Source organism: Rhyacophila brunnea, unplaced genomic scaffold (genome assembly GCF_057557595.1).
Source record: "Rhyacophila brunnea isolate RB1 unplaced genomic scaffold, BYU_Rbru_1.0 scaffold_17, whole genome shotgun sequence".
Lineage (NCBI taxonomy): Eukaryota > Metazoa > Arthropoda > Insecta > Trichoptera > Rhyacophilidae > Rhyacophila > Rhyacophila brunnea.
This window is the reverse complement of record NW_028232827.1, coordinates 30265959-30338047: the sequence shown is the minus strand read 5'-3', so window position 1 is coordinate 30338047 and position 72089 is coordinate 30265959. Positions and strand designations below refer to the sequence as shown.

Here is a 72089-nt window from a genome sequence, read left to right as displayed (position 1 = left end):
GACGGACATTCGGATTTGACCCGCGAGATGACATTACAAATACAATAATAACAGAAAACTGTTATTTTTCCAATCCACTTCACACTGTAGTAAAATAATTATTTCGACTACATACTTTCTGGTTATTGAAAAGCCAATTCAGCAACATATAAAATGTAAATTTGTATTCAGTGAAAATTCAATGTTTCCGCAGGTCAAATCCAATATAAATTTTACCACCATTAATCATTGTACGGTGAATTACCAGTGAATAAACAAAATTTCATTCAAATGGTCTTTTCTATTTATTTTTCTATTTAATCCTAACGACTTGCTTCTTCAGCAACCTTCGTGTTTGGCACCAGAGTCGAGGCATAATCATCCATACACTTCACATGTTATTAAATGTTGATATTTAAATAAAAAATACACATGAACAATGGGTAGGGGAGAGCAGGTAGGATTCGTACACTTTTTACTCTAAGCCGAATAAAAACAAAACTGTAAGATATTTTTAAATAACTTCAATGCTGCTATATATCCAATATATTTGGCTTTAATAATAATGAAGTGTAGTTTAGATACAAATCAGCATGGCGAAGCAACGGTAACTTTTCTGAAAAAATGGAAAACGTACGAAACTACCCCACACGTAGGGTAGCTTCGTACATAGTGTGGGGCACATTCGTACATAATGGGGAACCTTCGTACAGTCAAAGAAAATGCTATTTATTCAATGTAATATATTCATGTATTGAGATCAAAGCTAACACAGAATCAGCCTTCATGTAATAAAAATTAACAGTTTTTGTTTTTAAAGTGCTGATAACTACTTAGTCATAAAAACATAACACTTTTATTTATTTTTTTGTTAATAAAGGAACGAATAAATCAACATTATAAAATTTACCATTAGAGTAATAGGTCTTAATCTTATGTATTTAATAGTCTTTTTCGAAGCCAAATATTATCTGGGCTGTTCTTGCTGTAAAAGCAGATTTTGATAGCGGGAAAACACATACCACATCTGATATGTAAACTGTTCCTTCATCTTTGGTAGTGGGAAAGACAAATTTTCAGGTATGAGGCTTCTTCCTCAAAAATGAAACTTTGTATTCAACGGGACTATATTTTTTAAGCATCTGCCCAAGACAATAGAAAACGGTCTTTGTTTTCTTGAACTCTACTGTCACAAAGCGTTCTTCTTTGATGTTCTCTGACGTAACTGGAGTTTAATTGTCAGTATCCAATCCTTCAGACGTCTCTTCGATGGGAGAACAAAAACTTTCTCTTAAACTCATATTAGCCTCGTCCTCACAATCAGTTTCATCCTGACTATCAGTCTTTACAGTTTTATTTTGCCTCTTTGGTTTAGTTGTCCCTGAAGTTTTCTTCTGTCTCTTTGTTTTGGTTCTCGTATCTGACAGTAAATGTAATGCTCGCTTCATCTCCTTAGCTTTTTGTTTCCTCTCTTGCTCTTGCTTCTTCAACTGTTTTGCTTTTTCTATTTCTTCTAGTCTATTTTTTTTCAGGGGTATCTGTATATATTCTCGATTTTCCTGGTAGTTTTCCTTTCTTCGACTTTTTTTAACGCATATCTGTCCACTCTGGGATAGGGCCGGATAATTTCTGGAGTTATTTATCTTCCAGTTGATGAATATGCAGATGCAGTTGTAGGTGATAGCAAGGAGGGTGATACTGGCGCTGAGCTCCATGGAAGATCTTGTTGAGTAATCTCTGTTTCTGCAGGTAGAGTTTCTGGCACATTGGCATCTTGGCCCACTGTAGAAGTTGATTGTCCACCTTACGTGGATTCTAACGGCTGCATCTTGCATCATTGCATGTTCATCAACGTCTCCTGTTCTTGTCCCCTTTTTCACATATATTCGCGGCATGGTTCTGTAACAATAATTTTTTTGGTGAAAAATCTTTCTACTGCCAAGCAGTTAGGAATGGGGAGCATTCGTACAGTACGAATCTACCCCACTCATAACTGCACGAAGGTATCCCAAACCGAGAAATCAACAAATTAATTGAAAATGAAAATAACCGCTATAGTTAGCCTAAAATCACTATTTACATATTAACGCTTTCACTGCTGAAGAGATAATGAGATTTTAATTGCCCTAGTGGGTCTGGAGTCCTAGCAACTAAATTATTAATATATACCTACATTATTATGGAAATCAATATGATATAAAATGACATTTCAGTATTATTTCTATCAAGTACAATTTTTTTTGATCGTTTAAGCTAGTCAAGTCAAGTTTATATGATTCAACAGAAAATTTAAAAACGTTGTATATAAACAATTCTTGTTATCTTGTAATTATTTAGATGTCTTTTTGTACACTCCGCATTTACTATCGAGGCAAACTACTCTACTTTATGCTATTTAAAACAATTCATCTACCCGTATCAGCAAGAATATTTAACACGGTAACACGTTTCCGTTATATGTATTGCTTCAAAATAACACGGATATCACTCGGAGCAATTCCATAAAAGGGGGTGTTATTAACAATAATTAAATAAGGGTTGAAAGTCTAAGTGCCAAAAAAATTCTATCACATTTTTTTTCTTACAATACAATCTATATACTAAGCCTAATGATACTCTGAAGGGTCTAAGTTACTAACTCTACCAGGGCTCGAAATGGAACGGAACGCAACGGAGTCACAACATGTCCCCCCTTAAGAATTATGTAAACTTATCATATTATACTGATGTTCTTCTGTAAGTTTGTAAGCATAAAAATGTAAGTTTTCATATATGTATGCTAGCTAATACGAATGATTTCCAATAAGCCATTTTTATTAGCTGTTTAATTTGAAGATCTTGGCATAAAAACATCAAATGTCCACTTTTTTCCATTTTCATTTTATTGCATTTCTATATTCCCTGTGTATGATTACATACAACTGTGAAAAGATATATTTTAAAAAAAAATCCTAAGTCCCTCAAATCTACTCTCAAAAATATGCCACTTTTCTAAAAACCGCAATAGTCCTGGCATTTTTGTATGAAAACAGCAAAGGTCCAGTAGTTCTACACTTTTATCACCAGGCGGCTTTAGTAATGTTAATATACATTCCATACAATTTAGTGTCTGAGCTGTCAAATTATCCTTGATTCGTTTAATTATTGCTTTTTATAACGTTTTCTTATGATTGTTTTTATATTTTATCATGGATATTACTAGCATAGACATCTGAAACGTCTCAAAAGAGAAAAATTAGCAAAACCAAGCAACGTTTTTACCAAATAACGATGATTTTCATTATTGTTCAGTTGGGTATTGGATGCAATAAGGAAAATTCTGGGCCCTTGATTATAAAATCTAAAGAGACCGAAGAAAAAGATTTTTTTAATATCAAATATAGGTTAAAACTTTGGCATTTTTCGGTAAAAAATTGTAGGCTAGTTATAATTTACAAAATAGACCAGGCTAGTAAGGGAGAAGTGCTTTGCGAACATTTCAGTTTCTCTCTGGGCTGTGGGATAGATTCAATGTAGTGAAGAAAAATCAAATGCAAGTCACGATTGCATTTAAAACAACATAATGGTAGATTAATTCCATTGACAGGATCTAAAAAAAATACATTTTAAAATTAGCTAAATATTTACAAAACCCAATAAATGCATCAATTAATTTATCTTATATATTATTAATTTGCTCATAGTGAAGGTGTCAGACGAAGCTAATCGGTTTTCTTTTCTCGTGTTAACTATCAATTCCTGGTGGAAATCTATTGTGTTCATAATTTAATTTAATAAAACACATTTTTTAGTACTTATTCCACTTTTAATAAATAAATCTGGACAGGTTTCGTCCGCCTTAGAGGGTCATTTTCAACTGTTGAAAACAGTTGGCAGACAAACAGAGGCGGACGAAATCCGTCCAGATTTATTTATTAAAAGTGGAATAAGTAGATACTAAAAAATGTGTTTTATTAAATTAAATTAATAATAATATGAAGCTAATCAGTATTAACCCGTACATGATAAAAATATTTTTTTGAAATATTTAAATCTTTATTTTTTAGAAACATTGAAGTCGTTTGTTAATAGGTAAATAATATGTCCAAACCTTATTAAAAGTTATATTATGATAAAAAAATAACAGAAATATATATTCTTTATTTTATTTAATAAAATTGTAATTTTAGTCATACTATTTACATTTCGATTTTTTCAATTTTGAAATAAAAACAACAAAGGTCCAAAAATTGTGTAAAAATAGCAAATGTCACACTCATTCTTTTTTAAATGTCTATTTAACCGAAATAAATTTAATATTTTTTTTACATTCATATAGTGTATATAAGATTTTTCTATATATTCTCATTGTCAAATTAATAAAAATTTTTTGACAACCAAGATATTAGGTTTTTACCCTCTCCTAAAAAAAAGTGTTTTGTGACAATTGCTGTTTTTATGCCAAGATCTTCATTTAACATCAAGTAGAATAGTTTGCTTGCCAAAAACCACAGAACAATAATAATAAACAGAATTCCGATAGGCTATATTCAATACACTACATTTTGATGCAGGGTTTTGAATTTGTGAGTGTCCTACAAAAATGAAACACGCATTATGCACGAGCAATAGTGTGTGTAATACACCAATATTAAACGAGCGTCAATACATAAACTGTGAGCAGTTGTCAGTATTCGAAGTAGGTATGACGTATTATTAACACGTGTTTAAGTTTATACCGGATTCTTCCTTACTCGAGATAGGTTACCTGCTACTCCTTACATGTCAGTTCCCATTATTTCTGAGTTCCCTCCCAAAAACCTTAAAGAAACCTTGATAGTAAAGGTGTGGTACCTATATATTGAGACATTTAAAAGAAGATGGCACTTTTACTAGGGACGTCACTGGCCTATTGTGATTAATATCTAAGAATTATCTAGTAAGTAAAGTAAGTATAATTGTTTTAGAAAAATATGTTTGTTCCTCATAGTACCTAAAGATAATAATACGTATATAGCACGTGGATGGTTATTTTCTGCATATATGCAATATAATAATTGATAATCTGCATAAATCTACTATGTTAATGATTACACGTCTTTACTTTTCTTAGCTCGTCAACTTAATTTTGTTGCTGCACAGTTAACTAAGTTTATAAATCGGCCATTCAATTATAATTAGCGAGTATTTTATTTTTAGGTTAAAAAGTTATGTTTAGTCAAAACATGTCACACTATTAATTGGCTGAATATAGTTGATCTGGGGGGGGGGGGACTATATTTTTGACACCGTCGCAAAAATATGAAAACACTTTATTAATAAACTAAACCAAATTATTAACAAAATAGTCGTTGTAATCTCGTATTTATAGCCCTGCAAAATGGAAAAATAACATTCATTTTATTCTGCGTTCCAAAAACAAAATTCATAGTTTACCCTGTTTGACACCTCCAGTCTGCACTTATTATGTAAAATTTGTCGATATCAGCTGTCAAATAACATTATAGTTGCACGTGAGAATGGCGATTATTGGCACGTGGCACATGTCAAAATAAGAATCTATGGGATAAAGAAAAATATTATTGAAAATCGATCGCGATATAATGAATTCGCACTCGCCGGGGTCACAATGCATTCTAATATTATGTTTTCTGAGCATACGTTCCAGATTATTCCATTCTTCTCTTCCAGCTCAAATATTATTTGCCACTTACGGCCACCGTCGGCGGTTTTCATTAACGCAGATGACGCAATCGATTCGTTAGAATATTTTAAAAGGGGCCTCTAAACAGTTCAAACTAATCACAAACTTATTATTAATTATACAATTATCTTAAAAAGATGCGTATTTCTCACAAATTGAGTATAAATATTACCCAAAGTATATCAAAATCCCTGCAACTAACATCAAAGAGGCCAATAGCATAATTACTCAAATCTCGTACTAAAAAAAAATGAATGACGTATATTATTATAAACATACAACATAAGCGTGAAGTTTGATAGTTTTGACAGAAAATATGACGTAACGTAAATAAAACGATGCAATAGGCTTCAAACTTTGCTGGTTTTCAATAACTAATGTTCACTATATTGTAATGTTTGAGGATTTCACGGTTGTTTTTTATCATAGTAGATTTTTGGGTTTCCACCGTGTGTCCTCCTTCCTTCTTTACTCGAAGTTTTGGGCTCGTTGCAGAGGCCATTGTCATATCGTCTCTTGATAATGGCCTCTGCTACGAGCCTGAAACGTCGAGTAAAGAAGGAAGAAGGACACACGGTGGAAACCCAAAAATCTACCACGATACTTTTCACTATTCTATATTTAAGCTTAATAATTTTGTAATCAAAATATAACCGTTTGTTTCTTTAATAAATAAAATTTTTAAAAAATGTAGTCGTAAATAATAATTGTTAAGTTTACTGTACTTATATAATTCGAGCGCAGTAGAAACAATCGCAATTTGCGCAATTTCAAGGTTAAGATGTTCCACTAATATGTGTCATCAGTCATCACTGTCATCTAGGCGGCTCTCGTGGTGCAGTGCGTAAGGCGCTGACCTTCCATCCGGGAGCTCTGGGTTCGATTCCGGTGAGGACACAATGTATAGTTATGTGATTTTCTCAAAGCCTGGATGTTTGTGATTGTTCAAAATTACTAACAACTACTTTGTTCGAAAAAGCAAGGACATGGTTGTTAATAACCATAATGATAATAATAAAAAAAATCACTGTCATCTTTAATAATAACTATTTTAAATAATAGGATGTGATATATCGATATTTTGACTACAGTCGTTGGTAATTGGAATGTATGGTTTATATTTTTTTTGTGCCTCAAAATCAGTCTCCAAATGTAACGCCTTCAAAAACTCACACAATAAAATAGTTGTAGGTAAAGTAATACGAATATGATGAAGTAGAAATGTTGTCGACCCCTGAATTTTCTTTACCTGTCTATAATACTGTTTTTTTGTTTTTTTTTCTGCATTCCACAATTAGCAGCCGTAGACACCACATTTTCTGTTACATTGTAAACATTTTGACTAAAACTTGAACTCGGGATATTTTGGTCTCTCCGCACAAAAGGAGCGAAAATATTTCTGGCCAACATAATTTTTGGACTGAATGTCGTACTCAGGGAACTCAGAAATAATGGAAACTGAAATTACCCAACCGGTAAGGCTACCCAAGCAACCGATCTCGAGTAAGGTAAACTTAAGCCGCGTGTTCAGAAAACGTCACTCTAAACTTGTGCGTCGGCCTGACAACTGCTCAGTGCTCTCGGTTTTATATTCATTTAAAATTGAAAATGGCAATATGTTCAGTAAAAGGTTGTAGTAGCGATAAAAATATGAAAAATAAAACAAATAGCGCAACTACATTTCACAAGAAAGCATATTTTTGTTGTTATTTTGAATATATATGTCAATATCTTAACATGAATTAAAATTAATTTTACGCGTGGTACGAGTATTTGATGATGCACAAACAATGTTGGATGTATTTGGAAAGTGCGACGCACACCATTGTATGCATATAATACGTGTGTTTTGTTTGAATAACAGGGCCGCATTTCAGACAGGGAATATTAGATAATATTTATTATAATCAATTATAACTGTTTTGTTTATAATAATGATTTATACAGTTGCGTATGCAATATACATAGGTAAATGTGCATTTATTTACTGTCAGTATTCCTTTTAATCATAAAATGAAGAGACAAACACACTAATTACATAGTACAAAGTAAAACGATTTCAAATATCTTGTGAATAATTAATGATATTATACTATTGGCTTTTGGCATAACAGATTTCCATGGGACCAAGTACGGCGTACGACTTGGACTTGGAACTCATCATCAGGGATGGAAGGCCAGTGTCTTACGCACTGCATCACGAGAGCTGCCGATTATGAATTAAAAAAACAAACACATGGCTAGCCTTATTATTCCAAATTTTAAAACTACGTCGACATACCTAATCTTCGTCGGCATTTTGACATAGCCATGATCTTTTTATCTTTTCAAATAGTTACCTTGTTTTGGATACCCATCTCGACCACCATAAGCACACACAACACCTTGTAATTGCTGACTATCACTTTATTTTAGGGTCATTCAATGTTTCAATTATGAATTTATTATTCCTCACCGTTAATGTATTGTGTACCTACCTATATTTAGTTGGAAGAGAAGTAAAAATGCCATATTTAGAGAGATCTTCCATTAAATATGCGACAGAATAGTCAAAAAACTTGATATTTGATCGTGTATAATATTTTCTTATTTATGTCCGTACCGTCGTTTTTCATATTTGTACACGAAAAATGAATAGCGTGTATATAGATCTAGAGCTTCCAACCCTGTTTTTACTGAAACCTGATAACTTGGTAACCGCGGATATGTAAACTAACTGAAAACCGGGTAAAATTATTAGTATGTATATGAACAACTAAAGAGACAAACAGCGAAAATAGCGCGTGAGCGCTTTTTCATAAACGTCGCGTCGTAACAAATAATCAACAACTCAGTCTTACGCTAAAGTAATAACATCGCCTGCCTAAATTACTCTTTTACTTACTTACCCTTTAAATGGCTTACTTTTATTGTTATTGAATAGAATAAATAATAGCGTGGCGGTCTTTAAGGATTACGCGTGGCTCAGATATCCCACGGCAAATCTGTGGGATATCGACAGCTGCATTGGGTTTTTTGCTTATCCCCTAAATTGAGTAGGTTGGTAGGTACTTGTCTTGCCCGTAAATAATTTTGTTTCTATACAAATATATTGTAAATAAGCAACCTAACCGCTAACCGGATAGTAAGTAATTTTCCTCAGGTTAATAATAATTGGAAGCTTAAAGCTTAAAGATTGGAATATTCATTTTAATTATAAAAAAAAAAAAAAAATCAAGTCATTAAATGTTTCAGTTATTAATTATTGCTCACCGTTAATGTAGTGTATTTAGATAACGTTTTGTCATCAAGTAAGCAATTATTTAAAATTTCTTTTTGTACCTACCCATATTTATTCGGAAGGGAAGTGATGATGCCATGTTTAGAGAGATCTTCCATTATACATGCGACAGAATAGTCAAAAAACTTGATATTTGATTTATATGATATATAATGATATTTTCTGTTAATATATAATTATAAATGCGATTAATGTTATGCCTATTTAGAATTACCTTTGTATGTAAATATTTATGTACTTATCTTGTTATTACTTAATCATATATATTATGTCACGTATAAGTTTGATGAGGTTTTAATAATTATATTTAATATTTTTCATAATTATTCTGTACAATGTACAGACATAGAAATATACTTACTACAACATACAATTAATATCCTTTTTTCAATTTCTATAAAGTATATTTCTAACTGTGTGTGAAAGTGTAAGTTCAATAAGTATGTTAATTTAAAAAACGCGTTAAAACACCAATATTAGTAATATGTATTTATAATTTTATATTGTTTCGTATGAAATATTTCTAATAAAAAGAAGACATCAATGATGCGGCTCTGTGTGCGCTGTGAAGGTCATTTTTTGTCCGCCCTCCCTATTAACGCACACTTATTATATATTATGTCTTTATAAATATCAAAAACTCGACTATCGATGGAAACTTTTCAATACGTGGGCAATTGTGTTGTACTTATATATTTTTAATATCATTTTGGTTAAATTTATTTTTCTTTTCTGTGGTCGTACTTATAGTATTTTTAAAATTGACATACTGACATAATATCATCTCTGTTCTGGCAGAACACACTGACTGGAGAATACTAGTTTTGAGTAATTTGACTTTGAAGTTGTTAAAATGTTTGATATGGTCTATCATGTGAGTTTATTAAGTAATCGTAAAAAGGATGACTTTAAAATAAAGACTGTTTATTTATTAAGAAGGTTTCCAGACGGTAAACTTTGAAATAAGGAACATTTTGGTATAACTAACTCAATATATTATGTAATTTTTTCGAATTAGTGTCTTCTGCCAGAGCAGTGACGATATTATCTACTGACGTGGTGTAAATGAGTACTCTGCAATTCTTGGGATAGTATTGACCTTAGTGTCCCTGAAATTCGACGCATCAGTTGTTTGTTCTTCCAAGTAGGTAGCAGAAATAATCTACTGTTGGTAACGCCTAGTCTTCTTCTTGTTCTTTTTGATTTATGTTCGATCCTTATTTGGAGCAGTATCCGGAAACTTATACGTATGCAGTTCGCCGTATCAAACTTCACCGTGAAATGTTGTATCGGAAATATATGGCCGTATATTAAAGACCGTCCAACCTCTTTGGGTCGTATAGTACTGACATAAAATTCATGTCTAAATAAAGCACGGTTCTTGTCGGTTTACACTTTACAGGAAGCCAGCAGCAAACAATTTTTGAAAATAGCCGACATGCTTACTGGATTATTTGTTAGGTTGGGTTAGGTTTTCATTCTTGAATTCATGAATTTTGCCAGAATCAGCTTATGAGAATTTAATTAATGCTCATATTGAATTTAATAAAATTGGATCTTTATTCTATACCAATAAGAAAGCTCGCGGCGAACTGTGCCACGGTGAAATGTTTGACGTACAATTTACATATTGTAACAGAGTTTAGGTGGACGTTGTTTTATTTATTTTTAAATAACACCAGCTGCTAAACTCACTCGGCGTTTTAGGATAACAAAGTTTTTTTGTTAATTTTAATAATTGTCTAAAGGCTAATTAACAAAAAACTTCGTTTTAATACAGATTCAGTTTAGTTCTCTCAATTTTGCATATTGCAAACATTGCACAAGTCTCCACAGTAACCCCGTTGTGCAACGACATAAATAAATATCCATCTTTATATGAAATATATTATTTATAATATATAGCTAGGTATATCATGAAAATCACAACTGGCCATGTTATAATGGACTATGGCGGCCTAATTAAACTTTAATTATATCATATTTGTTATACCTACTGAGGCTCAGTTAAAAATGCATTTATAGAATGAAATTCACACAACCAATTAATAATAAAATGTGGAATAGAATATCATTCATTTGCATTCAATACAGTTGAAGTAATTTTAAAATAATATTGTTGACTTTTTAATAGTACTTAAGTAATTTTAATTAATATATCGAGTAAATAATAATATAATATATAATTCTGTTTAGTACATACAACAAAACATTGATAAATCAAACTAGTTTATCAGCAAGCACAAGGATGCAATTTTACTTCAATGTGCATAGTTTAGCAAAATAATTTAGTTGTAAAATGCTAAATCACAGTGGCGAAGGGTAGAGGTAGGCTGTTAACATCCGACATAAATAGTGCACACGAAACATTGCCAAACAAACGTATTTATTTTCATAAAACTAAGACTACAATGCATAGATAGTGTTTGTTAGTTTTTAAAATTCAATTAAACCCTACCTAAACCAACCCATAATATAAACCGAGTCATGGAACCTGAAGGCAAAAAAACGGAAGGCAATTGGCGCCTTTGAGATGTGGTGTTGATGCCGAATGAACCAGTCAATCATCCAGAGACTGCAGATTAAGGAACGGCTCTCGACAATATATCTGAGACGTATTCTGCAGTTTTTTGGACATATTGTCCGACGCGGCCTGGCCAACCTGGAGAGACTGGTGGTTTTGGCTGACCTCCAAGGAAGGCGAAGCAGAGGAAGAGCGTCTGCGCGCTGGAGCGATCAAGAGCTGACTAGGGGGGGGGGGGCACCATTCATTCTGCCCAGAGAGAAGCGGAAGATCGAGAAGGATGGAAAGTCTTAGTCGCTCAAACGATGGCAAAATTTAAAAAGTGGTCACGATCCTCAGCCATTAGTGTACGACCAAGAAGAAGAAACCAAACCATAGTAGATATTAATAAAAAAAAATCGTTTAATATGTAAAATTATGTCATTAAATCATATTATATAATTTTAGATATTTTATAGCTGATAGAAGAATATTTTTATAGATTATGGTTCGGCTTAGGCAGGCTTTGATAAATTTAATTTTTTCAATTTTCAATTTCAATTTCAATTTATTTTTAACATATTGTAGACATTACAAATTATAAGTTTAAGACGTTCACAACATGACATATAGAAACAAAGAAGTATACTTAAAACAGTAAGTGTTACATTAAAAAAGAGATACATACAAAAGAGAAAAAGAGTACAAATATGTACATGAAAATATAAATTAGATAGGTACAAGGAAGTACACCGGATGAGTTAAGCAGACCCTATTTTAAGAATTTATAAAACAACGTCCACCTATACTCATCCGCACGTAGGTGGAATATATCAAACCCGAAGCAATTTCGTTGAACATAGTTATCAACTAGTTAATACTAAGTTAATAAACTAACCAACACCATCTGTACCTAATATATATTCTTAATTAAACGAAAACAAATAAGTATGACTGAAAAAATGTACACTATTTTTGTTGGATCGCCCATAGCATTCCTAAACTATTGTGGTTTGGTTTCGGCAGGGTTTAATTAAATTTTGAAAACTAACCAGCACCACCTGCAAATTTTATTCTTAGTTCAATTAAAACAAATAAGTATGACTGGTAAAGCTTAGTGTGCACTATTTATTTCGAATCGTAACAGCCTACCACCACTCCTCGCCACTGCTAAATCAGATACATAGGTAACATACGAGTAGGGGAAGCTGTTGTACCTTGGACAGGGTTGTACCTCGAACACATGCATGTTTTTGTATGTTGGCGCCATTTTATCTTAAAATTTACAATAGTAGTTTAAACACCTTCATCTTGGTGGATAATTAACGCTAGTTTCAGACGGCAAGCGGCACGCGTGTTTATGTGAAGTGAGTTTGAAAATTTTCGTTCGTAAAAGTAAGTTTTTTTCATTTTTTTTTTTGTAAATATATGCCATACTATGTTTCTTGTGTGAATAAGTAATAGTGTAATTGAATTAAATTTCATATGTCCATAACATTGGGTTATTATAGATTTTGTATTCCTTACCTAAAAAAACTATTAATTGTTTTTGTCATTTTGGCGTGGTGTTGTACCTTGGACATAAAAAATGCGTTGTACCTCGAACATGTCCAAGGTACAACGCGTTTGCCACCCATATTGTGTATGACTATGATTAGTATTGTTCATTCATTTAAACATTCAATTTAATTCAAACTATTGTTTAAACTTGTTCCAGGTGTTTACTTAATATGCCTCGTACGTATCAAGACAGGAATCAAGAGGGTTCGCCCGGATAACGAAAAAATACACAGTGCGATCCGTTTAATAAAATAACATAAATATACGCTGAACAGAGCTCCGAAACTAAACGGGTTACTCAGAAGCACAATAAGAAAGTATATTCATCATTTTGAAAATACTGAAAAGCCTGCACCCTTTATGAAAATCTTGCTTTAAAGAAAATTTTCAGTGTAGAAGAAGAACATAATATGTTGCTGCAATACATTGCAGAAGCTGCATCTTTGCAGTATGCCTTCTATGATAAGACCTCACCCCAAAGCTGCCCCGCGGAAAAATAATCGCCAGGGGCGAGAAAAGGGTCGATCTCGTAGTCTGATTGATACACCGGAGAAATTAAGAATCGAGGATAAGAAGAAAACCAAGCTGGCGAAGACTTAAAATATTATTCCATCGAAAAAAACTAATTAAGTTCTTAAAAAAGTTTCTGCTGTTAAGAAAAGGCTATTAGTTAGTTTCGAATCTTCATCAGCAGAGTCATCGGCTGATAATTTTGCACTTCAAGACTCCAGCGATTAAGAAGGACCTCAAGAATTTCCAGATGAATTTTAATCTACACTGAATTTAGAATATCAAGTGGGGGATTTTGCAATTTTTCTTTATGAAAGAGAATAATTATTTTCTAGCCAAGGAGCCAAGATTAGCTCAATGCAAAAATCACTAAAGGGTTGGAAATGGTCGGAGAACATCGACTCGAAGAATTATCCTTGAGGTGACGTAATCCAGAAAATTCTACTACCTGAAAAATGCCAATCTAAATTTTAAATCTACATTTATCAAGTTAAGGAAATGGTCAAGTATTATGGTGATAAGGAAGAGATAATTGAGGTTTTATTATTAAATACGATTCATTTTATGTGTTATAATATCTACCTAATTCTAATTAAGATAATTATGGTTTATAATTAAGTATAACTGTTATGAAAAAATGTTCTTCTGTTCCATAAAATATATTTGTAAAAAGCTTATTTTCTTTTGTCGTAATAAACAAGCGAATACGAATTTAATAAATCTGTGTTTTTATTTAGCATAGGTACCTAAATGTCCCCTTATTAAGATTTTTAAATGTATGTCCAAGGTACAACCTTCATATGTTCGAGGTACAACACCCCTGTTGTACCTTGGATCTAAATTCACATTTTTTTATATGGCCTAAAATCACAATAAATATCAAGATATTTAATTTGATACATGTATCAAAGCATGCGCAACAGATGCTAAAATCAAACCAACTAAAGTTGGCAATTTTACCTATAACCAGTAATTTATGAAAAATCAAAAACAGAAAATAGGTCCGAGGTCCAACAGGTTCCCCTACATATTATGCAATTTGTGCTCCGCAAACATAGAAAATAAACCTTATTTATTAAGTGACGTCAATGTCATAACATACGCCAGTGATAGTCTGGGCACCCAACAGCAGTAATATCGTTTTCAGATAATCTCTTTCCACTGTGCTGATGCACTATCATAATCCATGATGTGTATGCTTTGTTGGCTGATGTCTTCAGACGGTTTAAAATGCATTCAACCTTTATTTTATATCTGTAACGCTTAAACTTAGTTTTCATTCAAACTCCTACATTCAAAAGTCTTTACTTTCATTGGAATATACCTATTTTATTTTTCGTTGGAATCGGCAAAGAAACATACAAAAAGCTGCCATATCTAACATATCAATTAGCTCAGGGTTTCCCAAACTATGTTCCGCGGAACCTGAATAGGTGTTCCGCGATAATTTGGAAAACACTGCAACACATTTAAAGATCTTTTACTAAGTAGAAGTAAAATAAGTAAATAATCTACTTCATATTGAAAGGCGAGTGATGATCAATCTCCACTGATGTTTATGACGTCAAGTATCTAAGTACAGCAGCCCTATGTTCTAACCAGTGATATCAAGTCACCCGACGACATGACGTAATTGTGACGTCAGCCAATACACGCTCGAGGCAAGCCGCCCAACACACACTGCTCACCATAGATATTATTATGCTGAAACACATATTTGTGTATGGGGACAATGAATAACGCCAGCATTTGACTAACGTTATTTTCTCGAATGCTATTATCACTCCGGTAGTACGTCACAATGATGTCATATGACGTCATGTCGACCGGGCGACTACAACTCGTAAGTTCTAACATAAGGCTCCAGGACCTCCCATCTTTTTTCATTACATTAAATTTTAAAGTAGATGAAGAAATTTCCAAAGTATTTTTAGAACACACACGTAACTTGAAAACAAATATTTTCCGAAAATTAGTAAGTACGATTCATGGGTTCGGAATACATTTGACGTGACAGCTAAACCCGTAGGCTTAAGCGCAAGTGACTAATCTAATAATTGATTTAATTAGTGACTCTGATTTGAAACAAAAATACACAGATGAGCCTTTAAATGATTTCTGGTTGAGTTTGTCAGAAGAGTACCCCAATTTTTCAAAACAAGCTATTATTGTTTTACTTCCGTTTTCTACAACCTATTTATACGAACAGGATTTTCTTTTTATACTGCATCCATTGATATACTACTGGTTGAATCATATGCTTCTTAAAATGACGCCCGATTTTCAGCGACTCGGCCAGTGTTAAAACTTACTGTTTTAATATCAGCGGACTTAACTCGATATAAGCTCACTTAATATTTGTCTCTAAAACGACCTGGCAATAATTATGAGTAAGCCCGATCTAGCTTGCATCTTACTCTAACTAATAGTCAGCGCATGACCACTTGCTCTGTCCGCTCAGACATGAATTTTTGGTAGCTTGAAAGCTTTGGGTTGCAGCACCCTGAGGCTCACTATTCCAAGAACGCAAATTTAGTTTTACAGCCAGGGCAATACGCGTGAAATTCGGGAATCCATGTTAACGGTCTTAACGCATTATACCTACCTACAAGGAAATATTATTAGACGATATTCGTAATATCTTCTTTTGTGGTACATTTTTAAAATGACACTTGTATTGGGAACTCCTCATCTAGTAGTATATCAATGACTGCATTGAAGTCAAAGTGCAGGAACAGGCTCGATGACACACCAGATATTAGAATGCAAATTACCAATATTGTGCCTGATATCAAGAAGATATGCAATTCAAGAACTCAAAATCATCAAAGTCATTAAGTGCTTAATTTATTCACATTTTTATGTTTAAGTATATTATTTTATGTGAAACTTTATTATATTATAGTTATATATTTAAAATAAATAATGTGTTTTAATAAAAAAAAATTAAATTCTTACTAGTAGGAATTACCCAACCTAAAAAAGTGTTCCATTGCAGAAAAAGTTTGGGAAACCCTGACTTAACTCAACACTCGAAATGGAAAATTTTACGAACCGGAGCGCTCGATAATTTTACGAACATTTATTTACACAGATAAATATATAAATACAAAATTTTCTAATTTTAAGTGTATTTTATAAGTGTTTAATTTTATAAGATTCATTGTTATATGACTTGTCTTCCTCAGACGGTCAAAATTTTTTTTTCAACAAAACGGAGCGATAATTTTAGAAATTTTATGAACTGGAACGGCGCTCCGGTCCATATCGAGCCCTGACTTAACTCCAAAATGAATAAAAACGGTAATAAATATGATATTATGTTGTATTCAGGCAGTTAATTATTATCCCGAGAAGTTAACTGTCAGACGTGATGTTTTTTTAACACGGCCGGTCACGATCTCGTTAAAAGAGAACTGAATAGTAGCTACTGCAAAATATTTTTAAGATGTCGTATTTAATTCTAATCGGATTCATTTGAAATCAAGTGAGACGCAGTGCTGTGTGTTAACAAATTATTGTAGATAACCGCCTTGTTTATGGAATGGCTCTGAGTGATACTGATATCCGTGATATTTTAGAGCAATAAAAATGACTGAAACGTGTTACCGTGTTAACTATTTTGAATAGCCCTGCAGGAGGGTAATTTTTCAATTGGCGCAGACTTACGGCAATAGATGATTCTAATCGGATGTAATAAATTGGAATCAAATAAGACCTTGTGTCAACGCAGACGTCTACGCATAGAGGGCCTGAGGGGCGTTTAACGAAATAGTTAATTTATCGACTTATTTAGGTATATTCATATGGATATTTTCTTATTGGTTATAAAAATAATCTTATTTCAAATCCTTTTCTACGAATACTGATTGATGGTTTTTTTTTTTTTTTTTAATATTCTATCTAATTGACATCAGTCAGTCTTTGCAGAAACATTAATATTCACTAAATTTAAATCAATATTTTGGTCAACACCCACTAGAATCACTCAATACCATTGGTTGACTAAGTACTCAAATGATTACATACATGAAATATTTGGTTCAAGTAATATGCAGGTTGATAATATAACAGGGATGGCAAACCTATGGTATGCAAATGTTTTAAGCTGAAGAGAAAAAAAAATAGATATATTTAAGAAATATTCTTTTTCACAAAAAAGCTTTACCCATAGACATATTACCTGTATAATATTAAAAAATAATGTCGACATGGCCATGCGTCTTTTATTCGATGTTTAATACTATGTTTACCAATAATATTTATTAATCGATGCGCAAACGGCAACGACGAATTATCATACATAAATGACAGATCGCATTGTATAAACTAATAGCAGGCAGATGCTTTTCAAGAATAAGCATTACGTTTAATTTAATTTGCATGAGTCGGTCCGTGGGTTTTATGCGTCACAGATAATATTATCGCACTGACCGTATCAGGTGGCGGGGGAAGCCACGCCGTGAACCTCTGATTTTGATCAATTTACAATCATTTTGTAATGCTCGAGAGTTGGGACCATAGTAGCGAGAGAATGCCTCGTCTGATCGGAGCAATTCTGGCCTCAATTTGTGCGTAGAGAACCAATAATAGTCAAGAACTCAATTATAATTTTTAACGTTTTTTAATAGAATTCTCACATTTTTACATTTCTTCCCTATGAAAAACTAAACGGCACGTCAGACAGTCAAAAAATAATATTTGGGAAATTTTGGCATACGTACGTAAAAAGGTTCGCGGACCCTGCAATATAACATCCAAATTCTAACAATTCAGTAATCCAGTCTTTAATCATGAATGTATCAGTCTCTCAATAGTAAATGCAATACTTAATTATTAACATCCTCAAGATTTTTTTTCTGTGAACTAATCAACAAAACATTTATAAATCAGTCACCATTAAATTAAAATTCTAGATTGATGCTTTCCATTATCAATATAAATAATTTAGGAATAGGGAATTATTATTCTATTATTCTTATTAAGTTTAATTATTAGTGAATAATTTTAGTTGCCGAATGTCATAATACCTACAGACCTAGAGCGGCATGCACAATCTAAGATTTCGATCCTAAGGATAAGTCGCCGAAAAGGATGACTTAACTATAGACTATACTGAGTATAGAGTTAAGGAAACCTTAACCATAGACAACTTTTGTTATGAACACGCCACTTTCCGTATTACCATTTTACCACTGACAGCTGCTGTCAAAATAAATTCGCGTGCTATAAAACAGTCCATACACTCATATTCATTTAACAATTTATCTCAATATGGATATTGATAGTGTTAATTCGTTTGGCATGTACTTGCAGAATATTATTTTACTTTTATACGCCAGTCGGCAGAAATACAAGATGCCAGATGATAGAATGACACTTGACGCTAGTGTTATCATAATAAAAAAATATCTTGCAGTGCCTGTGGAATCACGTATAATAACTTATAACGGAAACATAAGAGTATTATAATTAAATATTAATATGTATTTATAGTTATTGCATTTATAAAATGCAGTTGTCATAATTTTGTCATCGTTTAACAATTATAAAATAATTTACCTAAACTATAGGAAAGAGAATTTTTAAATATGGTATTAACTAAGGACAATGTTTCTGCATTGTGTTTTCTGCTAAGGAAATTTTAGTTATGACAAATGTTTCTGCATTCCGCTCCTACAAACTTATCTGAAGGATGGGTTGGGGGAGCCACTGTCGAAAAACTACCCAATCAAATCTCTGAACTGGACAAAATATTACATTCGAATGAAATTTTCAAAATGGCGTCATATGGTAGCTTGTAGTTCCATTTTTTGGCCATTCTACAGATAAGTTTGTAGGTCTGTAAGTGGCTCTATAACTGACACAACAGTGAAGTTAGCAATGATCTGGGGTGGAAAAATCTGGAACCGAGAGACACATAATCTGGATTATTAGCAAATTTAAAAATAGTTATTCTTATATCTAGTTTATAATTAGCAGTACGTGCATTTTAAATGTAATAATTACCTACCATTTATTTTTGTTTCGATTGAAAACGTTGCGGTTTTTGAATAACTCAGATTACATTTAGGTTACTTACAGAATTAAACATTAAAGTCAATGTTATAACGATCCAGACACATCAAGTTTAATAATATAATTTAAAAAAAAAATGCTAGTTATGTACTCCACAATGATACTTTTGCTATGAATACTTTCGGTCCTTCTCTCAAACTATCTGACCAATGTACTGAATCAAAATACAGATCGTCATATTATTGTGAATTCGACTCAACTGTCAAATTCAAATCCGTAGCCTATGGAATATGAGAAAATAATAAATTATAGTCTATGGGTGCAGTATATTATTATAAATGGCAAGAAAATTAGGCCACTTACAGACATACTAACTTATCTGAAGAATTGGATAGGAGAGCCACTGTCGAAGACTACCCAATCAAGACTCGTAACTGGACAAAATCTGACATTCTGTCATATGGTAGTTTGTAGTTCCATATTTGGCCATTCTACAGATAAGTTTGTAGGTCTGTAGGTTAAATTTTATTTTGAAGCGATTTGAAGGTACCAATAAATTGATTTTGTTTTTTATTAGTAATTGATGGAATCGTATAATTGCTAACTCCGCGTTTGTACCAATTAAATATACAGTAACATTGATAAATATTTCACAATACAATTTAATGTCTTATTTTAAAATTGTCTAGATTATATATTATAAAATGAAATAATACACAGGTATAAAATACTGGAAGCATTTCATTTAGCTCCCCATATTTCTTAATTTCTAATAGTAGATTTTGTAACTATTAAAATGAGGTTACTATTTGCAAACACGGTACGTTCCAAAAAACATACTATTTTGTAGCAGAATGCAATAAACTGTTTTGAAGACTAATAAAAGACTAATTTGTATAATTTTTTACTTCATTTGTAGAGCAATAAGTATATTTGAATTAGAAAACAAAGGGAAACTTATTAATTTTTATATTCATAAAGAATCTATTTACATTTTGTTTGTATCAAGCTGAGTTTGAAAGTAAAAATTGATCTCCTGCTGACTAAGGGCGCAGACTCACGACATTCCAGTGGATGCGCGTCTAATTAAATTCTAATAGGATGCAATTGAAATCAAATAAGACCTACGTCAACGCACACCGACTGCAATGTCGTGTGTCTGCACCCTAACGCGGAACGAGCCGTCTTTGAAAATAAATGATTATGAAATTAGCCACATTTGAAAATTTCGCTCTATTTTATTTGATATTTTGTATGTAATAAAGCTGGGTTTGAGACTGCTGTCTAAAAAATTCTTTAAATGTGTATTTTTCTTTACACAATGTCATTCAAGGTTATTTTTTCAACAATATTGGAACGAGCCGTATTTGTAAATAATACTCCGATTAACACCAACACATAAACAGTCTAATCACTCTAGTTTTTCTTACAACCATAGATTATAACTTATAACTAATAATTCATGGATAAAAGTGCATATGTATATTCAAATAATACCTATACATAAGCAAATTATGCAATCTAGAAAAATAAACACATCAACAAAATTTTTAACACCGGCTAGAATAGTCATCTAAAACATCAATAATTATGTATTAAACCTCTTGATGATTGTAGGAAGCAGAACAATTCGATCTCACTATTTACAAACAATTAAAATTTAAAACAGGTTTTAAGTAGATAATGTTATTTGACTACCAGCCCTCGAAATTTTGACGTTAAAAACTCCCAATAGGAACATTCTTGACAATCATTAAATATATTCTTCATGTATGGATGTGGCACCAGTGTTCACATATGATTTGGTAAACATAACGCTATCAATTCGAGCAATAGGCGGGTCTTCTTTTTCTGATTTCTGCACACAGCTGGTTGTTTTACACAATATAATCTGCAGAAGGAACAGAAGAAGTGATTATTTTAACCATTTTATCGTATCTATAGTCTAAGATTTTATCACTTCATGTGCGACTTGGATAATAACATAACGATAGGTAAATACGTTTTGTTAGTCAACAAACGTAAGAATGAATATTTTCACATTATGCCATACAGTACCTATGCTACTACTATGACCTAGTCAAGCGGCCATGTTGTTTTGATGTGGAACCTTTGGTATTTTATGATTGGGCTTGATAATTGAAGGCGTCCCTATAAAAAGGGTCTAACTTACTAATAATATGATAAATAGGGTAATTTCATAGCGGCAGTTTTTCCACACAATATTTTATACGTTTTTCGACTTAGACTTGAACAAATAGTAGGTACAAATAATTATACTTATTACGGATAGATTTGATAGTTCAACGATTAATTTACTGTTCAAATGACAGCAACAAACTGTCGACAATCTTCATATGGTACGAGTACCTATCACCCCTTGATTTATATTTTATACCCAGTATTAATTGTACTATCTTCTCAATGGAGGCAACCAAGAAGATATTTAATCAGTTTAATATAGGAAATGCACTATCAAATATATATCTATTTTTGGTGAAACTGGTGTATAGATATCATATCACATAATCTAATAATTAACTAACTAGGTAACGATATATAATATTATTATGCACAGCTTTTCGCTCGACTTAGCACGTAGGCATATGCTGTATCCTGTATCCCATACATAGGGATTCCAACCCCGGGATCCCGAGCTATTTTCGATACCTATGAATCCCGGGATTGATAAACATAATCCCGGGATTTCGGGATTGATTTTTTTATCAATTTTTATGGAACATAAAATAAAAGCAAAAATATAAGAGAAAAAACACTTATAATAAAAAATTACTACATTATAAATAAACTGAGTTTGAATGAAGTTTGATTTACACCCATATGTAAGTTTCCGATTCATTTTATTTTTTCACATAATTTATTAAAAATAAGAAAGATTGGAAAAAACAATGCTTCGCACTTTTAACAAAGTAATTCCACCATGATCTCATACGTTTTACGGCAGTTTCATATTTGGCTGGCTAATTAGATTTATGAAGCGGAAAGGTCATACGTACGCCATGATTATTTGCTTTACTATTTTAAATCTCGCTAATCCATTCGTTAAGCCTTTACTATCAGAAATAGCAATCTCATATTAAATTCACATTATTATTTATATTGCAATATTATTTACTCCATTAAACTTATGTTATTCCAAGATTGAACGTAGATATACAATATTAACAATAAATGTCTTAAATAGTATAAATTATACCAGATTTATTTTTAACCGATTTTATCAATGTTATTTGTGAATATAAAAATTTTATATTTACAATGTAAAAAATGCCAATCCCAGGACCAGTCCCGGGATTGTCAAATTGTAATCCCGAAATCCCGGGATCAGAATTTTGGCTCGGGATTGGATTCCCTACCCATACACTTGATGGTTGAGGCAATATACATACAATATTACGTATAAATCATGAAGTTTCTGACGTAATATGAACTCCATCATATTATTCATATCCAATATCTAAGATATTATTAAAATAGTGATTTCGTTAATTAAGGGCGGACATGCTCAGCGTAGGTCAAAACGGAGCTTTTATTGTATTTTCAAACCATGATCCTGGACATTCCTTAAACGTTGTAGATAATCTATTTATATAATTTTGAAGCCTTGTTTTGCTTTATATTTATTTTAAACATTTGATGACTGCATAAAGTATTTTTATTACATAAAAGAGTATTCTTTTAAACCTCTGGCTCTAATGTTTTAGAATATAGTCATATTTCAGTACATGCATGTGCAGTGGATTTTTTACGTTTATTAATTTTTAAACGCATTTATAAAACCATTAGTATAATATTTATGTCGACATTTTTATAGTGAAATATTTACGATAAAAAATTATATTGATAATCTCTGTGATCTCAAATTTGACAAGAATTAGGCATTGTATTAATTATTGACCTAAGAATAAGGTAGTGTTTTTTTTTAAATACGCCATTTCTTTTGGCATTACTCACTTCTTCAGTTTTAGTTTGTCAATTTATGGCTATGGCCTTATGTTGTAGCTTAACCACTGGGGAATGCCAAAAGAAATGGCGTATTTCAAAAAAACACTATCTTACTCTTAGGTCAATAATTATTATAAAGCAATCATTATTCGTAAGATGTTTATCACACTTGAATGGTCAAAAACATGGCTTATAATTAGTATCTTTAGAATTATCTTCAAATGTGTTAATGTGTTAATGTAATAATAACTTGCTCATTTTTTTTATAATAAAATGCCTAATTCTTGTCAAATTTGGGATCACAGAGATTATCAATATAATTTTTTATCGTACATATTTCACTATAATAATGTCGACATCATCGTCAGCCGGGGTTAATCCACTGCTGGAGGAAGGCCTCCCCAAGCTTTCTCCAACTCTCTCGGTCCTGTGTCGTCCGCTGCCACGTATTTCCGCCGAACTTTACCAGTTCGTCAATCCAGCGGCTTTTAGGGCGACCCTGTCGCCGTTTCGTGCCCCTTGGGTACCACTTGATGACGGCATTTGTCCAGCGGCCGTCCTTTCGGCGAGCAATGTGCCCCGCCCATCTCCATTTCAGCTGTTTGGCAACGTCTATTACATCGCGTACTCCTGTCTGCTTCCTAACCCATTCTTTTCTCTTACGGTCCTTTCGCGTGATGCCCAACATACACCTCTCCATTTAGCCTTTGGACATATCTCGTGTTGAGGGTCCACGTCTCGCAGCCATACGTGAGCACGGGTAGCACACATTGGTTGAACACCCTACGCTTAAGACATAATGGTAGGTCACTCTTGAAGATACTATTCAGACGTCCGAAAGCACTCCATCCCAGCTTTGTTCTTCGAGAAATTTCATCGTGCATGCTTATGTCTATGGACACCTGCTGTCCGAGATAGACGTAGCTGCTGACTTGCTCGAGTTGGTTGCCATAAATACAGATAATCGCAGGGTCCGAAAAACAGTTCCTCATCACTTTTGTATTTGAGACATTTATCTTTAGACCGACCGTTTGACTGACATCCGCGAGTTCTTGCATTCTACCTTGGAGGTCTTTCGGGTCTTGTGAGAGTATAACAATATCATCTGCAAAGCGCAGGTGACTGAGGTGCTCCCCATTAATTGGAACACCCTTTTCCTCCCAATCAAGTTTCCTAAATAAGTCCTCAAGAGTAGCGGTGAATAGTTTAGGTGAAATGGTATCACCTTGCCGGACACCTTTGTTAATGGGGAATTTACACGATCGTTTGTGGAGTTTCACGCATGCTGTGGCATCACTGTATTTACTGTTCAATATGTTTATGTAGCGTCTGGAAATTCCTTGGTTGCTGAGGGCGTCTATAATTGAGAATTTTTTGATGGAATCAAACACCTTTTCATAGTCTATAAAACCAAGATATAATGGCAGTTTGTATTCCTGGTAGCGCTCTATGATTTCCCTGACGACCTGTATTTGATCCATAGTACTGTAGCCTCTTCTGAATCCGGCTTGTTCTCTTGGTTGGTTCTCGTCTAGAACTGTTTCGAAACGGTTTGAGAGTATTTTCGTGAAAACCTTATACAGAATTGGCAGTAAACTAATTGGTCGATAGTTTTTCAGATCTTCAGTGTCTCCTTTCTTATGGAGAATAATAATCCAGGCATTTTTCTATGACTCTGGGATGTTCTCTTCGTGCAGACAAGCCGTGATCAGACGTGCGAGCACTTTGCTCACCGTCCTCCCGGCCCGTTTGAGAACATCGATAGTCAGCCCATCTTCTCCCGAGGCTTTCCCACTTTTCATGCACATTATAGCATATTCCACCTCTGTGGTAGTAACCTCGGGAAGAGGATCTCCATATTCTCCGTTCACCAGTAGGTCTGAATTGATGTCAGTGTCATCTTTGTATAGAGCGCTGTAAAACTCTACAACAGTGTCCAGTAGATGATCCCAGTTACGCACGATACTTCCATTTTGCGCTTTTAGTGTCGTGATCTGCCGTCTCCCTATTGACAGATGCTGCTTGATCTTATGTAAGCTCCTTCCTGATGCAACAATTGATTCTACAAGGTTCATATTGAACTTACGAAGATCTTCTCGTATGTATTTACGTAGAGTTTTGCACAGCGTGGAGTACTCGAGATAATTTGCAACTTGTTGTTCGCTTTTCGTACTCCTACGCAGTTTCATAAGATCTAACGTTTCCTTTGAAAGTTTGCTTACTCGTTCAACCACAGCAGCAACTGTCTCTTCCGAAGATTCTATAATGATTTTTGTTATTGCCTCGGTTATGTCGACATAAATTATACTAATGGTTTTATAAATGCGTTTATAAATTAATAAATGTAAAAAATCTTAACACCACTGCACATGGATGTACTGAAATATGACTATATTCTAAAACATTAGAGCGAGAGATTTTTAAGAACACTATTTTATGTAATAAAAATACTTTATGCAGTCATCAAATGTTTAAAATAAATATAAAGGATAAAGAGGCTTCAAAATTATATAAATAGATTATCTACAACGTTTAAGGAATGTCCAGGATCATGGTTTGAAAATACAACAAAAGCTCCATTTTGACCTACGCTGAGCATGTCCCCCCTTAAATGTATCAATATAGAATTTCAATAAACCATTCAATTATTGATACCAATCTCATATACAAGAAATCACCTTTGGTGATATTGTAATATTTTTATTATCTACGCAATAACACCTAATAGCTTGATATAAATGCACAACCTTTATATCAGTAAGTGCCAATTGATATGTTTTGGATAATGTCTCTCCCGAGACTAATAATTACAACCTACATATATTAGCGAAAAAAATCTTTATTTTTTAAATCAACTCATATTCATCATTATTATTATGCATCATGCAAACTATAGCAAAGGACAATATAATTATACGTCTACACGGTCTACATATTAAGAAGAAGAGCAGCACAATAAACATCAACAGTTAAAATTTATTATTACCTACTGAATAAAATATTTCACCATAATTTAGTGATAAGATTAAAAGTAGGTATAGATCTAAACTAAAAACATAAATAATTGAAGCGCCTAGTTTCAAAAGCCACTAAAACGGTGTTTGAAAAATTTTGAGTTCGATATGTAATTAGATGGATATTTTTGTTACCTATATGGTGGCCAAAGATTGAACTTTAAAAAACGCCAATAACCGTCAATACGTATGATGAAAAATTTGGGTAAATTTCCAAACCCGCTAAAATGGTTGGGTGTGCTTTTCAAATACCCCTAAAGTGGAAAGCCAAAATACTCTTTAAGAATGTAAGGAATTAAATAAATACACGAAGTACGCAGATTTAATAGATATGTTTTTTCTCATTTTTTCAAAACTACTTAAAATCATTTTAGGGGCTTTTGAAACTAGGCGCTTCAATTGTTCGCAACGTGAAGGCGTTTTAAAACAACATTAATTTACAAGTCTTTCTACAATTTCGGATAGTGGTGAGTTTAGATTTAAATAAAAATAACTCTGATATTGATCGATGTATAGCAAAAAGCATGTTTTTCCCATATGGATACACATGGTGGTCAGGTTTTGTTGAATATTGACGATTTGTGCTTGTGTTGAATTCATATGGGCGAACTCGTTTACAAATCGTATATTAAATTATCGTTTAACAACGGCATTATCAAAATATTAACACCTGTGTTGCTTACCTGTTTGATATAGTTGTGCATTGCATATGTCATGGGAACTTTCAAAAAGATCGACGATAGTAATGTTCCTTGACAATAAATGAACATAATCGCCACATATCTTATCTCACCAGAGTCCTGAAATATCCATGATAGCATTTCCAGTAACCATCCCAATGTTATAAATACGTCTCCAATAATGCAATCCACAACCCTGAAAGAAGGTATTCAATTAGTTTGACTGAAATCAGTTAGGTATTTCCAGCTTTTCAGAATTACTGGAAAACGCACCAAAATTAAACACTTTACGCTAAAGACACCGATTGCAGTCGAATCACCAATTGGCGCACATCGACTGCAGTGTGTCTGCACCAAGGCCTGAACAGAAACGATGCATGAGTGTGAGTGAGAAAGTATTCGGCACCCTTACAATCTCTGCGACACGCGCTAGAGTAAGATAAAAGGTCTACTAGCTACAAGCCAGTTTCCAAAAGTATCGCCATCAAATCGGGGCGAAACGCTTCACATAGCGTCGATAACTTGCGAGCTCGTGTTGCTAAAATTGATATTTTTGTGTTAAACATAAAGTCAGTGGTAAAAAATTTTTGGTTAATTAAGTAGAAAATATGGTTCTGTGTGTTGTCTTAAAATGTGGTAGCCGTACTGATAAGCTAGAAGATGGTATTACGTTTCATAAGTAAGTTGATACATGTTCGTGATAATTTATTTGTATTTTATTATATATTTTAATATCAGTGACCTAGTGTTTCTTTAAAATAACTTAAATTATGGATATCTTTATCTAATGGTTGCATTTTGACCGCTTAAAAATACTATATAACGTAAAAAAATAGAAAATTATATTTTAATTCTGAGCGTCTAGTGCGAGCACTTTGGGCGAGCACTAGCGAAATGTTCTATGGTCTCGAACATTTGTAGACGAATGCGTTCGCTCGCTCACAAACCAAACGCAAGGCACGCGGCCTCATTTAGCAATGCAACGGGTGGCGTCTAGATGTATCTATAGTCTAAGGTCTGCACCCTATGCAGCAGTGGCGAGATGCAGGTGAAGATAGCCTTTTAAGGTCAGCCATAAATAGTGCTCACTTAATTTTGTCAGTCATACCTACGTATTTGTTTCCATTGAAATGATGCTACAATTTACAAATGGTGTTGGTTACTTTTTTAAATTAATTAAACCCTGCGAAAACCATGCCATAATAGATAATAGTCAAAAAATACTCGACTATCTATAAAATATCTAAAATTATGCAATTAAATCATACACAACTTTGGCTATGTTAAATGAATTTAAAAAATCAACCAACAATATTTATTGTGTAATCTGTATTTTTAATCCAACGAAAACAAATAAGTATTAATTAAAAAGTGTGCACAATTTTGTCGTATCGCCCAAAATATACCAAAATTATTATGGTTTGGTTAGGCAGGGCTTAAATTATTTTCAAAAACTAACTATTACCATCTGTAAATGATAGTCTAGTTCAATAAAAATAAATACGTATGACCAACAAATTTTAATGTGGACTATTTATGGCGGATTTTAACAGCCTACCTCCATCCTTCGCTATTGCTATGCAGATAAGGCGGTTTGTAGGTAATTTAATATTCTTATACTTGAAATATGGAAGGCAGTGGTTGGTCGCTTCGTCTAAAAGTACGGATACGTTTTAGATACGGTTGCGCATAGCCCCCTCACCATGAAGCGGGTCCCCAGGTTAGGATCTTTGGCGCCTCCCCCCTACCTATCGCTAAGGATAAAGGCATTGTGATGCTCTACAGTAGCCGTTTTCCAAATGGTCTACGCAGTAAAAATAATGTGTACATAAGTGTTTTTTTGTATCTTTTAATACATCCATTTGAATTGTGGAGTTGTCGAGTATCGATACACAATTAAAAATTATATCGTATAAGTACATAATTTCAAATAATTACGTTACCGAAAAAAAATAGCGCCGCAGGCAACTTTTTTTACTATGAGAGCAAATTTGTGATGTGCGTTTATCTCACTTATCTGGTTGAGTCGCCACGCCGGGCCCCTCCTGAGTCCGGGCCTCCAGGTTAGAACTCTGTTAACCCCCCCATGTTAGGGCCATGCCTGTAGATATACTGGAATCATTATACAGAGGCATCACGAGGTCACCAAGCTGAAGGAATAACGATGGGCCGGACTTGTCATCTGGGATTCCAGGGTAAGAGAGTGAACAGTTGAAGATCGCCGGGTGTCCACAATGGCCATTAATGATAACTCGCGATGCCAAAAAGTTTGCGAAATTTAAAAAATACTGACCTTGTTCTGTCTCTGTCAATATGTGGTATGGCCAGACTCTTGTCATTGTACAAATTTGATATCCTCGCTCGAACTAATAACACAATATCAATAATCAAAGAGATTCCAACTGGGCCATAATAGGTTACCAACATATGTACTGTATTTTCTGTAACACACATACAACATATTATTAATATAGTTACAACGATTATTTAATTTTATTTTGGGATGTCTAAAGCTGCAGACACACGGCATTGCAGTGAACGTCATCCGACGAGAATCACCAATTTGATAAAAGAAATCTAATCGGTGATTATAATCGGATGAAATTGGAATCAAATAAGACCTGCGTCGACGTAGGTCTTATGAGATTTTTTTTATCCAATTGGAGATTCTAATCGGATGCATTTGTAATCAAGTATAATGGAATCAAGAGTTAAAACGCTGCAACTGCAGTGCTGTGTGTTTGAGCCCTTAGGCCGAAAGGAATAATTAGAAAGTATGTCTTTCGATTACTGAGCGAAATATTTATAATTGAGACGTCATGTATAAATCAAATTTAGCAGGTAATGAGCATTACCTTAACCCTTAAGCTTAAATGTATGATAGAAACATTTTCACTTTTATTTAATATCATTATAAATTAGCAGTGGAATTTATAAATAAAAACTATAACTATATTTTCAGCACACTTTGTCCACTGCAGAGAACTGCAAGTTTTTAAATGTCATTCACACAAAAAATGTTAACAATAATACAGTTTGCTGCTGAAAGGCACCACACCATGCAATTAAAGGTTAATAAAATAAATATAAAAACCGATATCCGCCAACTGACGAAATTTAAAAACATTATCGATTATCATAGCACCAAAATATATCTATGAAAAATCTGAACTGATAAATTAGTAACTAGTCTTCCAACAGACGATTTGTTTCAATCTTATTTGACCAAACGATTTTTAAATAATATTTTCCTTATAAGGTCGCAGACACACACCATTACAGTCGACGTGCGTATTTAATATAATTACACTATTTCAATCAAAGCCTGAACAAAAACGAACCATAAGTGCGAGGGAGAAAGCATTCGGCACGGACGGTTATAACTCCGCAAAATGCGTTAGAGTAGGATAGAATTTCTACTTAAAATAGATTTTGATTTGAATGACTACATTTATTTAAAAACTGCATGCAGGTGTTGCTGACGTTTATTGTTTTTGTGTTAAAAATAAGGTTAGTGGTAATTATTTTTAGTTAATTTAGTAGAAAATATGTTGTGTTTTGATTGCCGTACTGAGAAGCAACATGATGGTATAAAGTTTTATAATTATGTTAAGAATAATAAAATTGTGGGGTTTACGCAAGAAACACGGCTTCGTTTTGCCGAACATTACCCACTCTCTTTATATTATTACTCTGCGATTTCAACAGTGTTAATTGCTGTCATAATGGAAACATGTTATTTCACCTACCATTGAACTGGGGCTGATTGGCAGATTCAATTGTCTCTTGGCTGAAAATTGGTATCCACGGCTTTGCGCCAAGCGCTGCAGCAACAATGATAATTATGAAGATAGGTGAGACGCAAATCAAAATGTTATTGAGATTAAAATTCTTTCCATGCTTGTAATATTCTTTTGTGGATAGCCTGTAAATAATAAAAAGAACTTTCATTTTTCATCGATTTGTTACCCAGTTGAGGATATTATCAGACAAATGAATACGCGTGAACAGGGGCGGCTCTACCTTAAGGGTTCGTAGGGACCATCCCAACATAATTATCATGTCAAAAATATATACTTACATAATATATATATATACTTAATTACATGATTAAGTGAAGTATTTATTTATTTTATCCATCTAAACCCGTTGCAATTTTATATAGATATTTATTATTACATATTATACAAATAAATAAAGCAATGATTGTAACTGATGGATTATGCGGTAGATAATAAAATAATTAATCAAATTAAATACTCCTTATTTCACGGTGACACCTATATACAAATTAAGAAAGCTATTGCGTCTATTTTTCAATGACCGGGGTCACTCAATCCCATCCCGTCGCCACTCGTCGCCTTCGCTTGAATCTTCGTGAATCGTGGCAGACGGAAACAGGATTAGTTCCAATTTACTCACGATCGTTTACGATCCCAGAAAACCATAGATAATAGATTTTTGGCAATCGTGGTAGACCATCGGGCCAGATGCAATCTGTCAATGTAATGTGAGTAATGTAAGACCACCACTGACTACATGTTGCTTCTACGAACAAGTACTGCGATACACGTACATTACTCCGACTGCTGCCCAACCCGTGCCTGTCTTGATCATCCGCTATTTGTGGCAACGTGCTGCCGTAATGTGCTGAAAGCCTAAGGCTGCATACACACGACATTGCAGCGGACGTGCGTAGACGTGCCTCGATGCAGGGTCTTGTTTGATTCTAATCGGATGCAATTGTAATCAAACTACGCCAACGCACGTCTACGCAGAGTTGCCATGTCTACTGATATTTCAGTAGATCTACTGAAATTTTGGTCAGGAAAAGAAGAAATTATGATATTCGTGATGAATAAAAGTCACTTTTTACATGATTTTTTAAAAGACACTTGTGAGATTATGTCAATATGCACGCTTTCACTAAACAGAATCGTTGAATTTCATACATTTTTGTCAATCTACTGATATTTTGAAGAAAAAATCAAAAAATCTATTGAATTTTGAAAATTTTAGTTGGAAACATTGCGTCTACGCACGCCCACTCCAATGATGTGTGTTTGCAGCCTAAGATGACCTGTGAACAAAAAGCTATCAAATCTGACTTTGATAGTAGTTTTTTGGCTGGAAAAACTAATAAAATAAATAAAAATCCTCGAATTCAGCTCTGAAGGTGAAATTTTTAATCGAAAGCGGGGCACGCCGGCAAAAACTATATTATATGTTTTGGAAGCACTGATTTAAGTCATTGTCCTCGCAGGAAATCATCAATTTGTGATTGTGGTTCCTTTCTGATCGTCAATGGTGTTGATCAAAATGATACAATGAATAGTCAAGTAAATAAATATGATCGCTCCTTCAATGGCATCTGAAACCTACACACATTCGTTTATATAATAATAACACCTAGTTAACATTGATAACACGATAATATTATTATATTATTTTATTTGACTACTTGCAGGGCTATTCTAACTAGTTAAGATTGCAACACGTTTCCGTTATTTTTCTTCATAAAATATAACACGATTATCACTTGAGAAAATTCCTGAAATACTAAACCCAAATCCTATGGAGTGCTACAAAACACACATTAATCAGAATGTGTTATATTAAAATCGCATAAAACCTTTGGAACAAAACAACATAACATTATTATTGTTTGTAGATATATTATGCGTGTACAACAATATTTCAAGTTTCTTATTAATTAAACTTTATTAAAAAAGGCAATTTAATATAAGTAATGATTTTTATATGTAATAATTCCTAAATTGGAGGACCATTTTAATTTATCGAAGAGGAGTTGATGAAGGTAAGAGATCCCTTGCCATCGTGTAATGTTTGATATTTTGTTATAGGTTGAAAAGTTGAGGCGATCACAGATACAAAAGATTGTGTATCGGTGTATTTTTGAAGAATACAGCATTCTTTTACAGGCTGTTCCTTTTTTGATTAGTTCGATTTTAAATTTTAAGCAATGTGTCTGTGCGAGTATTCTGGTTGAAATCAACTTTCGGTAACAGAGCTTTATCTAGGGACGTTACCGAATATGTAGGTACTGTTTGTGACTGTATCACCATTTTTTTTTTTAAATATGAAACAATCATTATTCTCCATAGATTCTTTACTATATTGCATTCAAAGAACAAGCAATACCTAGAACAACGATCGAAATTTACAATTTCATGCCATGGACTGACTATTACAGTGGGCCTTGGGCATGTCTTCCACAAATGGGGGCCCGGGGTTAAGAAGGGCTCGGTATGGCGGGTCGATCAGATAAGTGAGATTAACGCACATTAAAAAATTACTCTAATAGTAAAAAAGTCGCCTAATAAATCGCCTAATAAGTCGCCTAAAAATATGTGGTAATACGATACAATTTTTGATTATTGTGTGTCGATACTCGACAACTCCATAATTCAATTAGATATTTTCAAATATACAAAAAATCGCTAAAATTACATTAAATACCCATGGTTTTACCTCGACACCATTTGGAAAATGTTTGTATAGCGTAACATCGCCTTTTGCCAATAGGAAGGGGGGGCTGCCAAATATTCTAGCCTGGGGGCCCGTTTCAGGATGTGGGGGCCGTGGCCTTGGGTGTAAGTACATATGTCGTTCCCACATTTATCGTGCTATTTTTAGAGTGCACCCCCGAAGATGCTTCTTAATATTCATAATATCTTAAAAATGTCCAGTGCCCTCTCATTATTGATACATTAAGCGCAGTGATCCGTTTCGTAGGTTTTTTTTTTTTAGAATTATTAATAACCATGTCCTTGCTTTTTCGTACATGGTGGTTGTTAGTAATTTTGAACAATCACAAACACCCAGGCTTTGAGAAAAACACATAAATGTTTTTGTCATGACCGGGAATTGAACCCAGGAACTCTCGGGTGGAAGGCGAGCGCCTTACCCACTGCACCACGAGAGCCGCCCGTTTCGTAGGTTAGTACGAGCCTGACGACAGTTTTATAAAGATTACTTGATATATATATACAAGAATATCGTAGGGTTGCTGCCAAAAGTTAGTAAGTCGATAATTTAGTTATTTAGAGTTAACAACAGATTATGTGTTTATAATTATATAAAAAATATGTATGCTAGAATAAAAATTCAAGGTCATCTGAAATAATTATATAACATGCAAATAGATTTTAGAGGACACGCCAAACTTAAAATCGCAATTACCCCATAATATGATTTTGAGACTTACCAATTTTTGGCAGTAACTCCACGAATGTAGTATTTGTTTAAATGATTTTTTGTTACTTACTTGAATATGCGATAATTTTCATAACATAGTATGGTGAACCAAAAATGATATAGCAGGAAACCAAAGTGGATTATGTAACCTGAAAGAAAACGATAAAAATATTGGTCAGTCGCCTTTGTTGAGAATCTTGATGCAAAACCATTGATATACTACTAGATGAGCAGTTCCCATACAAGTGTCATTTTAATAATGTACCACAAAAGATATTACGAATATCGTCTTATAATATTTCCTTGTAGGTATAATGCGTTAAGACCGTTAACATGGATTCCCGAATTTCACCCGTATTGCCCTGGCTGTAAAACTAAATTTGCGTTCTTGGAATAGAGAACCTAAGGGTGGCTGCAACGCAAAACAGACAGAGCAAGTCGTCATGCGCTGACTATTAGTTAGAGTAAGATGCAAGCTAGTAGATAGGGCTTACTCAGTAAGTTTTAACAAAGGCCGAGTCGCTGAAAATCTGGCGTCATTTTAAGAAGCATATGATTCATCTAGTAGTATATCAATGTGCAAAACTCTGTCCAATAGTATCTGGAAATCGTCTATACGGACATGCGGACTGATTCCCAAACTTATTAAAGAAATAATTTAAATACCAACTCACTGCGATATTAAATAATATTAGACATTACTCAGACATTAGTAATCAGTAATCACTAATCACTAGTAATCACTAATCACTAGTAATCAGTAATCACAATCACAATGGAATTATAAAACTATAATTGTTTATTTGATACTTTGTTTGACATAACGACATAAGTGACATAACATAACGTGTAATAATATAGATTGTATATGGATTGATTGTCTCGTTTAGGCCCGTTTCAGACGGGACACCGGTGTCGCGCTCGATATAATATAGGAGGCCTTTGTATTCGAACAAAGGTGCCTTTGTATTATGTTTATGAACTTCCCAGATTTAATGAGTCAACGTATAATTTCGCGTTATAAATTAGAACATAAAATAGGCTGCGGTAATAAAAACAAGTTTATCGGCGGCTTGACAATGTAGCGGCCGATGGAAAAGTGTACCGGACACGCGTTGACTCATTAACTCTGGTGCATTCATAAACATAATACAAAGGACCCTTTTTTTCGAATACAAAGGCCTCCTTATTATATACGAGCGCGACACCGGAGTCCCGTCTGAAACGTGCCTTACAATCTGACCAATAATTCTAGTTTATTATCGATTCAATGTATTTTTTTTACCCTTTTCTGAATAAAACAGCAACTATAAAGTAATAGTATTAAAAACAGTTAAGTAACGAAACGGGGGGGGGGGGGGAGGGCGGTTGCGAAAATCTGGTAAATTTTTTCAAAATTAAAAAAAAAATTATTCTTAATTCAATAGTAATTGAATGCCATAGATTTTTTTAATAATTATTTCAGACAAAGCTGCAGTCATAGACAATAATATTATGGCAAAGGTTTTAGGTTTGGCGTTTGAGCCTACCATATTGAATAGAATACGATAGACAGACTGAGGTCACGTGACGTAAAGTTCATACAAAAAACCTTTAATAGATGGTGCTGTAATCTTCATTTATTTATAATCAGCGCTCGAAATGGAAAATTTTACAAACCGTAGCGTTTGATTACTTTGCGATAATATTAACATAGCTTTTTAATTTTATGTGTATTTTATAATACTAATTGTATTTTTTTGTTATAATATGGCCGGTCAAATTAATTTTTCCACGAAACAGAAACAATTTTGGGGATTTTATGAACCGGAACGGCGCTCCGGTACGTTCTAGTCAATTTCAAGCCCTGTTTATAATACATTCTTACATATAAGACATATATTTTTATAGAATATAAGTGATTATTTAAATACGTTAATATGCAATTAAAATTTGTTTTTCTTAAGAATAGAAGAAAAAGAAGATATGCTTTAAATAATCACCTAGTATGGAGACTTCGCCACCGGTAGGATTATTAGAGCCCGGATTTATATGCTAGTGCATGTTTTGTTAGGGTGTATGCACAGCTATGAGAGTTGCACAGAAATCCGTTTTGAAAGACGCAGAATTCAAAAATTAAATTTTATTGTGTATATAAATGCATATTTGAGACGTTAGAGAATATTTGAAACACAAGTCCATATTTCATAAATAAATGCATATTTTAGAGCTGTTGCATTTATAATTTTAGTTAAATTATTTTATCGAAATATTACTAAATTAGCTAGGTAGATAGTTTAGATGCACTTGTATTTTTAATGGCATCCCTGAGCTGTGGATTTATCACAAAAAGTGAAGTCAACTCGGGCGGGCACCTTTATTAAAATTTTGCGCAATCACCTCTGTGGACGTTGAGAGGTCGTTTTTTGCATATAAACAAAATACTGACAGATATGCGGAAAATTTTAATGCCAGAGTACAATATTGTAACCTTTTTTTCGGAGAAAAAAAACAGTAAATAATAATAATAATATGTAGTATTTAGGAATAGTACCTACCTAGTTAAGTGTGTCGTTTTTGTTTTTTAAAGTTGTGTAGTTAAGGTAAATTGCATTCCTTATTCAATTATTTGTACTTGTTGTAATTGAATAACTTTATATTGATTATTTGTGTTTTTTGTTATTGGATTATATTGATTGAGATAATTAATTTGTTATTCGATTTTTTATCAGTAATATTGGGTGTAGTAGGTACCTATTTAAACTGCATATTTCTTTGGTTTTAGTGCATATTTTAATGATTTTAAGTGCATATGTGCATGCATAGATATAATCATGTTTTTTGTTGCATATAAATCCGCTCCCTACTTATAATATACTAGTATAGTAAACATCATTTGACATAATAACTTTTTGTTCTGACCTACAATTGAACAGGCGTTTCGTAGATTTTGGCAACCAGCGGTCCCAATGACGATTACCATAATCTCTTTTGTGAGCATGCACGCTGAAAGGATGGCCAGCGAACAGGAGTAAGACGATCTGAGTTCCTTTATCCAGACGTGAGCAGCGAATACGACTGCGAGGCAAGGTATAGAAATTGTCGAAACTGGAAATTAAAAATATTTTGTTAGTAATGGTTTTGTGTGTTGTGGGAAAAGCAAGGCAGTGGCGTCTTGAATAACGAAAAATAAATTATTTAATGTCCTATTTCAGGGTTGGCGAAACTTTTTATGTACGCGTGCCAAAATTTCCTAAATATTATTTTTCTGTCTAACGTTCCGAGCAGTTTCGAAAAAATGGTTTTTAATAATACTATTAAGAAAAATGATGATATTCTAAACACCACAGAACATAGCACACGTAGAGCTTTATCGCTTTTTTTTAATTACGCCATACATTTCGGTCCACCAATTTTGAAACTGTCTGTCAGAATTACTACTATTAGCTTCACCAAGTTTTTGTTTCTTATTTGGTGCAGTAATTTTTTGTGGGTAGAAATGAAATTGTTTGTTAATATATTAATTAGTTTAGTTCTTATCGCACAAATTGACATGATAATTGCTCAGATGAGGCATTCTCTCGCTACAGTGGTCTCAAGCATCGTAAATCGATCAAAATTTAATATATTTATTTAAGTAATAATAATATATTCATTGACATGTTTTGTTTTTCGAGTAAATACGTAACGTTTTTTAGTCATCTTTACAGGATTTAAGAATTCATTCCTTCGACGCCATCACAAAACAAATTGACGTGCTCACAGGTCGACTATCGCTCTCCGATTGACAACGCTTGCAAAATTACGTCCCACCTATTGCTGAAAATTATTTGCCTTTTCACTGAAGTATGCTCTTAAACGTAATGCTTATTCTTGAAGAGTGTTTGCCATCTATTTTTTATAAAATGCGATCTGTCATTTATTAATATTATAGGTAAGTATTTTTTTCTCTCTTCAAACGCGTGCCATGCAAAATCATCTCGCGTGGCACCAGTGGCACGCGTGCCATAGGTTCGCCACCCTTGATATATTTGATCGCAGATTAATTTTAAATCGAATATTTGAAATGAGTTAACGTAACAGATTGAATGTCAAAACATTGAAATTAGATTTTTTCATTTCACATTGCAGATTCGTTCATTGCAAGATCATATTTTGAGCTGTATTTATTTGCCAGGGATGCACTGATATAGAATTGGTCAAGAAAATTACTTCTGCAACGAGCCCGAAGCGTCGAGAGCAGAACGAGGAAGAACACACGAAGAAAGTTCAAAAATCTATTACAATATTATAAAAATTATGATATTTTGAAGTACGTAATACCTATTGACTAATTTTATGGGAATATTAAATTATTAATATGATGCGGACGAAACTGGTCGAGTGTATTTAATAAAAGTGTAATCAGTACGATAAAATTTGCGCTTGATTAAAATTAATATCCATTTCCACCATGAATTGACAGAGTCGCGATAAAAGAAAGAGTTAGAAACCGAACCCAAAATCCAGAGAACCCTTTAATTATTTAAGAACCAGATCCGGGACCGGAACCCTCAATTTCGAATCATGAGAACCTGAATCTTTTAGAAATGCCAGGATTCCAGAGGATCCATTGTTTCTTAATTTTTAATAATTTTTGGTCATCGTTCACTCATATCAGAGCCACTTACCCTAAAAAATGTATATCAATATTGGTACTGTCCAACAAGAAGATTTAGGCACAAGCCGGAAGTCGCTGTAGTCGATTAAATAAAAGGAGCTTGTTTAGTTCACAGTTTTAACACGTGGAAAACTCGTCGCTAACCGGAAAGCGCTATAATCGAAGTGCGGTTAAAAATGGGAGGAAGTTGTTAGTTCACAGTTTTAACACGTAGCCAAGACGATCTTGTTCGACAGTAATATAAACATTCCGACATAATATTTCACATTTTTTTATTACTAATGTGATTTCAATTCTCCATCCGATAATGATTCCTTCAATTGGAATCCACTTACTTAAACATAGCCACATACACATTATAACTATGTAAGTAGATTTTTTTATTTAGAACCGGAACCCAACCCTTGTCGATTTTTCCATTGGAACCGCTAATTATGGAGTTAGTGAGAATAGAATTGTTATAAATTAAAAACCTAATTTCGCCGGATTTGTATTCTCAAAAAATGACAACACAGAAATCTTGTACACGCGACTACAGTGACTTCCTTTTATCGCCGAGATCTTGTTGTGGACAATAGTATAATAATTATTCATGTTGAAAGTAACTTTGACGATTTGCTATCGAGGAGAATCGAGAAGAATCATTGGGCATATAGAAATAACTTGGTACCTAAACTAAGTAATAACGGAAACTTCCATTAAAAAATTCAACTCACTGGTTGGAAACAAAATGTATTAAGTAATTACTATAAAAGTTTTTACAGGACTATAATTTTTTGTCGGCTTCGCGATGTCTAGTTTACTTCCGTAGTCATTGGACGTCACGTCCTTGGTGAACAGCAATGACACGTGCAGATTTGCGAATTATATTTGAATTATAGGTAGGTAATATTTAATTTTGTCTAAAAAGTTCACCAAAACACTCGCCAGTTTTGGAAGTTATCAGGTGTTTTTTTTAATGTATCTGAAACCGTGGACTCGCAATATTGTCAATTGAAGCAAAGATAGCATTTAAATTATATTTAGTGCTATATATCGTGTTAAACTACAGACACACGGCATTTCCGTTGACGTGCGTCGACGCAGGTCTTATTTGATTTCAATTACATCCGATTAGAATCACCAATTAGATACAACAAATCTAACCGGTAATTCTAATCGGATGCTATTGGAATCAAATAAGACCTGCGTCCACGCAAGTCTACTGCAATGCCGTGTGTCTGCAGCCTTAGTAATGTATGGATACAATACATTTCTTAGATATTTGAGTCATGAAAGGATAATAAAAAGTACTGTATAAAAAATGTGACGGCATTTTGGCACTGCCTAGGGGCGGCATTTTGTCTAGGGACGTCACTGGAGTGGAGGTTTGTATTAACAGATTTTTTTTAGGAGAAATAGATGTTAGCCACTTGCTCAACCTATTAGGTCCATACTCCACACACAAATTGAAAAACAATATGTGCATTTGCCAGACCCAGGATTCGAACCTGGGACCCACGACATTATAATAAAAAATATAACTTGGCTATAACTACTAAGATGACATAATTGGACAAGGCTATTTTTTTAATATTCTAATTTTGAGGTACCAACAAATTAATATGTAGGTATATTTGGTTCAATGTGTATAATCATATTAAGTAATATCATACCGTGTACGTACAGGCAGAAGTCACTAACTCCAAATACACAGTTCTGAGATAATCAATGTTTAGTGTTTTTGGTATTCTTAAAATGGTTGTAAAATCTTTATTTTTTTAGTTATTCATTACTTTTATTTTTTTATATGTTCAATAATCTTAAATCGTGACTTCTGCCAGTCAAGTAGCATTACTTTTTCTATATAATGACATTAAAATCTCAATTTATTCTCAAAACTGGAGTTAGTGACTTCTGCCTGTACGCCCACGAATGTTTCTTCAATGTTCATCGTTTACTGACTCCTTCAATGATAATATCGTCGATGTTTTGATGATGAAAAGGGCGGATCAACCATTTTGGCGAAATTGAGATTTTAATGAAAAAGCAATATATACCTACCTCACTAGCTTTGTTGTGTAAAAACGGCGAATTTGTATCTCCACAGGAAAGTACTTAAAAACGATAATCGTAAGGGCGAATATCTACTTAGTATTAAAGATAAAAAGCGAATAATATGACATATTAGGCCTTTTGAAATATTATAAACCCTTCAGATAATAGGCTTTACTGACAGTATTCTTTCTAAGCTTTATTATCAACTTGTTAGATATTAACTATTTTCCTTTCGATAATTCGTCAGATGATAATTTTCCGACTGCCTTTCTACAAGGCATGTTTACTTTTCACTCTCTTGAATCTCGTCGGTCTCTTCTGCTCTTGAAACACTTTTGCTTGTTAGCGCGAGGGATGGTTTCCAATCCTGGTGTCCTAATGAATTTGAATTTACATGCGCCTGCCAATTACCTACGTGGTCGCAGCCATGATTTATTCTGGATCGGAACCGTTTCCTCGTGTCAAGCCTATCAGGCACCATTAGCGAGGGGTGCTAGATTAGTAAATGCGCTCCCTAAAGACATTTTCAATGATGTACTTTACATTTTGTTTTTGAAACTTTATTTAACTGTATAAAATTGTATGTTTTTTATTTTCAAAATTTTATTTTTCTGTATTAAATTATTATACTTACTTAATAAGTATGTTTTGATTTTTTTTCTGTTATTATTATTATATTCTATATTCTCTCTTGTGAGGGTAATATTTGTTATAATGTAAATCTCATGTTGTGTAAGTCTTGAATTTAGATTTGTTATGTCCACAATGTTTTGTATTCTTAAATAAATAAATAAATTATAATCATTCACAGGTAATTAATAATTAAATGTCAAATGTTAAAAATCCTCCTGTAAAATAGCATTTTGGTTAATTCGCCCATTTTTACAAAACACCGACGATATAATATAATATTAATTATCCTGCAATTGCCTGGAGAAAACACCCACCAAAGTATATGCATTGAATATTTTATTGTAAGCATGCATCAGCGTATTTAATTAACATTATCTGGAATTATTAGAATTGTCGAATGTAATGTACTGCGGTGCCTATGTGAAAGAATTGCGCGCGGTATAATTTAAAAACCGCTGGAATAATGCATTTTCATTATTAGTATCTGCAGGCCCAGTTGAAGTCGAAAACATATGGCAGAACTCATCGTCACATATCTCACGTCACTACTAATAAATATTTCACACAAAAAATTCCAGCTCGAACAAAAATGGTCTATTTAATAAACAAACTAACGAAATATTTAACTGTAAAAAAATAAAGGAAAAAAATATGAAAAGTCTACAGCAGTGTTTTCAATCGTAATGCCGCGAGTTTTCTAGTGTGCCGCCGTTTTACGTGGCGGAAAAAAAAACACTTGCTTTGTGCACAGCGTAGGACGCAGACCGCAGACACACGGCATTGCAGTCGACGAGCGTGACATGTGACGACGCATGGTCTTATTTGATTCCAATTGCATCCGATTAGAATCAACCAATTGGATAAAACGAATCTAATTGTGAGGTCCACTAGGTCTTTCAGGATTTTTTATAATACGTATGTTTTCTAAGACATCATATAAAAATTATATATTAAGAAACCGTGATCTATATTGATATTATTGTAACAGAGTAAAAAGTCGAATGTATGAAATTATTTTTCATGAAAATGAAAAAAAATTGTGAAATTTCTACATCATCTACTACCTACACTCTACAGGGATTTAATGAGAACCTAATACATTCGCCTAATTGCCCTAGTATGAAAATATCATTATTCAATATTTAAATTTAGTAAGAATGCGAAAATTCTAATAGGAAACATGTAGGTACTATTAAAAAATAATCAAAAACAATTTTCTTTAATTGATTATAAAGCAATAGATATACCTTCATACGTTTATGAGTGCCTAATAGATTTTCCAGTGCATCGATAAGAATGAAGTGAATATTTGAAAAGTAGATTACATTATGATAATTTTATATTTTTTTCAGAATCTACCTGCAGGTGTCTATGAAAGCCTGATACATTTTTTTTTAAAATATGAAATATCTATATTATTTTAAGCTAGTAAAATAGATGAAAATTGTAGAAGGCATTGCCGTTTTCACAAACAATATACCTGCAGGGGTTTATGAAAGCCTGATACATTTTATTTTTAAAATATGCAATATCTATATTATTTTAAGCTTAGTAAAATAGGTGAAAATTGTATAAGGCATCACCGTTTTTCACAAACAATCTACCTGCAGGGGTTTATGAAAGCCTGATACATTTTATTTTTAAATATGCAATATCTATATTATTTTAAGCTTAGTAAAATAGGTGAAAATTGTAGAAGGCATTGCCGTTTTTCATAAACAATCTACCTGCAGTCTTATGAGAGCCTAATACATTTTTTTTAAATATCGTTGTTGATTCTACAATACCTGCTATGAGTACAAAACCATATTGTCTAGGAGACAAATAAAACTAATCAATAAAAAAAAATCGGTGTGTAAGAAGTATAACTTATAACGCGCGTACATAAGTACACACACCGATTTTTTTTATTATACCGATGTTTGTTCTGCCACGGGTATTTAAAAGATGATCAAGTGTACCGCATAGATAAAATATTGTTAAATTTTCTATAAGTAGTCTCCAATATTTTATATAAATTGTCACTTTTATGTGTGTATTATTGTCCTATCAGAATATATGCTTTTTTAAGTCTTGAATAGGGATTGAGTTAATCATAATAAAGATAATACTTCACAAACAATCCTCTTAGGTATTCCTCGTCAAAATACTGTTAATAATATACTTACATGCCACTGTGAGTATCCTCACTAGTGGAACGGTTTTATCCTCATCCTCAAAACATATGTAAGCCGCGGTAAATGATTTCAAAGAGTTCCACGTGGACTCCATGCAATAGCTTCCTGGTGGTAGCACTGTCTTCTTTTTCTTTATTTTTGTCAGAAGTGATCCGTTTGTGTACAGAAAGATTCTTTCTTCTTGCAAATATCTGTAAGTACATTTATTCGGTTAAAAATATTTTAGCATTACAGTTTATGGGCAATGTTATACATGTATCTATACAATGGTCGAATAAATGCGTAGAGACCGACAAGTTTAACGTGATGCTCCATGGCGGTGCTGCCGCGGAGCCTCACGTTAAACTTGTCGGTCTCTAGTATCAATATAAACATGTATAATTTTTATTCGACACTGAATGGAGGTTTTCAGAACGCAACACATTGAAGTAGAGCATAACTTTGCACTGTGGCTCATGGATGAAAATGATGTTTTATATTCTAAAAATATTTATTGTACAATATATTATAATATCTATTTATTTATTTATTACTACATAAGTATATTAATACAAGTGAATATCATTTGATCTGATTTTATGTGGGGTAATAAGGCAAAGAGGCGTATGAGTGTAGTAAAAAGTGTAAAAAAGTGCAGTTATAAAACGTATACCTACTCTACGTACCCATCATTATCGCTCCGTAGATAGGCCATATAACAAAAAATTAAACACATTTTATTGAAAATACACATACAATTAGATACCTACTTAACTATGTAAATATTTTCGTAAAGTTATTGAGCGCTTTGCTTCGTAAAATTTTCCATTTCGAGCCCTGGTTATTGTGTAATTATGTAATTACATCCACGGTGGTCGCATGGCTTAAGCGTTGGACTATCACCCCGTGGGTCCCAGGTTCGAATCCTGGGTCTGGAAAGTACACATATTGTTTTTCAATTTGTGTGTGAGTCAGGGTATGGATCTAATAGGTTGAGCAAGTGGCTGACATCCATTTCTCGTAAAAAAACAAAATCTGTTAATACAAATGTCTAGTCTGTGGAGGCCCATATGATCCTATTAGGATCGGACATGGTCGGATGATGTACATATTATGTCCGTACCAATGGCATGCGTTGACCTTTGAGATCAGGCATGCTCTTCAAAAACATAAAAGTTTAATTTCTTTAATTTTGTTGGAACTATGGTGGAACTGCATTGTATTGTTGTTTTAATTTAATAAAATGCAATTTTTTTGTAGTACTTATTCCACTTTTAATCAATAAATTGGGACCGGTTTCGTCCGCCTCAGAAAGAAATCTCAGTTGAAGAAGCCTCAGTTGAAAATGTCTCTCTGAGGCTGACGAAACCGGTCCTAATTTATTGATTAAAAGTGGAATAAGTACTACAAAAAAATGCGTTTTATTAAATTAAAACAAAAATAAAAGTTTAACATTTTTCGTCACGGCAGATATTCAAATTTCGATAAAAACTATTTGCAAAGCATAAAAAAAGATACCATCAGAAAGGAAGTCCCATGCCACAACACATTTTTTCTCATAGGGAGTAGTACAGGAAAGCTAATACCTCTGTTTTTGGAATTATTTATTGGTTTTTTTATGTCGACTTGTACGATCATATGGATATCTTGGAATAATTAATTGATCTCTGTTCTGGCAGAACACACTAACTGGATAATACTAGTTTTGAGTAATTTGACTTTGAAGTTGTTAAAATGTTTGAAATAATGGTCTATCATGTGAGTTTATTAAGTAATCGTAGAAAGGATGACTTTAAAATAAAGACTATTTATTTATTAAGAAGATTTCCAGACGGTAGAGTTTGAAATAAGGAACATTTTGGTACTAACTCAATATCTCATTTTTTCAAATTAGTGTCTTCTGCCAGAACAGTGACGATACGCTAGTACCTATATTAAAAATTCTGATAATTTATCTCGTACCTACTGATAATTAATGTTGTTTTACAAAATACTGACCTCGGCAAATTACATCTGGAAATGAATTCCTAACCAAATTATTTGAATAAGGCCCACATAATATTAAAAAAAAAAAAAAAAAAAAATCAGTCTATGCAATTAATAAATTATATTTTGTAGAATGTCGATATGTGTATGCATATTCATTTGCATTTAATTTTGTATAGAAATCGCTGTCTCTTGTCCAAACAGGTTTTTAATATTTTGTTATGTGGGTATTTATAACCGAAATGAATCTAGATCATTGTCATAACATAATATAATAATATTTATATTACGTATCTATGAACCGAAAATCAAACCATAATTGAATAGTACTTTACCAGTACGTATCAATGATACAGTGTTAAACTTAATTTTCGTCTGGTGCAGTAAAATTATTCAGTTATCATTTATTTATCATGGTTTTTTTTATTATATTTTAGGTAAGAACCTACTTAGGTATGCTTACATACTGTTGTTTAAATGCTAGAAGATATCAATATTTGACCACGTATTTTTCGACTTATACGTGGTGTACATGAGTATTGACTTTGTGTGTCCCTGATAACTATCCTAGAAATCGGGAGCATCAGTTGTTTGTTCTCCCCAGGAGCAGAACTAACCTACCATTGGTGATTCCAATTGGGAGGGCAATAACTCTGTTCAACTAAATTGCTTCGGATGTTGATATATTCCACCTACGTGAGTATGAGTATATGTGGACGTTGTTTTATAAATTCTTAAAAAAGGGTCTGCTTAGCTCATTCGGTGTACTTCATTGTATTTAAATTAGATATATTTATGTCTTTATTTCCAAATGTCATGTTGTGAACGTCTTAAATTAATAATTTGTAATATCAGCTACATGTACAAATAAATAAAATTTGAATTTGAAATACATATCATTAATTTTCTAAAATATTTCGGTCACTGTACAAATTACTATGATTTAAATAAAAACAAGTTTGATAAAAACTTATATGATATTAGGTGAGACTAGGGAATCCAACCCCGAGCCAAAATTCTTATTAAATTTGGATTACAATTTGACAATCCCGGGATTGGCATTTTTCCCATTGTTAATATAAAAAAATTTAATTTACAAATAACATTGATAAAATCGGTCAAAAATAAATCTAGTATAATTTATACTAGTTAAGACATTTATTGTTAATATTGTATACGTTCAATCTTGGAAATACATAAGTTTAATGGAGTCAATAATATTTTAATATAAATAATAATGTGAATTTAATATGAGATTGCTGTTTCTGATGATAGTAAAGCAAATCATGGTGTACTTATGGCCTTTCCGCTTTATAAATCTAATTAGTCAGCCAAATATAAAACTGCCGTAAAACGTATGAGATCATGGTGGAATTACTTTGTTAATAGTGCGAAGCATTGTTTTTTTCCAATCTTTCTCATTTTTATTAATTTATGTGAAAAAATAAAATGAATCGGCAACTTACAAATGGGTATAAATCAAACTTTATTCAAACTCAGTTTATTTCTAATGTAGTTATTTGTTATTAAAAGTATTTTTTCTGTTATATTTTCGTTTTTATTTTATTTTCCATAAAAATTGATAAAATAAAATAAAAGTTAAGGAATTATGTTTATCAATCCCGGGATTCATAGGTATCGTAAAAAGCTCGGGATCCCGGGATTGGAATCGCTAGGTGAGACATTTTCGTTTCCCTGGGCACATTAAGTGTAATGGAGTTTCATAGTTCGCACATAATACGAGTAGTATAATAATTTTAAGTAATTTTATATACATACTTAAATATACTTGTATTATGTAATCAAAATAAATGAGAGAAACATAAAACTAGTAAGTAGGAATAGATATCTTGTACATGACTGTATCGATAAAACTAAATGCAATAATTCTCAGTAAGACAACGTTAGGGAACACAGGTTTCAACGCAGGGAACTCAGAGATAATGGGAACGGAAATACCTAACGGGTAAGGAGTAGCAGGTAACCGATCTCGAGTAAGGAATAACCGGGATAAACTTAAACACGTGTCAAACAGTGGCTTGTTAGCCAGTTAGCCAGTAAAGCAGTTAAAACAATGAATTCGGACGGACACGTTGAAACACATAACAGATAATAAATATAATTCTGATAGGCTATAATATTCAATATGTTACATTTTGGTGCAAGGTTTTGAATGTGTCCTACGAAAATTATAGTGTGTGTAATACACCGATATTAAATGAGCGCCAATGCATAAACCGAGAGCAGTTGTCAGTATTCGACGTATGACGTATTCTTGACACCAGGAGCGAAGGTTGGAGGTAGGCTGTTAAGATCCGCCGTAAATAGTGCACACTAAACTTTATCGGGCATATATATTAGTTTTCATTGAAATAATACTACAAGAATTTACAGATAGAAGGTGTTCGTTAGTTTTTAAAATTCAATGAAACCCCGCGAAACCAAGCCGTAATAGATAATAGTTAAAAAACAGTCGTCTATCTATAAAATAACTAAAAAATATGCAATTAAATCATACCTACATAACTTTGAATATTTTATAGATTGAGTAATGTTTTTTATCTATTATAGTTTGGTTTAGGCAGGGCTTAATGAATTTATAAAAATTAACCAACAATATGTGTAAAATATACCTATTCCTAATCCAACGAAAACAAATAAGTATGAATGAAAAAGTGTGCAAAATTTTGTAGTATCGCCCAAAATATACGAAAACTATTATGGTTTGTTTAGGCAGGGTTTAATTGATTTTTTAAAAACTAACCAATAATATCTGTAAATTGTAATCTTAGTCCAATAAAAACAAATACATATGACTAACAAATTTAATGTGCACTTTTTATGGCGAATCTTAACAGCCTACCTTCACCCTTCGCTCCTGCTGTCAAGAATACGTCATACGTCGAATACTGACAACTGCTCTCGGTTTATGCATTGACGCTCATTTAAGCTTATTTAAGTATACACGCTAGTGCACGTGAATAATGCGTGTTTCATTTTCGTAGGACACATTCAAAACCCTGCACCAAAATGTAACGTATTGAATATAGCCTATCGGAATGGGTCTAGGACGATTTGGCAGCGGGACAACTGGACGCCACGCAATTCGACATTGAATAGACGTTAGGTACCTACCTAAAAGTACTTAAAAATATTATTATTATTTATATCATAATCATAATTATTTAATAGTTGGTGAGAATTTAAATAATATTCACACGTAAATCATTATTTAATCGTGGATATGTTTAAGTTCCAACGAAAAAAGAGTTTTTTTTTTATTTTATATAAAGCCTTAGGCATGGTAATTCTCAATCCGCAATAAAAAAAACATTATGTTAAGAGTAAAATGAATTAAAACTAGGTACTAAGTATTAGATAGAAATTGATTAAAATTCCTCGTCTACGTTCTGTATACGTGTCTACGACAGTACGGTGTCCAATTGTCCTGGCGTCCAGTTGTCTCATTCCCTATCGGAATTTTATTATTTGTTCTGTGTTTCAACTTGTCCGTCCGAATCCATTGTTCTAATTTTACTCTTTGTTTACTCTATACTTGCAAATACTCAGAAAATGTGCATACGTGCTGCTAAAAATCGATTACATCTGTGACTAAGGCGTGATTGTGAAGATAAGAACATTTTTATCGGACAAGGTAATCAAAGTGAAAGATGTAGTAGACTATGAGAATCCGACGTAAATAAGTCAGCCATACTTATTTATTTTAATTGAATTTGGAATACAAATTACAGATGGTGTTGTTTAGTTTCTAAAATTCAATTTAAACCTGCCTAAGCCAAACGACAATATACATAATTTGAAAACACCTCAGATATAGTGGCGAGGGGTGGATTAATAATACACACTAAGCTTTGTCAGTCATACCTATTTGTTTTCATTGAACTAAGAAAACAATTTGCTGGGTAAACCGATCCATCATAATATAGGTATGCTATGAGTGATCCGACAAAAATGGTGCACACCTTTTCAGTCATACTTATTTGTTTTCATTGAAATAATAATGCATATTATTACAGATGGTGTTCGATAGTTTTTTTACAACGATTATATTAGCTCGTATTCTTGTTTGTCCGGTGTTTGTTTGTCCAGTACAAATCTTGCAATCGATTTTTAACTAGCTTTCCGACTGGCTAGACATTTGAAACTTTTAGAATATATCAGAACACTATGCCAATGCATTCTTTTAATACTTTTAGGCATCTTTAATCAGAATTGAATTCATTTTCAGTTGATTCTGTTTTGTATGGAAAGTTATTTCAGAAAAATCCGTAAAAAGTAAAAAACTATTATTGTTTGCTAAGGGGGTGGTCCTAACAACTAAATTATTAACATATACGTGCGTTACTATGGAAATCAAAATGAAATGTCAAATTGACATTTCAGTATTATATATTTGTTTGTTTGTTTGTTTTTTATTTACTTCATATCAAGTACAAGTTTGAGCATATTGAGCATAATAATTCAACAGAAAATTAACGCCTAAGCTAAACCATAATCGATAAAAAATATATCTATAAAATACGAGTATCTAAAATTATGCAGGTATGGTTTAATGCTACTTACAATTTTACATATTTTATAGATAGGTACACGAATATTTTTTTGATTATTTTACTTATTATTACACCATGGCTTGGATTAGGCAGGGTTTACTTGAATTTTATAAACTAACATACACTATCTACATTCTAAAGATTATAGGTAGTCTTGGTTCAATAAAAAGAAATGCGTATGACTGAAAAAGTTTAGTGTGCACGGCGTCCCGACAAAACCGCCCGGACATTGCCGCCAAAACAATTTAGAAATGAAACAATTTTTATTTTTACATAATATTATATTTTAGATATGTACACAAACATTATAAAGATATAAAAAATATGAATTACTTATTTAAAATTAAATTTAAATATTGTGTGCTAACCTTCTTAAATATTCTTAATTATAAATACTACCATAGAAAGGCATTTACTATGTGTTAAAAGCATGATTAAGTTATTACTCTACTAACAGCTACAACTGGTTAAATCTCAAATTACACTGTTTATCGTAAGTATGTAAATTCTATCAATACGCAATTCGAAAAATCAAGAGAGCACTTGTTTTATATATTTTGTATTTTTTGCGGGCGGTTTTGTCTAGGCGGATTTGTCCGGGCGGTATTGACGAGCACTGGTACGGGCGCATTTGGTTTGGTGGTAATGTCTGGGCAGCGGTATATAATGATTTGTAAAAATGTGACGTCAGAAAATCAATAGAATAACGAATTTAGATAGGAACGAAAAAAGATTTTTTGACAAAGTGTGAGGATAGATGGAGAGGGTCAAAAATACTGTAAATCGTCATTAATGTAGATACTTATTTTTAGCATGCAGTCTGTTTACTTTTTTAATAGGCACCTATATAAATATTTTATCGTGTTCTGAGAATTTGCAAATAAAATTAGTCATATTTTTAAATGATAGATATTCGTGTGTTTTCAAATTCCAATATTCATTTAAATAATATTGATTCACCGGTTAGGAAAAATGACCTTTTAATTAAAGAATAATAATAGAGGAAAATAATATAATTATTAATATAATATACACTGATATTTTAATTAAAATGATTCACTTTCAACATACCTGTCTAAAGGAAAACCAACTCTTTTAAATTTTGGCGCCAGATATCTAGGTAGGTATATATCAGCGATGGCAAATACGTGGCACTCATGCCACAGTTGGCACGCTACAAGTTTTCGACGGCACGCTGTGAAAACTCTGCCGTTCTGGGCAGTGTTGATAATGTGCCGCCCTTATACAGTGCGCGACCTGCCTATCCCACGGGACGCCACTGATTCTGTGTATTTAATTACTTTTAGAATACGGTGATTGACGTCCTTTTTGTATAACCTCGTCCATTGTAAATAAATATGATATGACGTGGAAAACACTAGTTTTAAACAATGTTCAAGACTCAAGAGGATGAAGCAATCGTATACCAACTACCTGATCTTCACCTTTGGTTATCGTGATAATGCATTTATCACTAATTCGTGAACAGACAAGACATGTTATTGATTATCGATTACTTATTTTGGCACCTACATACTTAAGTACTTGTTTAACCGAATGGTTACTATCAAGGGAATCCAATCCCGAGCCAAAATTTTGATCCCGGGACTGATCCCGGAATTGGCATTTATTTCAATAGTTAATATTAAATTTTTATATAAACAAACAACATTGATAAAATCGGTCAAAAATTTCTAGTAGGTACTTATAATTTATACTGTTTAAGACATTAATTTATTGTTAATATTGTGTATCTACATTTAATCTTGCAAATATAGGTATAGGTTCAATGAAGTAAATAATATTATATAATTATAGTAAATAATAATATGAGTGCAGTCATTTGACACTTCCTCCGCCAATTTTTACCACGTTTTTATTAGCTAGTATTCTTGTTTGTCCGGTACAGATTTTGTCTTGTGCAGTACAAATTTTTTAACTAACCTTCCGACTAGCTAGACATTTGAAACTTTTAGAATAAATCAGAACACGACGACAATGCATTCTTTTAATATTTTTGGCCATCTTTAAGCAGAATTGAATTCATTTTCAGTTAATTCTGTTTTGTATGTTTCGGAAAAAATCGTTAAAAGTAATATTTGCTACTCACTATTATTGGTTGCTAAGGGGGTCCTACCAACTAAATTATTAATATATACGTGCGTTACTATGGAAATCAATATGAAATGTCAAAATGACATTTCTGTATTCTATAATATTTATTCAGTATTTCTATCAAGTACAATAAAAAGTTTTTATTAATACATTGAATTATCAAGTTTATATGATTCAAAAGAAAATTTAAAAACGTGGTATATAAAAAGTTCTTTTTAGCTTGTAATTATTTACATTTAGCTGTAGCTAGATGTGAAATAGTATTTCCAAATTGAATTTATATCACCATCTTTCTTGTGAATGTGCAATTTAAATTCTTAAATATCTGTGGGTGTCCTCCTGTCGAAATGCGATCTTAGAACTGATTGAAATAAAAAAGATTCCATATTAGATAGTACCTATCTGAAAAGAGTGATTGTTTTGTCGATTCGTAACATTTTCAAATTTCTCATTGTTATTATTTTAAAACGAAAGATAATAAAAAGCAATCAATGACGTTTTTATTGATGACAAATGCATTAACTTCCCCATATTATGTTATGATCGAGTTTAGATTTTAATGCATTTTACATCCATTAAAACATTATTCATATTAATTACATATTTTTTTTATTCATAATTAAGAAGATTTTAAGAATGTACCTACCATTCTAATTATTGAACATATAAAATTTGTCGCAATTAAGCATGGCAGTCGTAGCATAGTGGTAATGCACACGGCACGATACCCAAGAGACGCAGGTTAGATTCCTGCCGGGTGTCTTACTTTTTTCAAAAAAAAAAAAAAAAATCTATTGGCTTTATTTTCTGTGTGAGTGTTTTCAAAATTATGTATATTTTCTATTTAAAATTTTTCGTGGCATAAATTTATTTAAATAAACAGATTTATTATTTTTCTGATGTTGTTACGATTGCGTATATGGCAGTAAAAACAATATTATCCGTGAGCATCTGGCGATTCCACCTGTGACATGTGGAAGTACATACATGTAGTTAACATAATCATTTTTTTCGAGATTATGTTTATTCATAGGTATCGAAAATTGTCCGGTATCCCGGGATCCCGAAATTGGATGAGGAAAAAATTCAGTTTCAAAACGCATGTCGTTTTTTTGTTTTTAGCATGTTCCTTCTCTAATTATAAACTGATTGCACTCGATTTGACAAAAAACAGCATGGAATACCTCATCCATGGCACCCACATCTTGAAGCGGGCCCCCAGGCTAGGATGTTATCACTAAGGGTAAAGGCGATGCGCTACATTAGTGTTTTCCATAGTGTACGCGGTAAAATTAAGGTGTAGTTTTTGTATTTTCCCAACCATTTGTATTATGGAGTTATCGAGTATCGGCACACAGTAAAAATTGCATCGTACAATCAAATATTTAAATTATTAATAATTATTGAAGCAAAATAGCTCCGCAGGCGACTTTTAGAGCAAGTTTGTGGTCTGTGTTTATCTCACCCGTCTGGTCAACTCGTCACGCCGGGCCCTTGCTGAGCCCGGGTCCCTAGGCTAGAGCCCTGTCAGCCCCCACCTTGTGGGGGCCATGGCCACATCAAGCAAGTGTTGTAATCAAAGGTGCGTTTCCCCAACGCAACATGACGCAACCGATTAGTGAGAAAATTTGAAAGGGGGCCTCTGAAGTGTTAAAACCTGCCACTCGGTTATTAAATTATATTTAAATTTGAAAAAGATTCATTAATTTAAAAAAAAGACACATTGAGCACATAACAAATTATTAATTCAAGACACTCACAATATGACATTTAGAATAAAGAGTACAGGTAAATCAACTTAGTAAAAAAAAAGAAAAATTCACTGCAAAAATAATTTCATGGGAAAAGAAATAAAATTAAAAAAAAACAACGACAATTCAAGAAGAATACAAATTAAACAATAAAATAGAATTTAAAAAATAAAATACATAATGCATCGTTAAAGATTTCTACATCTCTGCGGAGTGCACGATGCACATTTATCACAAATTCAGTGGAAAATAGATATAGCCCAAAGCATAACAAAATCTGTGCATAAAAATAAGGGTGCTTACCTCTTTGGGTCGGATAGTACTGACATAAAATTAACGTCAGTAGGTACTATACGACCCAAAGAGGTTGGACGGTCTTTAATATATGGCCATATATTTTCGATACAACATTTCACGGTGAAGTGTGATATGGCGAACTGCATACGTACAAGTTTCCGGACACGACGTCTTCGCCCTGTCACACCCCAGTATTGGGGCATAGGGCAAGTTGCACCACTTCCCTCGGTCCATCGTCACATCTCGCGCTTCCCACCGTGTGAGAAGATACATCAGATAGTCATACGCGGACCAAAATTATAACACCCGTACTATACATAATTATTATGGTATATACCAGTGGCGAAGGGTGACTTTTCGAAAGAGGTAGGCTGTGGAGATCTGATAAGAAGAACACACTTGTCAAGTATACTTACGAGAAATAAGAAGATAATTCGATATTACTACAAATGAATAGGTACACACTTATTTTTCTTTCGACCATGTCCGATCCTAATAGGATCATATGGGCCCCCACAGAGTGGAGGGTTGTAAACACAATGCTTACGGGCCCTTTTAATTAATTTTGTATTTAACGTGTTAATTTGCATTTGAAAAGTAATTAGCAAAAATACAATTTTGTGCGGCCCGTAAGCTATGGGTTAACAGATTTTATTTTTACGAGAAATGGATGTCAGCCACTTGCTCAACCTATTAGGTCCATACTCTGACTCATACACAAATTGAAAAACAATATGTATACTTGCCAGACCCAGGATTCGAACCTGGGACCCTCGACACTATAGACCGGCGCTTAAGCCACGCGGCTATCGTGGACACGACGTGGAATGACACACTAATGTAATAAAACTTCACTGACGACATAAAATTAAGCGATAAGTTTAAATTAAGTACGTATTTTTTCAAAAAAATTATACACATCAAAAATCATTAGGTAAAAGTTCTTTTTATTTTTAAAAACAGTCTATATTTATTAATATTCGATTAAACACCATAGAAATTATTTTTTTTAAATTATCTAATTAATAATTATTTAGTTTTAGGCTCTGCGATCGGAGCTTACCTTAGTTCATACAATTCGATAGAATGGGCGGGGCTACGTGAAGTAAAGTCCATATGAAAAAAGTTGAGAATTATTTGAAACATAATCCGACCTTTATTTACGTCAAGACAGATGGCGCGCTGTGGTATGTTTTTTAAAACCTTTACAGATTGTTTTGTAATGATGTGTGTGTAATACATTACTATACAAACGGCATTTCTCATTGGCAAAATAAATTATTTTATAGAATATATATTATTCACTGTTCTGGCAGAAAACACTAATTCGAAAAACTTACATTTTGTGTTAGTACCAAAATGTTCCTTATTTCAAACTTTACCGTCAAGGAAACCTTCTTAATAAATAAACAGTCTTTATTTTAAAGTCATCTTTTTTACGATTACTTAATCATGATAGACCATTATTTCAAACATTGTAACAACTTCAAAGTCAAATTACTCAAAACTAGTATTCTCCAGTTAGTGTGTTCTGCCAGAACAGAGACGATTTTATAATCAAGTGATTATATAAATAAGTCAATATGCAATTAAATAAATATTTTTTCTTAATAAGGTAGGCTTCAAATAATCGCCTAGTATGGAGTCTTCGACACTGGTATATACCTACTGACAGTACTGTTTGCAACTTTCATAAATTCGCTCTCCATTGTTTTCTGGGTTCGTTTGGCAAAAGAAATTAATCGGCGATCGACAGTTCGAAAGTGAAGTTATATACGATTTCGTTTACATAATATGTCAAGGAAATAAAATTATAGCAATTGCCATCGAGGAATACTAATTGATCAGTGTGCCCGTGTTCTGATTTTCTGTTTTTTTTTTAACAGCATGCGGCGCCCATTTTGATTTTCACTGATGATGAATGCATTATAATATTATTCAGTTGTGAGGCCGTGAACTATAATTGGAATCATTTACATTTTTTTCATAAACGTATTATTTTTTTATCAGATATCAAAATAAATCCAAGAGAATTCACTTTCCAATCTAAGCAAATTCTGACTTTTGCAAAGTGATTCGCGAGTAAATTTACGTCTTTCCGAATTCGGGTTTGATCCAACGTCTCAACGCGTGGTTGCGAAACAAAAATAGTATGTATATCAATTAAATGAATACGAACGATTCTAGTGAATTGCATTATATTTTTGATAATGTTAAGCCGCGTACTCATTAGGAACCGGCACCGGGACAACTGGGCGACACGCAATCAAATAAAATTCGAAAATAAATAGACATCCGTGAATTATACGTACTTTTAAAATATATATTTAATATTATTAATTATATATTTAAATTATTATATAACACCCACGGTGGCCGCGCGGCTTAAGCGTTGGACTATCACGCCGTAGGTCTCAGGTTCGAATCCTGGGTCTGGCAAGTACACATATTGTTTTTCAATTTGTGTGTGACTCAGGGTATGGACCTAATATGTTGAGCAAGTGGCTGACATCCATTTCTCGTAAAAAAACAAAAAATCTGTTAATACAAACCTTTACTCTGTGGAAAGGCCCATATGATCATATTAGGATCGGACATGGTCGAAAAAAAATATTATATTATTATTTAATATTTGTGGACAATTTAAATATGCACACGTAAATAATGATTTAATTGTGCATATATTTTTTAAGTTCCAACAATAGCTGAGTTCTATTGTTTTCATATTAAGCCCCAGGGATAATGATTCTCAATCCGCAATAATAAAAACATTGTGTTAAGAGCAAAATGAATTACAACTACCAAGTAGTAGATAAATACTTAAAAATACTGTCTGTATAAAATCGTAACAAACGTCTATTTATTTCATTCAACGGCGCGACGCCCAATTGTCTTTGCGCCCAGTTGTCCCAGTCCCCATTAGCGACCCGTAACTGTGGCCGTTGCAGTTACAGTAACTAATATGGACGCCAAATAATTATTTGCTCGCATCTAAAGTGTTGGTTACAGGATCTGGAACGGCTACAGTTACGTCTTGCTAATGCGGCTAATGAGTGCTTGGCATTATGCTTTCGCAGTGGCGAAGGTAGGCTGTTAAGATTCGCCATAAATAGTGTACACTAAACTTTGTTAGTCAAACGTATTTGTTTTCATTGAAATAAGACTACTATTTGTTATTTATAGATTTATCTCGTCGAAATTTATTGAAAACATAAAGATCCTGATTGACGTGCTAAATTTATATAACATGTCAAATATATTGTTCTAGTTTCATTTCGTAACATCTAGATGTTACGGGTAAGTCAAAAAAAATCAGTAGAGTCTAGAGACGTATTCTACGCTGCAAATCATGGTTACATCCAATGTTACCTGTAATGTGTCCGCACACATGTTTTCATCCACCGCACAATCCTCATAGAAAAAGAAGGTTTCCTTTGCCAGATTTTACTTTTGTTCGATTGTATAAACATGTCATTATTTTAGTGTCCGGATTAAACTCATTTATAATAATACATAATAATAATATTATATATTAAATACACTAATTCATAACATTTTTAGTCATATTTTTGTCGAGACAAACAAATAAGTTTTGTGTTTGAAATTGTGCAAAAAATTGGTTGACTGGCTGGAATTTTCATAAAATTGATTACTTTCTAGTGTTTTCGCTTTGCCTGGGGCGTTGAATTGCCTAGGGTCGGTCCTGAGTGTATAAGTACCATATAATTCGGGGAAAGAATTTTTTAACGTAGTTGAAAAATTAATAAAAAATATTTTTTTTGCATTCATCGAAAAACCCTTTGTTTTCAAGGTTTATTTTGCATAAAAGTGTTTATATCGAACAAAAACAACCCAACATACAACTATATCGATTTAATATAGATATTAAAAAAACGATCTGCAAGTTTAGTAAGTATTTAATATATTTTATCAACGAATACTTTTTTTCTCTTTATTTCCTAAAATATTGATGAAATTAATGAAAAATTGTATGTGTGTTTTGTGGGGTGGGGGGGTGTACATTTACCGCACCGGGTGACACCAACCCTAGTTACGCCGCTGCTCAAATGCGTTGACGATCCGCATACACAATAAAAAAAATTAGGGGAACGTTGGTTACGTCCCTGACAAAATGTACTGCCGACTTCTTAAAAAATACTTAATATTTTTGTAAAAATACTTACTTTCCATATTTGCACGGATTTCCGACGACAGTAGCATATTTAATTCTTTTGGCATATGTCCGGTTGCTGTAAAACAACTTTGGTTTGAACTTCAACACGGTGGTAGCACAGACCTGTGAAAGCTTTCCATGCCCAACTGTGGTGCTGTTTGTTTCTTCCATCGACAAATTTTGCCCAAGAGGGCAACATTTGTATATTATTACCGGTTTTTCATTCGATAACGTACTCTGTAAAAACAAAAACAAAAATATAATGTAAGTAGTTATTTTTTTATCCACGAATAAAAATATTTTCACTGCTTGCGGCGAAGTTTAGTGAGTCAAAGTGATTATCTCTGTTTGTCATTTTATATTTCTTAAAAATATATTTTAATTCATATCATTGTTTGCAAAAATAATTAACATAATTAAATATTTTTTTTATTCAACAAATAATTCGAAAGATATAAGAATGTAACATTCTTTTCTTGAACATACATAATTTGAAAACGCTTCGGGATTCGATTGCCAATGGTAACTAAATTTAGAAAGCGCTTCAGAGAGTATTGTAAAAACATGTATTAGTTCAAATTCGTCGCAATTAGATAAGATGCCTATTGCATGTGGTCGATGCGCGTGGGCGCGAGTCCAGAGAGTCCAGAGTCGAACCCTGCTGGGTGTCATATTTAAAAAAAAAAAAGATTTTTTCTATCGGTTATATATTTCTCAGAAGCGTTTTCAAATTATATAATATGTTCAATAATTAATCAACAATAATTCAAATTGGCACATTACCTTATCATTACATTACATTACATTATACAATTGGTACATTACATAATCTATGGAAATTGGTAGCGTCAAATACAGTCGAACTTGGTTATTATGATCACGAAAATAGCAAGATATCAGATGTAATGAGAAAACATTCGTTGACATTTTAGTTTATGATTTTCTCCATACATTTATTCACTTTTATAACGAGTTACTTCTCGGGTATACCGAGCAAAACTGTTAATGTGTCGATCGTTTATAAACAAAATTTTCGACGCTAAGCAATAAAATCCGACCGGGCAGTTAACTAGACCGATGCCGCCGGACATCGTGCTGTGGGTCTCAGGTTCGAATCCTGGGTCTGACAAGTACACATATTGTTTTTCAATGTGTGTGTGAGTCAGGGTATGGACCTAATAAGTTGGGCAAGTGGCTGACATCTATTTCTCGTAAAAAACAAAATCTGTTAATACAAACCTCTACCCAGTGGAGGCCCATATGATCCTATTAAGATCGGACATGATCGGAAAAAGAAAAAAAAAGAATAAGACACAAGATTTGAGAATGTAACAGTCAATTTATATTGAATATACTTACATGATTTGAAAACATATCACGCATATACGCACTATAAAAAATCATTTTGTAGACAAAAACACGACACCCGACGGGACTTGAACCCGTATCTCTGCTGGATTTGCGCCAGTATGCTTTTCCAATTTAGCTACGGACATCTTCTCTACATAATTCTCGCAATACAACTAGGACGGCATAGATACTTGAGTAATATGCGGACTGATATCTCAAAGGGCGAGTGCACTCACTCGAACAGTGAAAGATGTGAGGTTTGATTAATTTGTTCGAGTCCCAGTCGCTTTGAGTCTGGCTCGTAGCCTCACGATCATAATTACTATCGTCCGTTTGTTTAGTCCCCGCTGTTTTGTATTTTAGACACGCCGTATATATTATTTTTTTTATTAAGCTACGAAGTCTCAATTAAGTCTTATTAAGCTTTACGTTTACATATTATACACTTTTAATACATATTATTACAATAATTACTCATATAGTTATTACAATTCAAATTTACAGGAGAGAAAAAAAACAAAATCAATTTACACTTGTAGGCCACACTCCTTCAGAAACATTTGGACACACTGGAACGCCTTGATATTCGGCCGAGCCAAAAATATCGAAAGTAAAAGTGGAAATTGGTACTTTTGTTTACTTAGTTCTTCAAGAAGCCTCCGTCTTTGAGCATCATACAAAGGACATCGCCAATCAACGTGATTATCATCTTCAATCTCACTTCCGCACTGACACCAAGGGTCATTTATTATATCCAAGTGAGCCAGGGATGCGGCAAGATTATAATGGCCCGCTCTACAGACACTCCGTATATTAAAGGATGCACCAGATGATTGTTACGGGCCTTGTATGTCGTAGAATGGCAAATAGAGTGGGGCCATCCAACTGAGAAAGCTGTTCGACAGTCAAATAAGTCAAGATCCTCAGTTATAAGGTTCTGGCGAGAAGGAAGAAAAAGTAGTATTTCATTCACTTAACAGTGTTTCCCAAAGTGTGGTACGTGTACCCCCTTGGGTACGGGAAGAGTTTGGTGGGCGTACGCGCTGCACCTGGCTTTAGCTGCGTCTGGTGCAACAAGCATTAATACGACATCAATAATATAATATCCATGCTAGAAGGTTTATCGCATATTTTTGGTATTAGCTTCAGACGGATTCTTTAAAAATAAATATAAGGAGTGTACTTTAACATTATTCTGGTTGCAAATCGAACATGTGTATCCAGTTTTAACAGAGAATGTCCTGAAAAACATCTTGCCTTTTCCAACTTCATATGTGAAGTTGCCTTTTCAGCATTTTGTAGACAAGTCAAAAAAAGGAACAGGCTTTTGGATGTGGAACCGCATCTAAGATTAAAATTAATAACCAGGGAAACAAATAATTACGATGATCTGTCGTCTCAACATAAATAAGTTCATCCTTCTCATTGATTATAATGAATGTTAGGTATTTATAATATAACTTTTATTAATATTTTACTATGAATGAATTTTATGTTTCGTTTATTATTAGTTTGTTTATGTACTTACTAAAAAGGAAAAATAAATATATTTTGATTGTTATTAAAGTATCTGCATTTTTTTTTGAAGAGGGGTACTCAGTGTTATGAAAATTATAGAAGGGGTACACAGATGTCGAAAGTTTGTTGAAAGTTTTTTTTTTTTTTTAAATAATATGTATTTTTTTCGTTTTTGAGGGGGGGTGAGGTCACGAACCCCCTCCCCCCCACGTTATGTGCGCGCCAGGAAATATGTTATAATATAGTACCTACCTATATGAAGGTCAGCCGAACTAGCCCTCTGCACAGCAGACAATAATAATTATTATTGCTCTGCTTGTATGCACCGCCTACGTATTTTTTAAAACATTTTGCGGGCATACGTTTATAATATGTAGTTGTCATGAATCAGTCGAATGGTATTAACTTTAATGTCAATGCTTGGTGGAAGGACAAGAGTTGACGTGCTACTGAAATTTTAATACTTACATAAATGATATTTTTGCCAGGAAAACAAGAATATAATATGTTTTTATTATTAAATCTACCGATATTAATTATATTTGGTAAAAGACTCGAAATAGACCGGAGCACTGTTCCGGTTCATGGAATCGGCAAAAATATCCCTCCGTCTCGTGAAAAAATAAGATAACTATATGAAAAATCTAACAAATTTAATTTTATAAAATACACAGAAAATTAGGTAACTGTGTTAATATTTTCGGAAAAATATCGAGCGCTCCAGTTCGTAAAATTGTCCATTTCAAGCGATTTCTCACATTGTTTTTTTAAAGATATTTATGTAATTATAACAATAAGTATTTATTTATAATTAACTATTTCTTTTATTCAACGAATAATTCACAAGATTTAAGAATGTATCATTCTAATTATTGAACATACATAATTTTGAAAAACAATTTCTGAGAGAATATATTATTATAACCATAATAATATATTCTATTATTATAATCATAAAACATATTGAAGAAATCCACGACCTCGGTTAGTAATCGAAGTAATAGGTATCTACTTTGATTTAATAAACAAAAATCCTTTGCCAAAGTAGCTTGATTTGGAAGAGCGCTGATGAGTGGGTATTAAAATTGGCCAATAGTTTATTTTTTTCGCAATTAGTATGTTACTGCGTAGCATAGAGGTAATGAGCGGATGGGGCGTAAACCCGGGAGATGCAGGGTTCGATTCCCTGCCGGGGTGGCTTACATTTTTCAAAAAAGATTTTTACTATTGGTTATAATAATATATTCTCTCAGAAATTGTTTTTCAAAATTATGTATGTTCAAGTATTTATTTATTTAACGCGGAATAAAATAAATGCTATTTTTTCAGGTTATAGTCAATTTTATGAATGAAATTTTATTCATATGACGGCATTTGTTTGCGGTTGTCGAGCGACATGTCCAGCCAGGGAACACAAAATTAGTGGGAATTGAAAAATACCTAACTAACGGGTGTGGTGTAACGGGCAACCGTGTGGAAGAATATGCGATAAACTTAAACACATGTCAAGAACACGTCATTCTAGCCTTGCCCTTCGTTGTGAAACTGTTCTCGGTTTATGCACTGACGCTCATTCAATATTGGTGTATTTGATGGTAGCAGCCCATACTATTGCATGTCTATAATATTTATGTCATTTTAGTAGGACACTCACACATTCAAAACCCTGTTTTAAAATGTAGACTATTGGGAATATCTATTAATTTAATGTGTGTCCAGTTTATATTATAGTGTTTTCATATTTTAAATTGTTTTGTTTTTCACTATTCCCTGTTGCTAGCGAAATTTCGCTTATCGCGACCGTATCCAAAACGTATCCCCTACGATCCTACTGTATTTTAATTGATAAAACGATTGTATTTTTCCATCATGATTTATGATACTTACAATGAATGCTTAAGAAGTGTAAATTGTCCAGTAGTTACGTGGATGCTTATTATAGTTTTTGTAAACAAAATGCTTCGCGGTGTTAATTTCTCTAACCGTTGCGAAGGTTGTTGTGTTTTAAATATTGCTGTTTATTTCATCATTCCATCTCTCTTGTGGTACAACACACGAATGTAAAATAAAAAAGCAATTTTAATGGTTTATCAAGAGATACAACACAGCATCAGAAAACTAAGACGATGCTATGTGCATTTCATAGTATTTAATAACTAGGGAACACATAATTAATGGGAACTTCGCATCTATTCTATAAACAAGACTGCTATCGACCGCTATCGGCTGTTATCCAGGGTAGTTGATCATATTTTGTATTGAGGTATTATAATTGTTACAATAAGTTAGCCATCGAAACTGTCTATCTCGCTCTAAAAGTTAGCAAGGCTAAGAGAGTTGATGTTAAAACATGGCACTTATTGTAACAATTACAACTAATTTATTGTAAAAATTATAATACTTACTTCAATAGAAATTCGTTAGCAGTTTTGTGTATAGAATAGATGCACTGAAATACCTAACGGGTGTGGAGTAACAGGCAACCGATCTCGAGTATGGAAGAATATGGGATGAACTTAAACACATGTCGAGAATCGTATCCGGATACTTCATGATTTGACATGTTAATAACCATTCATGATTATTATTTGTAAAAAAATATATTATAAGAAATACCGACTTCGTTTAATATAATATTATAAAACGAGTAGGTAGGTATATCATTTGGAATTTACCGCATACATATTAATGTTCACTCACATTTTCACTCATAATATTTACGTATATGTTATTAACAATGTTATTGTCGGTGTCCTTAAACTTATACGTATACAGTTCGCCGTATTACACTTCACCGTGAAATTTTATATCGGAAATATATGGCCACATATTTAAGACAGTCCAACCCCTTTGGGTACTGACATAAAATTCATGTCTAAATAAAACATGGTTCTTGTCCGTTTACACTTTGAAGCAAACAAATTTTGAAAATAGCCAATATTTTGGATTATTTGTTAGGTTAGGTTCTCATTCTAGAATTCATGAATTTTGCCAAAATCAGCTATGAAAATTGAATTAATATTCATATTGAATCTAATAAAATTGGAGACCGTATAGTATACGGTCATCTCTTTCCGATCAAAAGCTCACGGCGAACTGTTCCACGGTGCAATGTTTTAGGTACAATTTACATGTAACCGTCAATAATACATCATTCTTAGCTTGTCCTTCGTTCTGACAACTGCTCTCGGTTTATGCACTGAAATACCTAACGAGTTTGGAGTAACAGGCAACCGATCTCGATTGTGGAAAAATATGGGATAAACTTAAACACGTGTCAAGAATACTTCATTCTCAGCTTGTCCTTCGTTCTGACAACTGCTCTTAGTATATGCATTGACGCTCATTCAATATAGGTGCACTTGAAGGTTGAAACACACACTATTGCACGTTTATATAGTGTGTGTTTCATTTTCGTAGGACACTCACACATTCAAAACCCTGCTTTAAAATGTAGTGTATTGGGGTATAGCTTATCGGAATTCTATTTATTAATCTGTTCTGTGGTAATAATCCAATACCCATAAGATTTTTATATTTTTTTAAGGTCGAAAATCTACCTGCCAGTGAATTCCACATTTATCTCGCCTGCTACGTATAGCTTCTCGTCGCTTAAACCCCCAATGTATCGTACTTTTCCAGGTACATTCACCATACCCAGACACTCCGCACTTTGAGTCTATCTATAATGATCTGGCCCGAAGTTATAACTAAGGGTGTTCACGTATGAGTTATTGCGATTTGTCGCATCCAAAAGTGTTTTTTTTTTTTTTCAAATTTTAGATATTTCACAGATAGAAGAATAATTTTTATCTATTGTGGTTTGGTTTGGCAGGGCTTAATGATTTAAAAAAAAAAACTAACTAACACCACCTGTAATACATTATATTCTTAATTCAACGAAAACAATAATAATTATTACTGAAAAAGTGTGCCCATATCATACTACTATTATGGTTCGGCTAGGCAGGGTTTAAATGAATTTTAAAAACTAACCAGCACCATCTGCAAATTGTATAATTAGTTCAGTGAAAACAAATAAGTATCATTGACAATGTTTAGTGCGCACTATTTATATTGGATCTTAACTGCCTCCCTCCATCCTTCGCCACTCCCATCCATTCTCTTGGCAATAACTGCACTAATATCAATTTACCTGATTCAACGATTCAGTAAATTTACAATTATAATTGTCTTAAAACTCCGGGCAATAAAAGTGTGAATTTTCCTTACAATTAAGCGACAATAAAATTATGAATTTACTTGCAGCTAATTTAATCATTAACCTTTTTTTTAATCATTATCACACAGACTGCATCTATATAGATAATGTTTTATTGAACGTTTTTTTATCTATACAGTTTGCATTATCTATAAGCTATCACACGTATCAATATCCGCTATCTATCAAGGTTATTGAGGACGTAAGTATTAAAAAGGTTCAGTTTATAAATACCTACTTTTATTAATTGATTTTACACGTTTTTTTTATACTATTTTAGGTATTTACAAAGTGTATATAACATCAAAATATCTTCCATCTAATTAATGCACTATTTTTCAACATACAAAAATGCAGCTACGTTTTCTGAGGTTTACTTGGACCCTTTTGTGTGAATCAAAGAATTTCGGCTCTTTAATTGTAGTATTCCCCATAAGAAATTTTTAAAGCAGTTCTATTTTTGAATCGGACGATTGCACCTACGTATGGTTGCATTGGTGACAAGTTCATTAATTTCGCCTTCTATTGGCATTTTGATTTGATAATTTTTATATTCAAATATCTGCTTAGCTCAAATTGAAGTCGAATTTCATTATTATACTAATTATACTCTCTATATACTAAATGCTTATTTTGCCAATGCCTGCACATATCATGTATTTAATGTTATAAATTTATTTGTATGAACCAAAAATTGTAGTGGAATGTCATAATAGAAGTGTGAAGTTCTCTTCAAATGAATCTACAACGAGAAGTCACTCGTAGCTAGGGAAACCAATCCCGAGCCAATTTTTTGATTCCGGGATTTCGGGATTACAATTTGACGATCCCGTAGTCCCGGGATTGGCATTTTTTCGATAGTTAATAATATTTTTTTATATAAGTATACAAAAAAATAATAAAATCGGTCAAAAATAAATCTAGAGTAATTAAATTTTTACTATTTAAGATTTTTATTGTGAATATTGTGAACGTTCAATCTTGGAAATGCATAGGTTTAATGGAGTAAATAATATTGTAATATAAATAATAATGTGAAGGTAAAACCGTTTTATTTATTTATGGAAAGATAACAAATACAAATACAAGTTCAATTAAAATAAAAAATAACATTGTGTTAACAATAACTACAAAAATTAAAGATTTAAGAAATTAAAACATTATTCTAATAGTAATATGCCCGAAGTAATACCAAAGCATGGAGTGCTAGTTTTTTTAGTTTTTTTCTTGTGTTGTTACGATTGCGTAAGGGAGCAAAAATGGTTATTTATTATCATATATAGATAGCATTTTTATTTATTCTATTTCTCAAATTCATATTACGGATGTTACCAGAATCGTACATATTAAGTGGAATTTTTAATTTATATTAAACTATTTACAAATCTAAACGATTTTCATTTATAAAATTTCGTAGAATCGATATTATGTTTAGTATTTACATTTATTATATGAGATTGCTGTTTCAGATAGTAAAAACTAAATGAATGGGTTAGCGCACCACCATCTTTAGATTAATAATCTACTTAATATATACTTGAGTCGGCAATGGTTATCGAGATTAAAAATGGTAAAGTAAAGCCTTTCGCTTCATAAATCTAATTAGTCAACCAAATAATATGAAACTGTCGTAAAACGTATGAGATCATGGTGGAATCACTTTATTGAAAGTGGGAAGCATTGTTTTTTCCAATTTTTCCAATCCCTACTCGTAGCTAACTTAATCAGTATACGAAAAACGTCCACTTTTTACTTTAATTTCATGCATTTAGACTCCATCTCTAAGAATATATTTTTAACATCTTTGGTCATATTATTAATGAGACGATTATAAATATTTCATAATCCGTGTGTTTACTCGTTTACTAATATTGTTTATATGTACATTTTTTGTATTCTTTTAATACAGTTTTTATACGACATCTTTGTTTTTCATGTCATGCTGTGAACGCAATGAAATTGTAGAGTACAAATGAAACAGATGACAATAACACCTTTATCATTGGCGGCGCTGCTTTTGAATCTGTGGATTCATTTGTTTTTCTAGGATCCCTTGTCACAAACACTAATAATACAAGCGACGAAATAAATCGCCAGATCATCCTCGCCAACAGGTGCTATTTTGATTTCCAAAGGCTTCTAAAGAACAAGGCACTCTCAAGGAAAACCAAAACAACTTTACATAAAACTCTCTTGCGTCCTGTATTAACGTATGGATCAGAATGCTGGACACCCAGAAAAAAAGATGAGAGAAATCTGGATATCTTTGAGAAGAAAGTTTTGAGAACAATCTTTCGGGCTGTTCAAGAAAGTGGCATTTGGAGGCCAATGTATAATGAGGAGCTGTACACACTTTATAGGGGCGAAAAGATAACATGGCACGTGAAAATGCAGAGACTACGCTTGATCGGCCACGTACATAGAATACTGGATGATATACCAGCAAGGCGGGCTATGTACGCAACCATAGGGGGCTGACAGGGCTCTAGCCTGGGGGCCCGGGCTCAGGAGGGGCCCGGCGTGGCAAGTCGACCAGATACGTGAGATAAACACACATCACAAATGTGCTCTAATAGTAAAAAAAAATAGCTATTTTATTTCAATAATGTTATTATTTAAAATTATGTGGTTGTACAATACAATTTTTAATTGTATATGGATACTCGACAACTCCATAATTCATATGTATTTATTAAAATACATATACAAAAAGTCAATAAATATACACTTTCATTTTACCGCGTACACCATTTGGAAAACGTTACTGTAGAGCGTCACACTGACTTTATCCTTAGCGATAGATAGGGGGGCCCACCAAAGATCCTAGCCTGGGGGCCCGCTTCAGGATGTGGGGGCCATGTACGCAACCCCCGAGGGCAAAAGAAGATTTGGACGGCCAAAATTGAGATGGCTGGACTGCGCCACAAGAGATTTAAGAATGCTTAGTCAAAGCAACTGGAAAATGTCGGCGCTTAATCGTCCAGAATGGAAGAAGTTTTTAAATGAGGCCAAGACCCGCCATAAATGATGAAAGTGCACTATAAGTATATAAACAAATTAATTTTAATTTGAAATGTGTTGGCATTATCAAAATTAAAAACAATTGTACTAAAATCCACTTTATTTAATAAATCAGAACCGGTTTCATCCCTATAGGAAAATTTTAAACTGAGGTTTCATTCCTCCGAGGATGAAAAAGAATTTCCACTTAGTATTTGAAATAGTTTAAACTCATATAAATAAAATAACATAAAAATATTTAATAAGTAATATTTTCAAAATATTTGATGTAGGTACGCCTAAGGATTTTACAAGCACTGACCTGCCAACTTTGTCGATGTTTGCCATTCATTTTTCAGGATTTCTGCTTCTCTTGCGAGCTTTGATTTTTGGTCTTCAACGAAGCTCTTATTGGAGTAATAACTAGATTCATTTGCGAAAATTCGCGTTCAAATTCACATGAAGAAATGGTAATAGAATTCAATGCATTTCAATTCAATTCAATTTTTCATGATATGTCTTTTCTTATAAGATGATTCAGGAAAATTAACTTGTACTATGTAAGCGCGAACATTGTTTCATCTAATTAATTTTGAAACATTAAAAATACCGTTAAAAAGAGCTGTTCTAGAACGCCGTTCCACCGCGTTACATGACAAAAAAGGCCTGAATATTTTTTATTACAATACCGACATGTTTTTTTTTTTTAAATCGAGGATAAGTAATAATTATCACCTGTTGTGATTTATCTGATAACAAGTTGCGTAATTCCTAATCACGTTATTATTTATTATACCTGTATCGATTCCAACGTTGTCAATGATTCTTTCTCAACACTTCTTGAAAACAAATTCACATCTTCACTCACAGGATTTTCAGGTGGAACATTCTTAATAGAATCGACATTAATTTTCAACGTAACTTTAAATTTGTCCTTATAATAAGTCACTTGCTCTATTCTTGTAATATTATCGGCTGAGATAAGTCGAATAGCGTCGATATTATTAACACACTTCACATTTACTAATATAATTATTATGAATACGAGGCGTTGGTAAAGCGCGGGAAAGAGTAATGAAAACATGATCATCGATTGCCGGTCAAATGTGGACTGACAGTGAGAGCAGTGTTGCCAAGTAAAAAATTGAAATTTTAGTAGAATGAGTAAAAAAAAATCAGTAGATTCGACAAAATATCAGTGGATTTCTGTTTCTCTTCGCCACGGGCCGCAGATTCCCAATCTTTCATAGTCGGCTCGTTTTTTTTAGGAGAAATATTTCGCCGCGGGCCGCAGGTTCCCAATTTTTCATGGTCGGCTCGTTTTTTTTAGGAAAAAGGAAAATACTGAAAGACGGTGGCTGTGCCACCCGTCCCGCAGCAGGTCTTGATCACCTGATTACATGTTTGTCGTAAGTCACATTTCACAGTACATAACCGGTATTTCGAACATCCGAATCCGATAATACACACATATCATCCAGCGCTTTGCAAACTGCGAGTTTACCTATTCAGACGATTCAATAGTAAAAAAAATAAACGCTAAAATCACAGAACATTATTAATAAATTAATAGAAATGTAAAAGCCATCGCCGTGGACCAATATTTTGAAGCAGGGTATTTTATGGCCGTCAAGCCGTAATACCCAAATACCTATAACATAGCATGCCGACGGCACTCAATATTGGATACACGTTACATTTACATTGAAAATAATATATTCTAACACGTGTTTAAGAGTATCCCATATTTTCCAATACCACACTCAGTAGGGTAAGCCAGTTCCCATTAATTATGTGTTCCCTGGCAAAAACGTCGATTTAGTAATAAATATTGGAGTGACATGGAATAAACTAGAACGTAAGCGCAAGTTTCACGACCATGAAACCGGTGATTTGCAAAACAGTGCTTTGATTAATCATTTTTTTTTTTACTAAAAATAAAACAATAATTGTTAAATAATAGTCAATTTATAAATATGGGTAACTGTGAAATATCGAAAATTAGTAACCGACATGAGAAAAACAAACACATAGGTACGGAATTTGAAAACATCTCATGCATATACCCACTATGACTAGAACACCCAACGGGACTTGAACCTGTAACCGATGGATTCGCGCAAGTGTGCTTTTCCAATTAAGTCACGGGCATCCTACTAAATTACGACGAATTTAACTAATAGTTTTTAGATGTTTAATAATTATCAAATTGCGTTAATAATGTTGGCTATCGGTTGTTGTATATTAAATCAAGGTAGGTATCAATTAAATAGCTCAAACTGTGTACATTCAATAAATAGAATGTTACATTCTCAAATCGTCTGATTTCCTTGTTGGAAAAAATAATTGGTTTAAAATAATAATTATATTATGTTCGTTTTTTTGGCAAATTGAGTTAAGTATACCTTCAGACTCGTCTAAGTGAGACTTGCAATATGACGTATATCAAAATATGGTATGTTTAGGTCTTATAGGTAGGGAAAAATAAACTGTCAATATTATGGGATGTGTCCATTGGTTGAATTTCTTTCAAAGTTTAAATTTCTCTCCCGAACAATTTAAAGAAACGGAGATGTTGGTGTGATGCAATCTCTGCGTACAATGAAATTATGATGTTTTAGTTTAGACCGCCGTTTCTCGCTATTGGTGTATTTGATGGTAGCAGCACATCCCATTGCATGTCTATAATGTTTGTTTCATTTTCGTAGGACACTCGCACATTAAAACCCCTACTTCAAAATGTAGACTATTGGGAATAGCCTATTCGAATTCTGTCTATTAATCTGCTGTAGGTATGTCCAGTTTATTAATATAGTGTTTTCATATTTTAAATTGTTTTGTTTCTCGTTGATAGCGAAATTTCGCGTATCGCGACCGTATCTAAAACATATCCCCTGCGATCGCACTGTATTGTAATTGAAAAAACGATTGTATTTCTATGTATCATGATGCATGATGCTTACAATGCTTTAAGAAGTGTAAATAGTACAGTACGTGGATGCTTATTATAGTTTTAGTAAACAAAATGCTTCACGGTGTTAATTTCTCTAATCGTTGCGAAGGTTGTTGTGTTTTAAATATCCATCTCTCTCGCACGAATGCAAAATAACGACTCAATTTCAATGGTTTATCGACATAATACACAAATACAATACAGCATCAGAAAACCAAGACTATGCTATGATGCTATGCGCATCTATTCTATAAAATGACATATTAATGTCAT

At 33.1% G+C, this 72089-nt stretch overlaps 1 protein-coding gene across 1 annotated transcript; it reads right to left on the bottom strand.

Moving 5' to 3' along the window:
- Positions 1 to 20087: 20087 nt before the first annotated feature.
- LOC147073941 (uncharacterized) lies at positions 20088 to 69984 on the bottom strand. The gene is made up of 9 exons (XM_085944475.1): positions 69660 to 69984; positions 58784 to 59010; positions 43889 to 44088; positions 37313 to 37498; positions 34482 to 34560; positions 30943 to 31118; positions 29487 to 29634; positions 27197 to 27389; positions 20088 to 21424 (listed from the first exon to the last, which is right to left on the bottom strand). Exons 1-9 carry the CDS (start codon positions 69951 to 69953, stop codon positions 21287 to 21289), a joined length of 1641 nt encoding a protein of 546 aa, XP_085800601.1. The 5' UTR covers positions 69954 to 69984; the 3' UTR covers positions 20088 to 21286.
- Between the last annotated feature and the right edge of the window lie 2105 nt (positions 69985 to 72089).

Excerpts from the sequence above, each read along its gene's own strand:
- LOC147073941 (XM_085944475.1), bottom strand. The coding sequence starts at position 69,953 with ATGATCATGTTTTCATTACTCTTTCCCGCGCTTTACCAACGCCTCGTA. Across the intron at positions 31,119-34,481 it reads GAAAATTATCGCATATTCAA|GCTATCCACAAAAGAATATT; the intron begins GTAAGTAACAAA and ends TATTATTTACAG. Across the intron at positions 21,425-27,196 it reads TGCACAACTATATCAAACAG|ATTATATTGTGTAAAACAAC; the intron begins GTAAGCAACACA and ends TTCCTTCTGCAG.